Here is a 72,089-nt window from a genome sequence, read left to right on the forward strand (position 1 = left end):
GCTAATTACCGGTGATGCTTAGGAAATAGGCCTACTTCAAAGTCTCCATGATTGCCTATTGTTTGCCTAAGGACTCCGAGCTGTCAAGAGAAGGCCTGGAACTGTAAAAAAAACCCTTGGGTCCTGATCCTTTTTATCTCAGATCTGCTTGATGCTTCATGCTGGGGAAGCTTGAGTCATAAGACTGAGATCTCCAGTCCCATATGGATCACCCTGAATATCGACATTGGACTATAACCTCTGGACTAATTCTGAAAGAACTCTTTGTAACTACAGAGCTCACCATCTCTACTATGAATCTGATCTCAGAACTGTACTCATGTCTGTATGTATATTGATCTTTTAACCAAATCTTTCTTTTCCTTTTAAATAAATTTTAGTTTAGTTAATAAGAATTGGCTGTAAGCATGTATTTGAGTAAGATCTGAAATAGTCATTAACCTGGGAGGTAATGTGTCCGATCCTTTGGGATTGGTAGAACTTTCTTATATGATGAATAAGATTTTCAGTAATCCTCATTGTATTTGATTTGGGTGTCTGGGTGGAGGCCTGAGGCTAGGTTGCTTTACAGGAACTGTGTTGTTGGCTTCTGGGTAACCAGTGAGGTATTATAGATGCTGTTTTGTACCAGTTTGGTAAATCTAATTATTGGAATATCCACCAGCTTTGGGGATTGTCTGCCCCATTTTTGCAGCTCACCCTAAGTGAGTAACTACAGCGTGGCTCCCTGGGACCCCGGTCACACTACTACTTGGATTCTCATACACCAAGGACCTGATCAGATCACAGCAGAGAACAGAACATGTGGGAAAGGGTGGTGGTCCTCAATTAAATACTGAAGGGAGAAAGTATGTGGGGGTGAGTGGTGGGGAGGGTCATGGAAGTGTTTTGATATTTAGAAGAGTAAGCAGTGAGGTAATCAGGAAAGGGAAGGATTGGGAAAGAGAAGGGCAAGGTGAACAATGTGAAGTGAAGAAGGGAGAGCATAAGAACGGCCATACTGGGTCAGACCAAAGGTCCTTCCAGCCCAGTATCCTGTCTTCCGACAGCAGCCAATGCCAAGTGCCCCAGAGGGAATTAACAGAACAGGTAAACATCAAGTGATCCATCCCCTGTCACCCATTCCCAGCTTCTGGCAAATAGAGACTAGGGACACCATCCCTGCCCATCCTGGCTAATAGCCATTGATGGACCTAGCCTCCATAAATTTAACTAGTTCTTTTTTGAATCCTGTTGTAGTCTTGGCCTTCACAACGTCCTCTGGCAAAGAGTTCCACAAGTTGACTGTGTGTTTGTGTGAAGACACAAAAAAGTTGGTGTTTGTTCAAACCTAAGGCGTGAAGCTCAGCATCACTCATTTGTATTGAGGACAACATACCCTTATTGTTTTTTATTGGTAAAGTTTTGCACAATAGTTTATCACAGATAGGTGTGCATTCCCTGTGGATATCAAAAGCCACATATCCAGAGCCTTCCTCCTAACTCATAAATGTCAGGATGGGGAGTAAAGCTAGAATTTTGGAGGCAGCCTATTGCTCCTTTGGGGCCTAATCCAAAACTCTTTGAAGCAAATTGGGGTGTTTCCACTGACTTTAATGAACCTTGTATTAGGCCCTTAGCTGGCAGCATAGTGCACTCATGCTGATAGAACTTCTATTGCACCACCACATGCTATACAAAAATGATGCAGGTACTCCTATAGTTTATAAAGGGTTTATACATGACAGAGATGTAGGTGTTAGAGATTATTATAAACACATCCATAAAAAGTGTTTGATAACCTGTCTAGAGTCCACCTGGCTACATAACCATCTATGACAGTTACCGTGATCCATGTAAGATGATCATAACACCTATTAATCACTTATTAATGCTTAAGAAATATATCCTTAATATACAGTGTGATCAAAAACTCTTAAATGCTCAAGATTTTAATACTTCACTGGGACTATTATCCTCTGTCTGTGAAACCAGGTGCCTTAGTTCCTAGGAGTCCAGCTGTACAGAGAATGGAGAGGAAAATTTTGAAAAAACTCAGAAGTCTTTCTTTTAGACATAAGAACACTCGCAGCATCAAGCTGTGGTATTGGGACCTTCCAGGGCTAAAAGCAAGTCTTGGACTCTGGTGATACTGGGATTTCCCCACTGAGAAATCTCCCCGTTTTAGACATGATGGGTCACGGATATCTGACCTTCAATTTATCACGGGTTCAGTACTAAATAGTATCTGTCCTGGGCCTCAGGTCAGGGTAATTTTGAGGGGAAATTTACCCTTAAGAAGAATATGGAAAACATTCCTCTGGCATACTGTTGGTTTGACTTTGTCAAGTTGGAAACTGCTCTGGGTTCCAGAAAGTTTGAAGCTCCTTGAGAGGATGGAGATGGCTCAGTTGCCAGAATGCAGATGAGGTGCATGATAAATGTGATTGCTCATATTGTTCCACTGTCAGGTTTTGGAGTGCAATCCAGACCAGTGAGAAGTTGTGTCACTGACTGCCCTGTAACCCTTTGTGCCTTAAAATGAGCTGCTGCTGTCACTCCCTGGCCTGGATGCTCCCAGCCAGCAGACAAGCATGCACTGAGTATCTGTGTGATAAACAGCCTGGATCAACAACTCTGACTCCAGCAGCCTGCTTGTTACACCACAGCCACACTCTGGTCTCCACCAGCCTGGGTTACTACTAGCCAAATGACCCCAATGCATGCCTACTCCTGAATTTCCCCCAAACCATCAGCCCTGAAATATCCAGCCCTCTTGTGGATCACTCAGAGTAAAAATGAAGTTCTTTTGCTCCTCTAAAGAGACAATACCCAGCAGCTTGCCACTTTAACTGGAATTAACAATCACTTCCATTCAAATACAGCACGGGATTGATTTAGATTAAAATAAAACAAGATTAACAACAAAAGGGCATAGGTTAAGTGATGCCAAGTAAAAGAAAGAAAGGTAGAGATGGTTATAAACAAACACAAGTGAAAAGCATGCATCTAAAGTCTATCACTTAATCTAGCAAGACACAGTCTTTGTGTAAGATGGTTTCTCTCACCAATAACTCTTTGTCCATCATGGTTGACTGTCTTTGACTCAGGACCTCCCACAGAAGTACAGGGTGCTGGTTCCCCTCGTCTTTCTGGGTGAAAGATAACTTGGTATTCTTTGCTCCTCGTTCTTATATTTCAGTGAACCTTTGAAATAGATTTTTCTGAAGGTTCCCCCTCCAAAATAAAGTTCACTCAAGCTGTGAGGAAGGAGACATTGAATCTGGTGGTGAAGGAAGTTCCATGCTGGTTTCTTTCCCTGCTGTTGTTTGTTGTAATGCAAGTTGGTCTGTTCCTGTCCACTCCAATGCAAATGAATGGCGACTTGGCATATGATTGCCAATGGACTCTGATGATACCTGGCTGGAGGAATTGGCTTGTCCTTTGTCTGGGAGAAACCTGTTTACTCCCTCTCCAGACTTGTCTGATAAACACATTTTAGTTCTTTTCTTCACATTTGTATGGTCCCTTGGGTGTTTAGTGTACACATCCCACACAGGAATATTAATGATCAGTGTGTTATTAGTTTTCCAGTGATACCTTACATGACACATATCAAATATGATATTAATGAATTGGGGATCACTGAACTGGTCGGGCCAGCTGAAACTCACTACCAGATACCAGTGACCCCTTGCACTCTTGCATTGGGATGCTGATAGGGACCCATCTACTGTCTACATCACATACATGGAGATGTCAATTCCATAGTTGCATGATACTTATTTGTCATGTACCTTTCACTGCATCACCTGCCCACTAATCCACCTGCCCCACTTCACATCCATGGTGGTGATAAATTACAGAAACATACGACAAGCTGGATTTAAGCTGTGGATAAAACTAATTTGAAAATGAATATCTGTGGATAAAGGGCTTTAATCCTTAGTGATGAATACGCTGAATATGTCCTACTTGAAATTTCAGCTTTTTGAGCTTTGAATAACAAAGCATTTTAACTATTTTTTAAAATTCAGTATGTCTTTTCTTCACCCTCACTGTAGCTAAATATTAGTAATGGGATCTTGTTCAATTTTTCACCAGTGCGCAGAATTCGGGGTGGGGGGGAGGTCAGAGAAGTTGAGAATGATTAGGGGCCCTGAAAAATTCATATGGAGATACTGAAATGACTGGGATTGTTTACCTTGAAAAGGAGACACATATAGGGGATATGCTGACAAAAGTATATTAAAAATGAATGGGCTAGAGAATGTAGATCAGGAAGGTCTGTTCTCTTTCTCCTGTAACCCAGGAACAACGGGAAATTCAGTGATGCCAAAAGGTGGCACATTCAAAACTGACAAAAGGATCTTCTTCCCCCACTGACTGTGACATTAGATTGCAGAACTCACGGCCACACGTTCAAAGAGGGATTGGATTTATATATGGATAACAAGAATATCTAGAGCTATAGGCAATTATACAAGTTTTGGAATCTGTACAAAGTCTCATGCTTCAGGTTTCAAACCAATCTCCAGTTAGTAGGGATTAGAATAATAGCTTCATCTGAGGGTCGGCACCTTATCCCAACTCTTCCCACTGTGGGGTTTCTTCTTGCATCTTCCTCTGAAGCATCTGGTGCTGGCTGGTGTCAGAGCCAGGATACTGGACTAGAAGGATCACTAGCCTGATCCAGAGTGACAATTCCTATGGAAGTCCAAAAGGGAAATTTCTGTCATGACTTGAGAAACAGAAAGCTGGGGACTTACTTCGCAGCTTCCTTGCACCTTGTAGAGTCAGTTACACCTGAGTAAAATGGTACTAACCCAGGATAACAGCATTTTACACCAATTTCACCCTTTGCGTAGATGACTACACAAAAGCGCAAGTTGTGAAACTGGCCCCAAATGCTTTAAGAAGAGTCCCGTATATGGGCACAGGTCTGACCCATGTGTGCTGTAAGAATAGTTATGGACCTCCACCCAAAGACAAATCTTCAGACATAGATCCAGGGACATAAGCCGTCATATTCTTTGCTTCTCTTATGGCATGCACAGATCTGCTAAAAGTTTCCTGGTAGGTGCTTTTTCTCTAAATGAACAGAACTTTTCATTGTATACATACCTCACTGTTTATCACAACATGAAAACTAATATTAATAATTGTCTAGTCGTTGCATACATCTCTGAGATATTTCTGTGAACAGAATATGTCCCAGAGGTCCCAGACACATGGTTAAATACTGCTTTCGGAGGGAAACCATAGGAGTCCAAGACGAAAGGATTCTTTTGTTCACTGGTAAGTCATGCAGTGTTAGATGTTGGTAAAAGCTAGAATTTCTCTTATTTACTGTATCGTGTGCAAATGATAGTATTTTGGGTTGGGCTCTTGTTTGGTCCTGGACTTGTTCTTTGCCAAAGCTGCTTATATTACCATAGAATACACCTTATTTGGGGGACAGGAAAATGGCAATGCAAGGCAAACATCAGAAATGGTGGTTTGATTTGTAAGTGAAGCCTGGTAAGTATTTCCATGCTACTTTTCTTTCTACTGTCTGTTTATACAAAACAGTGTACGGGCTGGGTTCTGCCACCCTTACTCACATCTAGTAATGTAATCCTTGACTAGCCTGATTGGGAATCAATGTGACCATTCAAGGAGCAAATTCTCACTCCTTGTGAATAAGGGTAGCAGAATCTGGCATTCTGTCAGTAAATGTGAAGCCACTTTAAACTTTTACACTGAATTGATGTCAAATGCTGACCTGGATAATAAGCAAATGGTAATCCTGACTATGGGATGCTCCCATCTCATTCCTGTGTAAAACAAGTCCCTAGTTTCAGTCCACTTCTGTATGGAGAAGTGTCCACAGCACAAACACCATCACACTTGGTACTAACTGGCCATTCCCTGGGCAGTTCAAGCACCAAGGTAGTGTGGTAGCTGGCTCCTGGTGGCACCCAGCGTGAGTTATGCACTTGACAAATAGTCCAGGCTTACAATGCTTCCTGATCTCTAAACCCTAGAGCTGGCAAAAACCCACACGAAACAGTTAAAACAAAAAAAGTCTTCTCAGGTCTGCGGTCAGGGACACTGCTAATGGGATGCTAATGTGACTCCTGCTATACCAGATCAGAGACTGAATTGAGGAGTTCTGTTTCCAAGGATGTCAGTCTGGCTCTTTGCACTAGCCCTAATTGCAAGCAAATTTTTCTCAAGTTTCTTTAACCTAACAAGAGTAACTTGGAATTTATCCTTCGTTCAGCGGACAGTTATGTACGTTAGGCCCTCATGCACTGACAGAAGAGACATCTAGAGCTACAGGTTAACTGAGGGCAGGTTGACACTTAAAACACTGCAGCTGTGGTGCTTCACTGAAAACACTACTGCACCGACAGGACAGCAGAGTTAATCCACCTCCCCGAAAAGCAGTAGCTATGTCAATGGAAGAAGCCCTGCCGTTAAAGTAGCGCTGTCTACACCCAGGTTAGGTCGGTATAACTGCGTCACTCGGGGTGGGGATTTTTCATATAAGTTTATAGTGTAGACCTGGCCTATTTTTGCTTCCAGGTATTGTAATATAACACAGAACAAAACATGCCCGATCTCCTTTTATAAGCCAAAGAGGCAGGTATTTCCCATTTATTCCCTGCTCTCAGACTTTAAGACTGTAAAGTGCAGCAGGATTGCAATGTTGAAGCAGTAGGCTCGTGCAAGGTTCAGACTTCTTGTACTTCTATTGCCTGCTTCCCCTTATCCTCCACCTCTCTCATTCTCTTCCTCACAAGAGAAACTATCCTTCCCTTACTCATCCTGCACCCGTTCAAGTCAATGCAGGGTTTTTTTTGCCATTGACTACAATGAAAGTAGCATTAGGCCCATAATGCTAAAGTATCCCCAACTCCGCCTCGGATTAGATGATTCTCCCTTTAAGGAAGTCTAAATCTCTGCTAGCTATTTTAATTGCTCTTCTCACTGTACTTGAGAACCACTTTTTTTCTATAATCAGGCTGATACATGAAAACATTGGAGGGTGAAAATAGTACACTAACTGCTACTTATTGTAATATTTCCACAGTAATTCCTCTGAAAATATCTTACCAACTTGATTGCTTTTGTTGTGAACTGGATAATGTATCACTTACCGCTGATTAAAACTCATAAGGCTTCAGTTCTTATTTACAGTAACTTTGCAATCAAACTGAAATGTCCGATCCTGAATGTTGTTTGTGTGTATATAAACTCTCAGAAAAGAAAGAATGAAGGTAGGGATATCCTACAGATTAGAGCTAGTTTGCATGGTTTAACTTTAACTGAAATTCTCTCCCATGAAAATGTCCAAATGGATCTTATTAGGACAGGTTGGGACCAATAAAATGTAGATCTAACTTAGTAGAAGTCACATTATATGAAAAATACCCCTTAAAGAACATAAACACAAAACTGAAATAAAGGAACAATTTCTTAACTATATAAGTGAAGACTGAAACAGTAACAAACAGTGGGAACATATTGTGGTGGATGGAAGTAATCTATTTATAGAGTAAAAAAGGAAATGTTAAGGTTTAACTTAAAGAAACCCAACCATGTACAAGTCTGGAAATACACAGTTAGGGCACCTTAATACCCTTAACTCTGCCCTTTAGGGTCACCCTGGCAGGGGAGGATAAAACCTAGATGTATCTTTTAAAAACTTTTCATTTAGCATTGGACTTCAAACACTAAAAGACATTAATCACATGGTTATTGCATGACATCACTACAGGGCAGAATTAAAGTTGTTTGGGTGCCCTAACTGCATCTCTAGACCTTTGCATGTCTGGATGTAAGTTTAACCTTAATTCTGAATGTTGTGGGTTTATAATGGCTGCTTTTGGAATAAATACACATCTCTCTAATAGACCTTACCCTAAATTTACTGATATGTGCTGTCAACTATAACTCCTTCTTCTTGTAGTTTTCACTTTTGTCTGGGAAATAAGAAGCATGCATTACTAACCATGGCAACCACACTTCCCTTCCCCTCGCTCTCCTATTGTCTGTCTTAATTTGTTATATTTTGCCCATGCTTAGACTGTAAGCTCTAGGGTACTGGAACCACGTCTCTTATACATTCTATACACTCTACTTAATGTATTAATAAAATAATAATAGCTCAATGGGGCGAGATCCTCAGTTGATGTAAATTTGTGTAGCTTCATTGATGTCAATGGAGCAAATGCCAGTTTGCACCAGCAGATGCTCTGGCCCCCTACCTGGAAGGTTCTTTAGAAAGAAAAAGTGGTGTTCATTGACTATTCTCATTGTTTGCACACTGACTATTTTCCCACATCCTTTTCCTTGACAGATTTTTTAAAAAGCCACTGTGTAAATGGGAAATCAAACACACATAATGGAATTCATTTTCCTGGGCTTTTCAAACCATCCCAACCTTCAGATTTTATTCTTCCTGGTGTTCTTGGTCATCTACATAGTAACCCTCCTGGGGAACACGCTGATCTTAACCCTGACCAGGGCTGATCCAACCCTTCACACACCCATGTATTTTTTTCTTAGTAATCTGTCCTTCTTAGATATCTGCTACACGTCCGCCACAGTGCCAGTCATGCTGGTCAACTTCTTCAGGCGCAGGAAAACCATCTCGTATGCCGGGTGCATGGCCCAACTATTTTTCCTCATTACCTGCGCCGGCACAGAGTGTGTCCTGTTGGCCGTCATGGCTTATGACCGATATGTGGCTATCTGCAAGCCCTTGAGCTACCCAAGCATTATGAGCAACAGGCTTTGTGTGCAGTTGGCGGGGTTTTCATGGCTGTGTGGCTTAGTGAATTCCTTGGTGCACACTCTCCTCACTTCAGCCATAGTCATATGCAAGTCCAATCAACTCAGCCACTTCTTTTGTGATGTCCCGTTGCTGCTGAAGCTCTCTTGCTCAGAGACCTCCATCAATGAAGCTGTACTTCATTTGGCTAGTGCCTTGATTGGACTGAGCCCTTGTCTGTTCACCATGGTCTCCTATGGCCACATCATCAGCACCATCCTGAAGATCCGTTCAGCCAAGGGCCAATTCAAAGCTTTCTCCACCTGCACCTCCCATCTGATTGTGGTCATCATCTTCTACAGCACCTCCAACTTCAATTATAATCGGCCAAGCTCAGGCTACTCTCTGGACATAGACACCTTGGTTTCGTCATTATATTGCATTGTGACCCCCATGTTAAACCCGGTTATCTATAGTCTAAGGAATAAAGAGGTGAAGGGTGCATTGAAAAAAATGGGCAGAAAATATTTCGCTGCAGTGGCCAGGCCCAGAGGAAGGGAGGGGGAATGTCAATGACATGAGCATTGCTTTAGCTCAGCAGAAAGGGAGCCCCCGTGTAAAACAAGTAGCAAGGCATCTTAATCCGGGTTTGCTGAACTCCGTGGAACTCAAGGACTTGGTGACTCTCCAATCACTTTGTGGAGGCTGGGTCAACAATCAGACAGATTTGAGTTTACTACTAATTCTTATTACTCCTGGAGCCCTTGACTGAGATCAGAGCCCCAGGGTGTTTGCACAGTGAATAGCACAGAGTGAGATACAGTCTCTGTCTGAAAGAGTTTACAATCTAAGGCCACAGTCCTACAAATTACTCCATCTGGGAGGACCTGTGCACCTGTAGGGGAGCTACATGTGTGCAAAGAGGCATGACTCTGCAAAATAACTTGTGGGATTGGGGCATCAGATCAGACAAAGGGAAGAGAAGGAAGGAAGTATTATTCCCCATCTCACAGGTGGGGAACTGAGACACAAAGATCAATTGATTTGCCCAAGCTCACCCTGGAAGCCTGTGGCAGAACCTGATCTCCTGAGTCCCAGTCCCCTGTCCTATCCTTCTCCTCAATGTCTTCCTTAATTTTGCTGGAAGCTACTGTATAGAGGCAGGTCTCTTTGAGGAGCCCAGTCCTTTGTGAAGGACTAACAGGCATAACCTCCGGAAGCCAACAGTGTCTGCTGCAAAGGCATCAAAGAGCATATGGTTCAGTTGCAAGGACTATCCAAACTGCAATGGTTATGGACCAAACAGTATGCTACAGACCTGAAAGTATCTTCAAATCAGAGTAAATGCCTATAGCTGTCCATGCCTTCCATATAAGCTTCCACTCTATGTTAAATCTGGGTTTTCTCAAAGGACAACGTCTGTATGTAGCTTTCAATCCAGAATGGTGTTGAGCTCCTTCATCTCCTACTGAAGTTCGTAAGAGTTTCAAGGGCTCCTCTTGTCTTCTGGATTTGGCCCAAAGTGAGGGAATTAAGCTTGTGAACTTGGTCCAGATCTGCCCAGATGCACCTGGTGCGGAGAGAAGAGGAGGTGAGAGTAGCAGGTTCTGGGGCTGGGAAAGCTGAATGCTCTCCTGGAGGCTGGACAACTCAGTTTGAGAAGGGCAATGTGATTCTTCTGCTCTCCCACTAGCCTACTGCTTGTACAATGAACTGAGTGTAGGTGGACAAGATGTCTCCCTAAAGCAGATGGGTGAAGGTGTTTCTTTGGGGTGAGAGAGTAAGAGCTTGCCATGTCCTTAAATCATAGGTTGTAGCAGTAAATATGGATTCTGTCTCACAGTCGTGGGAGTGGGCTCAGGGGCTGGATACAGCTAACTCATCTCAGAGAGATTAGAGCCCAGTGGAAATTCCACAGCCCAGATTCTGCATTGTGGGACAGCTGCTTGGGCTGTGCTACCAGTGCACAGAAGCTGGTGTCAGCAGCTGTGTGAGTATTTCCCCAAGGTAGAGGGATCCTTGGGCAGTGTGGAGCCAGGATAGTGGCTCCTGTGCCACCTTCCCTCCCTGCTGCCAACACAAGAGATGGTTATCACCTCATTGATTCCATGCTGCCATACTGGCCCCTTGGCTCAGCTGGCGTTGGCCTGTTCTACCATGCTGGGGTATTGGCCCAAGGCCCCAACACTTGCAAAGAAGGCCTCTCTTATCTGAGTACTGCCCTGCCCTGATCTCTGCTTATACTCTGACCTAGGGGGAACAGAAGCTAAGGAAGGATTGATGCAGTCCAGGACTGGACTCCTGGGTCACAAGAGGACTCTCGCCCCTCACCTTAAAACAATCTCTTCCTGATATTCAAGGACCAGATCTTTGGATGTCCCAGCCAGCCAGGGGTGGACAATGTGAGGAAAATGCTCAGATTGGCGGTGCATCTTCCAATTCAAGTAAAATGGCCCCTCGTTTCTCAAACAACATTAATGCAATTAATTGCTTCCACCAAAATTTGTAACAAGCTTACCCTGCCTTTCTGCCCCCCAGTCTCACCCTGCTCCTTAGTTTGTGTCTCAGCCTGCTTCCCCTCTATTCCCACTACCACAACTCTTTGCAGGCCTAGATATTTCCTTGGGTGAAGGCTCCCCAGTGCTCGGATCGGGTACACAGAGCCAGCTAAGCAGCAACGTGGTGATTCCCTAGCATAGAAAGAACTAGGATCTGAACCAGTGGCTCAGCTACAGAGATCAGGGAGCTGCCTGGGAAAAAAGGGGAATCCAGGAATTCCTAGGATTTTCCAAGCAGAGTCTTGTCAAGAGCCTGTCCTCAGGCTGTGTCTGCCACCTCTCGTCACATGATGTGCCACACTCAGAGGAACTGAAGGTAAGCACATGGGCCAGCTTTGTATTTACACTGCGGCCTCTTTTACACTGCCAGAGAGGTGTAATTGGACCTGCATGAGTAATGGCCCCTTATAATGGCATTATGTGCTTATGGAGAGCTTGTAGTTTACATCCACAACATGCTGCTCATGGTTTGGGGAAAGGAGGCAGCTCTTTTCCCCCTCGGTATTGATCTTTTGTTCTGCGTACTAGGGTTCCTGGCAGCTTCTGGCTTTGGAGTAGCCTCGACACTCCAGAGTGGATGGCTACAATTGCCAGCTTTAGTTTCTCATGCAGTAGAGTAGAGCTGAGTGATGTAATTTTACTTTTGCTAGTGAATTTAGTGCTGGTGAAAGGTCCCAGCCTGACAGCCATAGAAATTAAATGGTGTTGAAGCCCCAATCTGTGGGGAGAGCAAAGGGTTCAAGCCACAAGCTGAGTTCCCCATTCAGTTTTCATGACAGGGTACAGAATACAGCTCCCCACCCACCCCCAAGAGGCATTTTGCTCTGCTTGTGTTGAAAGCTGAGCCCTGCTCTGCAGCTCCTGCTGTATGGAAGAGCCTTCCAGCCATCTCTCCTGCTCAGTGACTTCCTATCTCAGGGGTAGGCAACCTATGGCACGTGTTCCGAAGGTGGCACGCGAGCTGATTTTCAGTGGCACTCACACTGCCTGGGTCCTGGCCACCGGTCCGGGGGGCTCTGCATTTTAACTTAATTTTAAATGAAGCTTCTTAAACATTTTAAAAACCTTATTTGCTTTACATACAACAATAGTTTAGTTATATATTATAGACTTCTAGAAAGAGACCTTCTAAAAACGTTAAAATGTATTACTGGCACGCGAAACCTTAAATTAGAGTGAATAAATGAAGACTAGGCACAGCACTTCTGAAAGGTTGCCGACCCCTGTCCTATCTACTCTCTGATCTCATCAAGGAATCTGGCTTTTAGCTCTTACCCATACCATTCCGGCCCCCCTCTGCTATATCGTGTACACAAGGCCTACAAATCATGTCATCATTCAACCATATATATGAAACACAGATATTTTTATTTGCTACAAATTGTGCTCCAAAATTTGTTTTCATGACAAAATAAAAACATCAGGTGTCATCATGCAAGATGCTGCAGTCTAGAAAATAAAGTAATTTTAGACCGTTGTGTTAATATGTTTAGAGGTCACTAGAGCTGGAGGTGGAATCCTAGAAGTGAACCAATCTACACTGCATCCATCATCCAGTCAAATGAGTAATGTCGGACTGTCCTTTCTCTTTGTCACACCTGTGGTTGATGTTCCCCTGCTGGACACTCACCAGCCTGCTGTGTTATGGCTGATGCATCTCTGCCCACTGAGTCTGAGCAGCATCCCGGCTCACGCTCAGGGTGTAGACTCCATGTCTGGTACCTCTTCTCGGAAATGGGAGCCTGCAGTCCAGCAGCCCTAGGTCCCAAGGCCAGTGCTGACCCCCTCAAATATCCCCAGTAGCTCAACCACACCCATTCCCAGATTGCCACCTTCAGAGTACTCTGGTTTTCACTTTGTCCATTTGGGGATGCATGACAGTTAGAGTAATGAACTGCAAGGCTTTGCAAAGTAACTTAACCACACACACCTTATTCCTAGAGACAGCATAGGGACTTACAGATCTACGCCAAAATCACAAAACCCGCACACAGAAACCAAACCTGTGGTGTCCTGGAGATTCTGAAGGCCTTCAGGTTTTTGGAAAATCCTTCACTGTCCTCTGACCCTCCACTCCTTTGGCTCAGCCTTTAGGTTCTCTCTCCCTCCCATGGCTGGCTCCAGCTTTTTTGCTGCCCCAAGCGGCAGCGAAGGAAAAGCAAAAAGAAGAAAAAGAAAAACCTGATTGAGCGGTCGCCGAAGTGCCGCCGAAGAGGAAGCGAAGGACTGAAGGCCCCACCGCCAAATTGCCGCTGCAGTCCCGGATGTGCCGCCCCAAGAATGGATGGACTGCCACCCCTTTCTATTGGCCGCCCCATGCACCTGCTTCCTTCGCTGGTCCCTGTTCCCTCCCCGTGCAACACGCTCTCCTTGGTTTGCTCAGATCTGACATCAACAGGTTCCCCTTGCGCAGGAAGCATGAACCTTTTGGACAGCAGTTTCTAATGCCTCTTTACCTACAGAGCAAAGGGGACTTTCCAGTTTCCACAGCACCACCCTTGGGAGAGTGTAAGTTTTGTGAAGAGTTCAGACAGTTTCTATTATTATTTAGATAATGGCATACAGAGTACACTTATAAAGTTTGCAGATGAGACCAAGCTGGGAGGGGTTGCAAGTGCTTCGGAGGACAGGATTAAAATTCAAACTGTTCTCCTTTGATGAGGAATTTCCATTGCTCCAACTCGTTTCCCTGCAGTCAATTTTGGGGGGAAACCAGTTTCCTCTAGCATATGCATTGTTCTATCAGCTCAGGGTCAATCCATGTGAACCATTCTTGTGATTGTCTTGTAGCTGCTTCCAGACAGGGAGTGTAATACACGAACCAGCCATTTTCTGACAGGGACTACGCCTATTCACAGTGAAGATTAGCCTTATACACAGCCTTCATAATGTCAGTCAGAACTCATAAGCTGTAAGAAGATCATTTCCCCAAACTGTCACAGTCTTCATCCCTCACCAGTAATAAATGACAACCAGTTATGTTCCTGGTGAGGTCTTCTCTATTTGAGCAACAGGGGAGTTAGTGGAGCTGCTTTCCTAGAAGATTAATCTGTGCACTGATCCTGCAAACACTTAGACAAGTGCTTAACTTTACACACACATGTGATTGCACTGACATTAATAGGGCTACTTTTGAGCAGAGAGTTAAACATGTGCATAAGTGTTCACAGGATTAGGGAACTATAGGAGGAAAGTTGAATTCTTGCCCTCCCTCTCTGGATCCCAAAAGTGACCTCTTGGATCACTTACACTGCCTGGTGGAGAAGAGGTACTTGGCATGGACAGGCACATTTTTTGATGGCTTGGGGATTAAAGTATTTGAACAGGAGTTGGGAGATCCAGGTACTCTTCCTGGCTCTGCTGCAGTCTTGTTATGTGACTTTGGCGCAAGTCACCTAAACTCATTCTACTAATCATCAATTTCCCCACCTGAGATATAGGGATAATACTTAATTGGAAAACACTTAAAGATCCTTAGATGGGAGCACTAGAGAACAGAGCAGAATTTCTACTCTGTCCACAATCTGGATTCCTCTATGTCCAATAAGCCATTTTAGAAAGGGTCCCTCCAGTTTCCATCACCTGTAGAGCAGAAGAGAAGCTCATAAATTTTCTACCATTCCCTTAATGATTCAAGAGATTGCTCATGCTTCCTTCATCGCCCCTACAATTGAAGGGATTCCTCACCACCACCACCACCACAGTACAGAAGTGTATTTCTAAGCTTTATCTAGGTATATATGACCCTCATCACTGTTGTATCTGAGCATCTGAGGGGAAAAACAACTGAGGAGAGTTGGCAGTTTTTCAAAGGGACACTATTAAGGGCCCAAAAGCAAGCTATTCCGCTGGTTAGGAAAGATAGAAAATGTGGCAAAAGACCACCTTGGCTTAACCATGAGATCTTGCACGATCTAAAAAATAAAAAGGAGTCATATAAAAAATGGAAACTAGGACAGATTACAAAGGGTGAATATAGGCAAACAACACAGGAATGCAGGGGCAAGATTAGAAAGGCAAAGGCCCAAAATGAGCTCAAACTAGCTACGGGAATAAAAGGAAACAAGAAGACTTTTTATCAATACATTAGAAGCAAGAGGAAGACCAAAGACAGGGTAGGCCCACTGCTTAGTGAAGAGGGAGAAACAGTAACAGGAAACTTGGAAATGGCAGAGATGCTTAATGACTTCTTTGTTTCGGTCTTCACCGAGAAGTCTGAAGCAATGCCTAACATAGTGAATGCTAATGGGAAGGGGGTAGGTTTAGCGGATAAAATAAAAAAAGAACAAGTTAAAAATCACTTAGAAAAGTTAGATGCCTGCAAGTCACCCGGGCCTGATGAAATGCATCCTAGAATACTCAAGGAGCTAATAGAGGAGGTATCTGAGCCTCTAGCTATTATCTTTGGAAAGTCATGGGAGACGGGAGAGATTCCAGAAGACTGGAAAAGGGCAAATATAGTGCCCATCTATAAAAAGGGAAATAAAAACAACCCAGGTAACTACAGACCAGTTAGTTTAACTTCTGTGCCAGGGAAGATAATGGAGCAAGTAATTAAGGAAATCATCTGCAAACACTTGGAAGGTGGTAAGGTGATAGGGAACAGCCAGCATGGATTTGTGAAGAACAAATCATGTCAAACCAATCTGATAGCTTTCTTTGATAGAATAACGAGCCTTGTGCATAAGGGTGAAGCGGTGGATGTGGTATACCTAGACTTTAGTAAGGCATTTGATACGGTCTCGCATGATATTCTTATCGATAAACTAGGCAAATACAAATTAGATGGGGCTACTATAAGGTGGGTGCATAACTGGCTGGATAACCGTACTCAGAGAGTTGTTATTAATGGTTCCCAATCCTGCTGGAAAGGCGTAACGAGTGGGGTTCCGCAGGGGTCTGTTTTGGGACCGGCTCTGTTCAATATCTTCATCAACGACTTAGATATTGGCATAGAAAGTACGCTTATTAAGTTTGCGGATGATACCAAACTGGGAGGGATTGCAACTACTTTGGAGGACAGGGTCATAATTCAAAATGATCTGGACAAATTGGAGAAATGGTCTGAGTTAAACAGGATGAAGTTTAACAAAGACAAATGCAAAGTGCTCCACTTAGGAAGGAAAAATCAATTTCACACATACAGAATGGGAAAAGACTGTCTAGGAAGGAGTACGGCAGAAAGGGATCTAGGGGTTATAGTGGACCACAAGCTAAATATGAGTCAACAGTGTGATGCTGTTGCAAAAAAAGCAAACATGATTCTGGGATGCATTAACAGGTGTGTTGTGAGCAAGACACGAGAAGTCATTCTTCCGCTCTACTCTGCTCTGGTTAGGCCTCAGCTGGAGTATTGTGTCCAGTTCTGGGCGCCGCATTTTAAAAAAGATGTGGAGAAATTGGAAAGGGTCCAAAGAAGAGCAACAAGAATGATTAAAGGTCTTGAGAACATGACCTATGAAGGAAGGCTGAAAGAACTGGGTTTGTTTACTTTGGAGAAGAGAAGACTGAGAGGGGACATGATAGCAGTTTACAGGTATCTAAAAGGGTGTCATGAGGAGGAGGGAGAGAACTTGTTCACCTTAGCCTCTAAGGATAGAACCAGAAACAATGGGTTTAAACTGCAGCAAGGGAGGTCTAGGTTGGACATTAGGAAAAAGTTCCTAACTGTCAGGGTGGTTAAACACTGGAATAAATTGCCTAGGGAGGTTGTGGAATCTCCGTCTCTGGAGATATTTAAGAGTAGGTTAGATAAATGTCTATCAGGGATGGTCTAGACAGTATTTGGTCCTGCCATGCGGGCAGGGGACTGGACTCGATGACCTCTCGAGGTCCCTTCCAGTCCTATAATCTATGATTCTATGATCTTGCAATCATTCATGGACTTTATCCTAAAGTTGAGAGGTATTATCCCCATCTCTCGGAAGGGGGAACTGAGGCATGGGGAGGATCAAGTGACTTGCCCGAGGTCACGCAGAAAGTCCATCACCAAATTTGGATTTGAATTCAGGTCTCCCAAGTCCCATTCCAGTGCCCTACCCATAAGATCATTCTTCCTCCCTATCTCACTCCATGCTATTTGCCTCCTCACCTACATAGCAAAGGGGACTTTCCAGTTTCTACAGCACAACCCTTCGGAGAGTGTAAGTTTTGTGACGAGTTCATACAATTTCCATTATCATTTAGATAGAAGCATACAGAGTACATTTATAAAGTTTGCAGACAATACCAAGCTGGGAGGGGTTGCAAGTGCTTTGGAGGATAGAATTAAAATTCAAAGTGATCTGGACAAACTGGGGAAATGGTCTGAAGTAATAGGATGAAATTCAATAAGGACAAATGCAAAGTACTCCACTGAGGAAGGAACAATCAGTTGCACACATACAAAATGGGAAATGACTGCCTAGGAAGGACTACTGCAGAAACAGATCATAGTGGACCACAAGCTAAATATGAGTCAACAGTGTAACACTATTGCAAAAAAAGCAAACATCATTCTGGTGGGATGTATTAGCAGGAGTATTGTAAGCAAGCCACAAGAAGTAATTCTTCCACTCTACTCTGCATTGATTAGGCCTCAACTGGAGTATTGTGTCCAGTTCTGTGTGCCACATTTCAGGAAGGATGTGGACAAATTGGAGAAAGTCCAGAGAAGAGCAACAAAAATTATTAAAGGTCTAGAAAACATGACCTATGAGGGAAGACTGAAAAAATTGGGTTTGTGTAGTCTGGAAAAGAGAAGACTGATAGGGGACATGATAACAGTTTCAAGAACATAAAAGGTGTTAAGTATCAGAGGGGTAGCCGTGTTAGTCTGGATCTGTAAAAAGTAACAAAGAGTCCTGTGGCACCTTATAGACTAACAGACATATTGGAGCATAAGCTTTCGTGGGTGAATTATGCTCCAATACGTCTGTTACTCTATAAGGTGCCACAGGACTCTTTGTTGCTTTATAAAAGGTGTTATAAGGAGGAGAGACAAAAATTATTCTCCTTAACCTCTGAGGATAGGACAAGAAGCAATGGGCTTAAATTGCAGCAAGGGAGGTTTAGGTTGGACATTAGGAAAAACTTCCTAACTGTCAGAGTGGATAAGCACTGGAATAAATTGCCTAGGTGGAATCTCCATCTTTGGGGATTTTTAAGAGCAGGTTGGACAAACACCTGTCAGGGATGGTTTAGATCAGGAGTAGGCAACCTATGGCATGCGTGCCGAAGGCGGCATGCGAGCTGATTTTCAGTGGCACTCACACTGCCTGGGTCCTGGCCACCGATCCAGGGGACTCTGCATTTTAACTTAATTTTAAATGAAGCTTCTTAAACATTTTAAAAACCTTATTTGCTTTACATACATCAATAGTTTAGTTATATCTTATAGACTTCTAGAAAGAGACCTTCTAAAAACGTTAACATGTATTACTGGCACGCGAAACCTTAGAATCATAGAATCATAGAATATCAGGGTTGGAAGGGACCTCAAGAGGTCATTTAGTCCAACCCCCTGCTCAAACAGGACCAATTCCCAACTAAATCATCCCAGTCAGGGCTTTGTCAAGCTGGGCCTTAAAAACCTCCAAGGAAGGAGACTCCACCACCTCCCTAGGTAACGCATTCCAGTGTTTCACCACCCTCCTAGTGAAATAGTTTTTCCTAATATCCAACCTGGACCTCCCCCACTCTGCTATCAAATCCCCCCTCATTCTTCTCTTCTGGAGACTAAACAATCCCAGTTCCCTCAGCCTCTCCTCATAAGTCATGTGCTCCAGACCCCTAATCATTTTTGTTGCCCTCCGTTGGACATTTCCAATTTTTCCACATCCTTCTTGTAGTGTGGGGCCCAAAACTGGACACAGTATTCCAGATGAGGCCTCACCAATGTCGAATAAAGGGGAACGATCACATTCCTCGATCTGCTGGCAATGACCCTACTTATACAGCCCAAAATGCCATTAGCCTTCTTGGCAACAAGAGCACACTGTTGACTCATATCCAGCTTCTCGTCCACTGTGACCTCTAGGTCCTTTTCTGCAGAACTGCTACGTAGCCATTCGGTCCCTAGTCTTCCGTCCTAAGTGCAGGACTCTGCACTTGTCCTTGTTGAACCTCATCAGGTTTTTTTTGGCCCAATCCTCTAATTTGTCTAGGTCCCTCTGTATCCGATCCCTACCCTCTAGTGTATCTACCACGCCTCCTAGTTTAGTGTCATCTGCAAACTTGCTGAGAGTGCAGTCCACACCATCCTCCAGATCATTAATAAAGATATTAAACAAAACCGGCCCCAGGACCGACCCTTGGGGCACTCCGCTTGAAACTGGCTGCCAACTAGACATGGAGCCATTGATCACTACCCGTTGAGCCCGACGATCTAGCCAGCTTTCTATCCACCTTACAGTCCATTCATCCAGCCCATACTTCTTTAACTTGGCGGCAAGAATACTGTGGGAGACCGTATCAAAAGCTTTGCTAAAGTCAAGGAATAACACATCCACTGCTTTCCCCTCATCCACAGAGCCAGTTATCTCATCATAGAAGGCAATTAGGTTAGTCAGGCATGACTTCCCCTTCGTGAATCCATGCTGACTGTTCCTGATCACTTTCCTCTCCTCTAAATGTTTCATAATTGATTCCTTGAGGACCTGCTCCATGATTTTTCCAGGGACTGAGGTGAGGCTGACTGGCCTATAGTTCCCCGCATCCTCCTTCTTCCCTTTTTTAAAGATGGGCACTACATTAGCCTTTTTCCAGTCATCTGGGACCTCCCCCGATCGCCATGAGTTTTCAAAAATAATGGCTAATGGCTCTGCAATCTCACCCGCCAACTCCTTTAGCACCCTCGGATGCAGTGCATCCGACCCCATGGACTTGTGCACGTCCAGTTTTTCTAAATAGTCCCGAACCACTTCTTCGTCCACAGAGGGCTGGTCACCTTCTCCCCATACTGTGCTGCCCAGTGCAGCAAACTGGGAGCTGACCTTGTTCGTGAAGACAGAGGCAAACAAAGCATTGAGTACATTAGCTTTTTCCACATCCTCGGTCACTAGGTTGCCTCCCTCATTTAGTAAGGGGCCCACAGTTCCCTTGATTTTCTTCTTGTTGCTAACATACCTGAAGAAACCCTTCTTGTTACTCTTAACATCTCTTGCTAACTGCAACTCCAAGTGTGATTTGGCCTTCCTGATTTCACTCCTGCATGCCTGAGCAATATTTTTATACTCCTCCCTGGTCATTTGTCCAATCTCCCACTTCTTGTAAGCTTCTTTTTTGCATTTAAGATCAGCAAGGATTTCACTGTTTAGCCAAGCTGGTCGCCTGCCATATTTACTATTCTTTCTACACATCGGGATGGTTTGTTCCTGCAACCACAATAAGGATTCTTTAAAATACAGCCAGCTCTCCTGGACCCCTTTGCCCTTCATGTTATTCTCCCAGGGGATCCTGCCCATCTGTTCCCTGAGGGAGTCAAAGTCTGCTTTTCTGAAGTCCAGGGTCCGTATTCTGCTGCTCTCCTTTCTTCCTTGTGTCAGGATCCTGAACTCGACCATCTCATGGTCACTGCCTCCCAGGTTCCCATCCACTTTTGCTTCCCCTACTAATTCTTCCCTGTTTGTGAGCAGCAGGTCAAGAAAAGCTCTGCCCCTAGTTGGTTCCTCCAGCACTTGCACCAGGAAATTGTCCCCTACACTTTCCAAAAACTTCCTGGATTGTCTGTGCACCGCTGTATTGCTCTCCCAGCAGATATCAGGGTGATTAAAGTCTCCCATGAGAACCAGGGCCTACGATCTAGCAACTTCTGCTAGTTGCCAGAAGAAAGCCTCGTCCACCTCATCCCCCTGGTCTGGTGGTCTATAGCAGACTCCAACCACGACATCACCCTTGTTGCCCACACTTCTCAACTTTATCCAGAGACTCTCAGGTTTTTCTGCAGTTTCATACCGGAGCTCTGAGCAGTCATACTCCTCTCTTACATACAACGCAACTCCCCCACCTTTTCTGCCCTGCCTGTCCTTCCTGAACAGTTTATATCCATCCATGACAGTACTCCAGTCATGTGAGTTATCCCACCAAGTCTCTGTTATTCCAATCGCATCATAGTTCACTGACTGTGCCAGGACTTCCAGTTCTCCCTGCTTGTTTCCCAGGCTTCTTGCATTTATGTATAGGCACTTAAGATAATAATAATATAATAATTAATGGAGATATCCCATCTCCTAGAACTGGAAGGGACCTTGAAAGGTCATCGAGTCCAGCCCCCTGCCTTCACTAGCAGGACCAAGTACTGATTTTGCCCCAGACCCCCAAGTGGCCCCCTCAAGGATTGAACTCACAACCCTGGGTTTAGCAGGCCAATGCTCAAACCACTGAGCTATCCCTCCCCCCATCTCATCAATCGTCCCTCTTTCTCAGCATGAGACAGGAGTCCTCCCCTCTTGCACTCTCCTGCTTGTGCTTCCTCCCAGGATCCCATTTCCCCACTTACCTCAGGGTTTTGGTTTCCTTCCCCCAGTGAACCTAGTTTAAAGCCCTCCTCACTAGGTTAGCCAGCCTGCTGGCGAAGATGCTCTTCCCTCTCTTCGTTAAGTGGAGCCCGTCTCTGCCTAGCACTCCTCCTTCTTGGAACACCATCCCATGGTCGAAGAATCCAAAGCCTTCTCTCCGACACCACCTGCGTAGCCATTCGTTGACTTCCACGATTCGACGGTCTCTACCCCGGCCTTTTCCTTGCACAGGGAGGATGGACGAGAACACCACTTGCGCCTAAAACTCCTTTATCCTTCTTCCCAGAGCCACGTAGTCTGCAGTGATCCGCTCAAGGTCATTCTTGGCAGTATCATTGGTGCCCACGTGGAGAAGCAGGAAGGGGTAGCGATCCGAGGGCTTGATGAGTCTCGGCAGTCTCTCCGTCACATAGTGTATCCTAGCTCCTGGCAAGCAGCAGACCTCTCGGTTTTCCCGGTCGGGGCGGCAGATAGATGACTCAGTCCCCCTGAGGAGGGAGTCCCTGACCACCACCACCCTCCTCCTCCTCTTGGGAGTGGTGGTCGTGGAACCCCCATCCCTAGGACAGTGCATCTTTTGCCTTCCAATCAGTGGAGTCTCCTTCTGCTCCCTTCCCTCAGATGGGTCATCTAGTCCACACTCCGCATTAGTACCTGTAGAGAGAACATGGAAATGATTGCTCACCTGTATCTCCATTGCTGGTGCATGGACGCTCCTCTTTCTCCTTCTGGAGGTCTCTTCACAATCCTTCTGTCCCTGCTGCACCTGCTCTGAATCTTCAGAACATTGTGGCCGTAGAAGCATCTCCTGATGTCTGTCCAGGAAATCTTCATTTTCCCTTATGCAACGCAGAGTCGATACTCATTTCTCCAGCACTCGAACCTTCTCTTCCAATATGGAGACCAGCTTGCACTTTGTACAGACAAAGTCGCTTCTGTCCTGTGGAAGAAAGACAAACATGACACAACCTGTGCAGGTTACAACAGCTGATCACTCACCTTCCATATCACCGCCCTCTTAAGAACTTCCTCAACTGTTGCAGGAACTACTCAGAGAAACCTGCAGATGAAAGCCTCAGTGCGCTCTCCCCAAGCAAACTCCCAGGCAAACTCCCTCTGTTAGCCTCTGCTGTTCGCCGCTTAAATTAGAGTGAATAAAGAAAGACTCGGCACACCACTTCTGAAAGGTTGCCGACCACTGGGCTAGATGATACTAGTCCTGCCTTGAGTGCAGGGGACTGGACTAGATGACCTCTCACTGTACCTTCCAGTGCTATGATTCTACCACCAGGGTTTTACAGATAATTTTTTAACCAGTCGGGAGCAGGGAACACCACTCACCATCTGCCTGGCCATGAGAGTGCTGCAGCTCACTGTCTGTATCATGAAAGAGGTGAGTTTTGAGGAGAGACTTGAAGGATAAGGTGGTGGATTTGCAAACTTTGAATGGGAGTATTTCCCACTTGTAAAGGGTGGCACAGGAGAAAACACTTCCTGGAGAACTGGGCAATGAGGCTGTCATTGCAGAGTGGTTGGGTTATAATAATATTTAGCAATGTACAAATGTTTTTTTGAAAACAAGCATTTTGATGGCACTCATCACCACAGGCATAGGGAATAGGAAGCAGTATTACTAGCCCAGATGAAGTATGGCAGAGCTAGGGACTGGATTGGTGAGAGGAGGGTGTTTTTTTTTTTTTTTTTTTTTTTTTTTAAGGGAAGTAATCCATCATAATATGAATTTTATTTTGGAAGTTTTTCTTATGTTCACTAGAGGGCAGCACAGGCTAGTAATAAGGAAGCAGGTGGAAAAACATCTTATGAGCTGAATACCTAAATGGTTATTTTCTTAGTAACATTGTGCCTGGGCATGGGAGAATGAGGCTTACTTGTATTTTGATCCCATATTTATATTCCAATATAAATCTAAGACCCAGGAGCTGACTATATAGAGCCTTTTTTTTTTAATGGTCTCTCTATTTTCTAAGTTTCTTTCCTCTCTCATTTTTGTCTTTATTCTATTCTTGCTGTCCTCTCCCCGCCTGTCAGGTTCCTTCTGGCTCCCTCTGTCATATGTATGTAGCAGAGCATGTTTTTCTCACAGCCACGTAGCCCTCCCTCTGTGCAGCTCACTCCATGAAATGGAGCTGAACAATTCCACAAGAGCAGCCTTTTTTTTTTTTTAATGCCATATGCCGAGATACCACTTCTCTTATGATGTTGAATGCATTCATGCTGGAAACACTCTGACAATGGCAGCATTGTGGTGTTTCTGCCAATTCATATATGGATCAGAATGGGATTAAGGACTGAATATTAACGAGACCTCATATTTGGTTGCACAAATATTTTGAAAACCTGAGTCAAATTTGGGCTGATCCTGTTTGGACCCAGCCAAGATACTGTGCTACTTCCAGGATAGTGTAATTTTTCAAGAAGGAAGGCGATCATCCATCTATGTGCTGTGAGTAAGCAAGGGTGGAACTGGGCTGGGTCACACCAGGTCAATGACCTGCCCCTCTGCCCCTTCGTTTCAGACTTCCATGTTCTGTAGAATCTACCTTTTTAAAAAAAATAATAAAAGCTAAATATCTAGCCCTTCTAGACACTGATGTAAACCGGTGCAGTGAGTAATGCCTGCCGGGATTTGTAGAGAGCCTGAAATGACAGTAGCTCTGAGAGGCCGAGAGCTACCCCATTCCTCTCAAGGCTGTGTTCACCCAGCCAGCATGGGGATACTCTAACTCTCAATGTTCTGAGCTATTCCACTGCTGTCAAAACGGGTCTCATTTTAGTGGCACAAGTGGATGGTGCTTGGGAGATACTGCCACTTTTTCCCTAAGCTGACTGACCCATGGAGACAAAAGATTAAAGGGGTTAATCAGAGCACTGGGAGTGAATTAGTTTCCATAAAAAGGAAACTGATCCCACAGAGGCCAGCAGGACATCCAATGGGCAACAGGGGCTTGATCACTTGGTGATTACCTGTTCTGTTCATTCCCTCTGGGGCACCTGGCATTGGCCACTGTCGGAAGACAGGATATTGGGCTAGATGGATCTTTGGTCTGACCCGGTGTGATTGTTCTGATGTTCAAGCTCCGGAGCAATGTCTGGTGGTGGGTGTAGGGCAAGGCAGCTTCCTCCCTGGCTCCAGTGACTGCTGCTCCTTCCTCTGCAGGAGGCAGTCTGCAGCCTCAGACAGACACCTCTGCAACAGTTACACCTGGGGCACATTTTCAAGACATAAGGGCTAGAAAAAATAACAATATGACAGATGATTCCAGTGTCATCTCACGACTCTTTCCAGGAGCTGAGACTATAGACATGTGTCAGTTGGGCCTATGGCTTGATCTGGCCTCGCCAGGTGTACCTCGGAACCCCTCTTAGCCAGAGCCAAGCCTGAGGAGCCCAGCACGGCCCATGTGATCATATTTTGACTAGGTTCACAGTCTGCTGTGAATGGTTTCATTTTGGCATTTCGAGTGGGTGGAGCTTGGCTTGCAGACAAAGCTGGGCAGTACACCACCAAACTCTCCCTCTCCCCTCATCAAGTCAGAGGGATTAGATCTGGTTAAAAGCAGAGGCTCAAGTGCTGGGGCTCGTGGTCTCTATTCTGTATGAACTCACTGAAAGACTTGCTCAAAGTCACACAATCTCTGTGCCTCAGTTTCCATACCTACAAATGGCTAATCCCTATCTCATAGGGCTATTGTGGGGCTTAAATAACTCTTATAATGTGTCTTGGGATATAGTATCCTATTCAGTGTTTTTTCTCTAAGTACAGCTATCGCTTTGTATGTGGTCACAGCTGCAGGTTCTACTGCTGTCTTTGGTAGTGTTATGGACCGGGATGTAGGCAATCTGGCCTAGTGGTCAGAGCAGGAGTCAGGTCTAGTGATCAGCGCATGCAGCCAGGTTGGGGAACAAAGCCGAGGGTCAGCGCCAGAGTCAATTGCCGATTACCAGAGCCAGGGGTCAAGCCAGAGTCAGAGCCAGGAATCGAAACTGAGGGTCAGAGCTGGGATCAGATATCAGCTGGCAGAGCCAAGGGTCAAGCCTGAGTCAGGGTCAGATGCTGGAGGCTTAGGTCAGAACCAGGACTGGTAATTGATGATTGGAGGCAAGGTATAAGGGCAGGAACTGGATAAGAGGCAAGGATCAAGTTCAAAGCTGGAGCATGCTGGAAACAGGAGCAAAGGCAGGGGCAAGCCAGGAGCAGAGCAGGACTCAGGAACAGGGGTAGGTGCAGGAGGCAGGCACAAGCAGGGTCCAATGCAGCAACCACAAGAAATCACCTTGTTGCTTAGACAAACTTCCTATGCTTCCTTCTGGCCAAAATAGCATGTTGGACAAATCAGTGGTGCTGGGCAATGCTCCCATCAGGGCTCCCCTGGGTGGTGTCTTGGCTAAGGCTATAGTCCTGCTAGCTCCTTGGTCCGCCAAGATTCAGCAGACAGTGGGCAGAGGCCAGGATGCAGCAGCTGTCTGGGGACTCTCAGGCCTGCGTTCAAGACCCAGGACATCACAGGAAGAGCCATTCCAGAAAGTTCTTGAATTCAGTGTTTGCTGTTGTGTTCATACCTTTTACTCTCTTGAACAGACTTGAGCATGACCCCGTCCATGCTCTTTGGAATGATATATTCCTGATCAGTGTCTTGCAGTTTAAGTATTTTGATCATGGTCTAGTGCAATTTGTCACTGAAACAAGCTGATTCAGCTGAGACTGGGAAGGAAGCTAATCTTATACTTTTTATTAATTATTATTATTATTATTTTTATTAAAGGCTTTAGGAGTTATCCTGGGGATTATGGACCAGCAAGTCTGACTTTGGTTAAGTTTGGTTTGCTAGCAGCTAAACTGGCTGGAAACGATAAGCTGAAACACGTGGTGAACATGATATGAGAGGGACAAACCTGCACAGGATTTCCTTGAGGATCTCAACCAGTTATCGTTTATTCACTATTTTTAATAATACATATTTGGTCTTTCAAGAAACCTTTCATAAAATAGTGTATAAGAGACTATTAAGGAAATGCAGTAGTCATAGGGAAAGACACAATGGTTTAGAAACTGATTATAGCACTGCAAACCCCAAGCAATCAAAATCATGAGGCAGACCCCCCCCCACACACAAATCATTAGAAATAACGGTTCTAAAATTTCAGTTCTGCTCATTTGCCTTCTAGTGTTTTTAATCTTTGGAGTAGCTTTTCTCCCAACCATGAGGGTGAGAAACGTTCATTAAAACAAAAATAGCGGAGTCTCTCAAAATCCAGTGATTCCAGGAGCTGGGGCTTTAAGACACAGCAGATATTATGGGACACCACTAGGAACCACAGATGTACGAGGGGACTGGCAGCATGAGGACAGACGAAAGTAAGTGTAAATAAAGGGCAAGTGACGCACATTGGAAGGAACAGTTTGAACTACTCAGACACATTGATGCATTCTAAATTAACTAATCTCAGAAACAAGATCTAAGCGTCATTGAGGACAGCTCGATGGAAACATCTGCTCGATGTGCTGGTCAAAGCAAACAAGATGAGAGGTTATAGTTAGGAAGGGATACAGAATAATACTCAGTATTATATTGCTAGTATATAAAGTGATGGGACAGCTTCACTTTGAAAATTGGGCTCAATTCTGATCACCCCATCTCAGAAAGGCTATAGCAGAAACAAAGTCTAGAAAAGGGCTACAAAAATTAGATGCATGGGTAGAATTTGGTATGAAGAAAGATTAAAAAGATTGGGACTGCAGGACTAGGAGAGTAGAAAAATAAGAGGTGACATGATTCAGAGAGAAAATGAACAGTGTAGAGAGAGTAGATTGGGAGTTCCTATTTGGTCTCTTGAGAAACAAGAATAAGGAGATACCCAACAAAATTAAAAGGCAACATTTCTAACTGATAAAAAGACATTCTTTATTACATAAAGCACTTTTGAGATCTACTGATGAAGAGTGCTATATAAGAGCTGGGCATTATTATAACGCAATTAACCTGTGGAACTCATTGTGACATTGATACTCAGACACCTGCTGAACTCTTAATGGATAATGAGAACACCCACAGTTATTAGAAGGGATACAAAGTTATAAAGGCTATATACTCTTCTGTGTAAGGAAACCACCAACCACCATGGGCTAGGCAGAAATTGCCCTTATGAGCAGGATATCTGTGCCCTCCCGCACTCTACTAAAATGCGCCTATTATAGAGTTTCTTGAACTTCCTCGGAAGCAACTGATACTAGCTATGGTTGAAGAGAGGATACTGAATTAGATGGACTGTTGGTATGGCATTGCCTATGTTCCTGTCCCATGTTCCTCAATTTTAAGACTAGAAACTAGGAACTTCTGAAGGAGATTCCCTGCTCTGACTCTTAACTTGCTCTGTGCATGACCTTGGGCAAGTCACTGAACCTCTGAGTGCGATTTTTTTTTTTAAAAAGTCACTTAGATGCTTTAAGTCATTGCTTTTCAATGAGACTCATGCTCCTAAGTCACATAAGGTAGGATTTTCAATAGCACCGATGTCTAAATTGTACAGATGGGAAAAGGAAGCCATAAAACTCTCCCAGGATTAATCAGTACTCTGTATCTGCCAAACCCTTACCAAACTTGAATGTTACTATTATCCCTTTGGCTGGTTTTCCAACTCTGTTCTTTTTAGTTTACATTTTTGAATACAGAGTAGTCACTTGTGCCTCTATAGTTTTCCAGGTAACTTTGGATCATATCTCACTCCTTGCTGATACCCCCAGGAGTGCCAACTGCTTGCTATGTTCTCCATCCTTTGTGCCATCAATGGAAAGTAAAAAACCTGGATATCCATTGTTGCTTCCTTCCTAAAATTTCCTAAGAAAGGATTGGTTATGACTGAGTGAGGGATGGCAGATTGTTAATTAACATTGTACCAACAGGGAGGCATTAATAGTCCTCATCAGCAACAGTGCTGGGTACAGCCCAACCTTTTGCCAGCTATGAGATGTGTGGGTTCACTGGTACAGATTTCTCCTTGGGGCCCTCAGAATCTCTGAATGAGACTTGAACACGGAGTGTGGTGCATTTGGTCTTTCCTGGATTGGCATTGCTTTCTGGGTACCAGAGCAACATTCCTGAATCTGATCAATTTTGTCTGCAAAACAAGATGAGAGAAACATTCAGCCATGAGACTGGGAAACAATTCTTATTTGTAGCCCCTAGGTGCTACTTCAATAGTCATGGATCAGGGCCTCATTGTGCTAAGCACGGTACAAATGCATAACAGAAGATATGTCTACACAGCAAAAGCTGTGCATAGCCTAGTCTACCCGAGCTAGCTTGAATCCAGCTAGCAGGGCTAACAATAACAGCCAAGACCGCATAGCTTGGACTTCAGCACAGGTAGTATAAGCCCGGCATGGACACTGCATGTGTACTTGGCTCACTCTGAAGTCCATGCTGTGCTGTCTTCTCTGCTATTACTATCTGCACTAGCCGGATTCAAGCTAACTTAGGTCGGTTAGACTGTGCACAGCTTTTGCTCTGTCAACATACCCAAAGAGGCATTCCCTGTCCATAGACTTTACGGTCTAAGTCCTGGTCTACACTGGGGGGTAGCTGAAGTTGACGTACTTAGATCTACTTACCGCGGTGTCTTGGTAAGTACTGTGGTAAGTCGACGGCTGACGCTCCCCCGTCGACTCAGTCTATGCTTCTCGCTCCATTGGAGTAGCGGAGTTGACGGGAGAGCACTCAGCAGTTGATTTGTCGCGTCTATAAATTGACCCCCGCTGAATCGATCGCTGTCCGTCGATCCTGCGCATAATGTAGACATGCCCTAAGTAAACTTAAGTTAATCATTTGGCCACCTAGTAGGAACAATCCTGCTTATGCTGCAGTGGAGAAAAAGAGACTTGTATCACGGCTGCTGCATAGACTTGTAAGATCCTAATTCTACAAGCAATTATAGCTCTGCTACCGTTAAGGCTGAGTGTGACTTTTAAAAAGATGACTCTTCTAAATACTCTAAAATCTATGTGCTCTCTCAGATTGTCTTGAAATTTGCTGTGCCTCATGGGGGCATGTGGTAGCATTGGTAGTCCAAATGAGAGGTCATTTGAGCCAGGGGTTCCTGAGATAAAGGCCCTTAAAAAAAAAATCTTGTGTTCCTGAGATACAGCCCCGTTAAAAAAATCATGTGTTTTACAAGCAGACTCTAATTTTACTTTAGAAGTATTGTCAAGGAAATTAGCATTAATTAAATAGAGGGAAGATGAAAGACTCTAGTAAGCAGTTATGGTAAATATAATAATGAGTCATACTCTTCACCCATTTCCTAAACAATGGGACTGAGTGTGAACAAAGGAAAGCAAGTCACTGGGTCATGTAGTCAAGCGGTTCCTGATATACAGCCCCCTAACATGAGCTGCTCATAAGATTTTCAGAGTCTTATAATTTTTGGGGGGTGCACAGGTAGGCCAATAGGGAAATTGGAGCAGTGTTTAGGAGCATTGGCACAGTGCACCAAGATGTTGGGGGTGCCAGGTGGACCCTGTCCTTTTGCCAATCTTACAACTATACTCTGGCACAACTACTGAGGGGCCAGAACACACCAGACAATGATCCCTGTTAGTGCAAGGAATTATTCCAACATGGTTTTTGAAAACCCACTTGGATGACTAGAGCTTTGACAAAGAACAGGGTTTCCAAAACTGTCATTTTTCTATGATCTCTCAATGAAGGGACCTTTGCTCTCTGGGAGTGTAAAACTGCGGACAGAGCAGAACCATAGGGGAAGAAAGTAAGGCACTTTCCCCTTCCATGACATACATTGGGTGGTGGGAGGGAAGGGCAGTGAAAACATCTGTGCCCTCCCCCATTCTGCTAAAAATACCCTCCAGAGTTTCTCCACCAGGCCAATGGAGGGAGCCCAGAGACTCCCCTTCCCTCCACTGCCCCTGATCAGGGGATGGAACCCAGAATCCCTCTCTTTCCCATGCTGCCTCCAGCTGTGGAGAAGGGACACCAGGTTCACCCTTCCCCCTGCTGCTGCTGCTTCAAGGGGAAAAGGGGAGGCTGTGCAGTGGCGGGGGCACTTCAGCTCTTCCCCCCAACCTGCTGACATCCATGCCCCCCTCATTTCTGTCCCACACCCGCAGGTGCCGGCTTTTTTCCTTTTCCCGGGGGGGCTCAACTCCCGCTCAACCCCAGCCCCGCCCCGACTCCACCTCTTCCCCCAATGCTCCACCCCTGCCCCGCCTCTTCCCACCCAGTTCCACCTCCTCCCCTGAGTGCGCCTCGTCCCCTACTCCTCTCGCACACTGCAGAACAGCTGATCGCGACTGCTGGGAAGCACTGGGAGGAAGGGGGAGGAGTTGATTGGCGGGGCTGCCGGCAGGTGGGAGTTACTGGGGGAGGGTGGGGGAGCTGGCTGATGATGGGTGCTAAGCACTGGCTAATTTTTTTCTGTGGGTGTTCCAGCCCTGGAGCACCCATGGAGTTGGTGCCTATGCCCACACCTTCAAAACATACCCCACTGGCTCCGTGTCAGTCTCCTGTTCCTGCATTCTTTGCCCAGCTCCCTAACCCCAGGGGACCTTGCTGATGCCCACTCCTCCCTGGGAAGGAGGGAGGACCAGGCTGCCCTGGACAGGCAGAAAGATGGGAGATGAGGAGCTGATGCATGGGCAACGAAGGGACTAACTGCAGCCAAAGCAATCTGAGGCCAGTTTAACCATTGCCAAGGAGCGAGAGGTCGTGGAGGGGGAAAACTGGGCTGTGGAACACAGGGGTGCTTAGAAATTATTTGTAAACAAACAAGAAAATGAACTACCTAAAAACTTCATTTAATGCAGAATTAAGGTGCCTCAAATGTTGAGTTCAGCTACACTCAAACCTCTGAAAACCAAGAGGTGAGGTCATGCCACCCCTGCAATGCCACCTTAACTCTGCCCTCTTTGCGCGATGCCTGAACGTGTACAGACTAGCCCTGTACCCTTACTGATGCAACAGAACACTCTAGGAACAGAGCACAGGATCATTGCAGGACAAAGTCTAACACCTTCTTGTCGCTAAGGCCAAAGTCTGATTTAGGTCAGGCATAGTGAACAGGAGCTACTTACAGCTGGCCTACACTCAAACACTGAGCCTACGCACACAAGCCACCCCAGACTGCAAAATGTTAGCACCCCTTCTCCATTGCCCTGAAGATTCCTTCAGAGACATTGCCTTCACTTACCTGTCACTAAGGCCTTGGGGCCACAGTCATGCATGTCAATCCCCATAACAAGCAGACCCCTATGCACTGCTTCTTTCTGACACAAACTGCAGAACTCAGTGCTGAAATGCGGTATACTTGACCCTTCGGGTGTACCGATACCTCTCCTTGTGTCACAACAACAGCTCTTCCAACCTGCTCCAACTGTCCCTCTACTCTTCAGTACAGCTACGCCTACACCCAGTGAATCTGACTGGAGATAAATGCTGTCACGGTGGTGACAGGCAGATAAATGCTGCAATTCAAATCGGGAACGTAGCACAAACAACCACACCTTCTCGTAGTCCTTCATGTCTCCGGCTTGTGGCACCACCCTTCCATTCCCACTTGATATTGGCAAAGGAGATGTTTTGGCTATTCAGCCATCCCCTCTAGCTATGTGAACACTGAATATTGCACTAGACTGTGCTTTTCTGTGGCAATCACCACCATCATAGCTGAGGATTTGCAAACATTAATGAACTTAGATCCCCCCTCCCCCCCCGCAACACTCCTGTGAACAAGGGCAGTGTTAGCCCTGTTTTATAGATGGGCGAAACAGAGACATTTAGTGACTTGTCCAAGGTCACACAGGCATCCTGAGTCCAAATCAAAATGCATTCTTGCCACTACCCCACCCACACAGACTTAGCAGCTCCTGTCCTGACTAGTAATGAGACTCACCTGCCCTGCAGCAAGGAATCCAGCTCCTTATCTCTCAGCTTCACAGAGCTGAGGAGGAGCCCCTAGCCAGAGGGAACCACTAAACCTGAGCAACACTGGAGATCTGGAAGCTTACCTTTTAAATCCATGGCTTCCCTGGAAGAAGCAGTTGGTTCATTAATCCATTTCTTCTACTATGTAATTGTCAAATGAAGAGACTCTGAAAAGTATTTCAAATCCTATTGACCCAGTCCTATGCTGTTTTATTTCACAGTGGTGTGTTGTTGAAGAACTAAAGTAGCTCAAACGGGACCTAGAGATGTGTCAAGCAACAAATCTGGAAGGTCTATGCAATTATTACTCGCTATTCGTATTGTGGTCTCTCCCAGACACCACAACCTGGGATGGAGATCCTGCCCCTAGGCACTATAAACACACACACACACACACACACACACACACACACACACACACACACACACACACACACACACACACACACACACATTAAAAAAAAAGATTTCCCCCACCCTAGAGAGCTTACAATGTTAGTATAAGCCTAAAGACAACAGGTGGAGCCAGCGAACAGCCAGGGGAACACAGGGGAACAGTGAGGTTACTGTGACAAGCAATGATCAAGTACACCAACAATTTAATGTAATGCAAATGCCGGAGCATGCCCAGAGTGAATGAGATCTTTCCAGAAACCTGAGCCATCTTGGTATGAGCTGGCTGCTCTTGGCTTTAATAGCAATGCTGTCTTTCGCTCCTGAATGCTAATCAGACATTTCAGCCACAGCCTCTTTCTCCTTAGACTGGACTGGACCCTGATCAGGCAGCAGAACCCCCCCCCCACGAGCACCTGGAAAATGAACTTTGTGCACCTCCAATTCAAATGCCCTCATTCCCACACTGAGGGTGAGAGTGGAGGGCATAAGTAGCCTGGGCAATATCTTTTGCACATACCACAATTTAACATAACATCCTTCAGTTTCCCAGAGCTCTGTGTCTGTATCATGCACAGTCGTACATGTAAAGCAAGGGCAGCTGCTGATACTTACATATTCTGTATGTGGTTTTCAGTCACTGTGAAGTGACATGTTAGCATGCCAGAATCTCGTTCATTATCGGAATTAACCAGACAAATTGCTCCACCATGCACCACCTCTACCCACAGAATCGAGAAAGAGATATCAATCTGTCAATCCTTCCCGTGTCCAGGCTGGGTGAGGTTTCCTGTGTTGAGTCAAATTAAGCCACAGGCTCCACTCCTGGTGGTGCCCTTCCGTCAATTCCTTTAAGTTTCAGCTTTGCAACCATACTCCCCCCGGAATCCAAAGACTTTGGTTTCATGTAAGCTGCCTGGTGGGTCACGGGAATAACGCTGCTGGATCACTAATCGGCATTGTTTATGGTCGGAACTATGACGGTATCTGATCGTCTTTGAACCTCCAACTTTCATTCTTGATTAATGAAAACATTCTTGGCAAATGCTTTCACTTTGGTCTGTCTTCGCCGGTCCAAGGATTTCACCTCTGGCAGCACAATACGAATGCCCCCGGCCGTCCCTCTTAATCATGGTCTCAGTTCCGAAAACCAACAAAACAGAACCGGAGCTCTATTCCATTATTCCTAGCTGGAGTATTCCGGCGACCAGCCTGCTTTGAACACTCTAATTTTTTCAAAGTAAACACTTCGGACCCCCAGGACACTCAGTTAAGAGCATCAAGGGAGCGCCGAGAGGCAGGGGCTGGGACAGGCGGTAGCTCGCCTCGCGGCGGACCGCCAGCTCGATCCCAAGATCCAACTACGAGCTTTTTAACTGCAGCAACTTTAATATATGCTATTGGAGCTGGAATTACCGCGGCTGCTGGCACCAGACTTGCCCTCCAATGGATCCTCGTTAAAGGATTTAAAGTATACTCATTCCAATTACAGGGTCTCAAAAGAGTCCTGTATTGTTATTTTTCATCACTACTGAATGCCAATGAAAATGAGGTAGGACCAGAAGCCAAACTAGGAAAAGAACAAGTTAAAAATTACTTAGACAAATTAGAGGTCTATGTCCCCTTGCGGTCCCTATCTTTCCTCCAGCCATTCCTGAGGATAGTGGTTCAAGTAGAATTCATTTCTTACCGGTACGCTGCACCAGCTAAATGGGGCAGGGGGTCGTGACCTCCCCATGTGACCCCCTACGTGACTCCTCATGTGACCCCTCCCCTCCCCATGATCCACAATCCCACGTTACCTGAGTGGGGGGTGGGGGGCGTCTGTCCTTCTATCGCTGCACCGGAGACTTCTCAACCGCAGGGCTCTCCAGAACCACAGCGGCGAAAGGAGCAGAACATGGGGCCGCCAGGCAGCCCTATGCCAGCAGCTCCTCTGGCATGGCTGTACCGCCCTCAGCCCTTCCAGGCAGCGGTCTCTCCCAAGTCCTGTCCAGGGTCTGTACAGCAGCCCCACCAGAGGACAGGGCTGGGGGGGCGGGGGTGAGGCTAGGGGCGGTATAGCCGCGCTGGGGGAGCTGCCGGCATGGGGTTCTGCTCCTTTCGCTGCTGCAGTTCCCAGGAGAACCCTGAACTGCAGGGCTCTCCCAGGAACCTGAGCGGCAAAAGGAACAGAACATCAGGCAGCCCCACGCCGGCAGCTCCTCTGGCGCAGCTGTACCGCCCCCAGCCCTGTCCTCCGCCGGGGCTGTTGTACAGACTCCAGACAGGAGACACTGGCACGCAGCTGCGTGGAAGGGCTGGGGGCGGTGCAGCCACACTAGAGGATCTGCTGGCGTGGGGCCACTGTTCTGCTCTTCCTGTGTCTTTACTGGCACGGTGTACCAGCTATAAATAGCTTACTGGTAGGGCGAACAGGACCGGACCGCCCTACTTGCACCACTGCGTGAGGACTGCAGTTCCCTCCTTTGCCCAGGCCTGCCTTTCTCTTCCCTCCCTCCCTCCACCTCCGGGCCCAGCAGCCCCTCAGCATCTCTTCCCCCGGGCCTATCGGTTCTGTTGTGATGAAAACAACACATGAGCCTTGTTAAATTTAAGTCAAAATGAAATATGAGACTTCTGCAAAATTATTTTTTTCCTAATTAGTGCTAAGGTGGGAGACTAAATACAAATAACCATTAAAACTGCCTTCATGTGGCCCTGAGCAGCACTGTAATCACCTCATTGTACAAAACAAGTGTGTGGTGTACCTTGGACTATGTCCATAATGGGATATTTCTGAACCACAGATACTCTTCCAAAGCTCTGTAGAACTTCCATATTTCCCTCCCCTTGTCTTGCTTCTTGACTCTCTTGCCATTTGTGGTGACTATTTTCTGTTTTTCCTCTAGACTAAGGAATAAGGGTTGTGTGGGTTTAGAGGCTTTTCTTGTAACTGTAGGTGTAAAATGCCTAGCTTGTGCCTGTAATTGGCTTAGTAGCTCTAATTTCTCCCTCTTTATTATCTTTGAATTGTTTATCTGGTGTTGTCTCCGAATTGACAGCTGTAGTGGTGGTAAATGGTTTGACTGAAGGAGGGTTAGTCTAAATTGTGGCAGGATCATTTTTGAATGTCTTCCCTCTCCCGTTAGGTCCCAATTCTACTCCCACTGAAGGCAATGGAAAGACTCCTTCCACAGTAAAAGAACAGTAGTTTTAGCATCAAAATATGCAGTGTTTAGAATACACTAAAAGCCTCTCTAGATCAGCCAGCACTGTATGATCGAACCATTTCAAGGCTACATGTTACAGATAAGTGGTTTTTAGTTGTGCATGGTTTCTTCAATGGTTCAGTGTGTCCACACTAACCAGTCTGGCTTGTGCAGACCAGTTCAGCACACCCAGTGCTCCCTCCAGTTCTTCCTGTTCTAGTGCTTTGTAGGTCTCCCAGGTACCTAGTCCATAGTTCCTGCATTCTTCGGAAGGGGCTTCTAAGATAAACTGCAAAATATTGTAGCACTACAGAGGCCTTCTGGGAGATTGGATGAAGGTCCCAGAATTCACTATAGATTGCCACCTTTTTCTGTACTGTCTCCATCCTGGACCACACCTCATCCTGGACCACCTGCGTCATCTCTTTGCAGTGGACTCAGTTAGAAGTGGGGCTTACTGAGCAATGCAGAAACAAAATGGTCTCTGCAGCTCAAAGTTAGCAGTGGCCATTCAGCTATGAATGAGGGCCGCCAGAATGCAAGAACTAGTGGACTCTGGTCTCACTGAGGGCAAAGAGTCTAGGCTGCAACTGCCGATGCTATTCAGGAGTTGGGACAAATATTGGGACGCCAATACCCAGTGCTTAATTTGTAATGAAAGCAGTGCCGAGACTCAAGCAATTAGGTGCCAGGTCAGGATCACAGCCAATGGCTGGTAGAACAGTGTCAAACTGAAGACCCCTAGAGTGTAGGAGGAATAACTGCTGAACTGCTGGCTGTGCAAGGAGACCTTTTCCTCTCGCTGGAGTGAGCTTATCCTGCCACAGGAATGTCAGGCTGTCTGAAAGAGAGTTCAGGTCACCATGGACAAGAGAATGGTAACTGCTCTGTGGAAGCTGTAAGTGCAGGCAATTACTGATCAGGGGGACATCCACTTGGAGTTGGGAAATGCTCCATGCAGGCTGCTGTGTTGGCGACAGAGTTGTGTATGGCAATATGTAAGCTACTGCTGGGGCATGTGACAAACACACAAAACAGCCCTGAGATCATCATGGGGTTTTAAAAGCTGGGTTTCCCAAAGAGGAATGAGGCTAATCATGGCACACATTCCTGTTTGTACTCCCCCATGCAAGCCAGCACAATGTGTCATCTGAAAAGCATGCTACTCCCCAATGATGCAATCCTTAGTGGATTGCTGCAGTTGGTTCCTAAATACATTGGTTTGCCTGGCAACCTGCATGTTGTCTGCATTGTCAAGAACTATGTGTTAATGGCATACTCTTCCCAGCCCACACCATAGACATCCGTGTGGAGCTGTAACCACATTGCAATGCTCAAAGGCCTCATACCCACCTCTGCCTCCGGCTTATGAGACCCTACGCTGATTTCATCAGCGTCACTTCAGTCGAGGCAGGGGCACAATGGTGGGTTAGTATGAGAATTTGGAAGGCAGAAGGCAAAATGGAGGCATCGTCTGACGATCACTGCTATTGAAAATCTCTCTTACTTCTCCTCCACTCCTATTATTTCAACCTGCTGTACTGTGCATATTTGTTTTCTTAGAGCAAAAGGGAAGACAGCGAGGAGAAAACCAAAGCTGAGGAGGCTACTGAATTTACCAGGAAAAGCACGTATCTGTGGTTCAGGACTACACAGCAGCTGCATACCTCCAGGTTCTACCACTCTCCCAATATGCTGGGATTGCCAATATTTTCTTGGGGACAGTGGATGTTTTGAACCAGAGCGTGTTCCAGCTCACTGAAGAAGAGGCAGGTTTGCCTTTCTGGAGCAAAGTTTCAGTTACTATCCTGGGCCTTAATGAACTACACCAGCTCTGACATTTGTCCTGGTGGAACTTGGCACTGCGCTTCATCTCAAGATAGGGAAGCTACTGGGGCATCTTTGCACGTACTAAGATGTTCCAGATACTGGAGTTCAGCTCACAATAGATCCCCACACTGCCCCAGATACCAAAGAGGAGGATGCTAACATCCACCTTGGACCAGCTGGCAGTACCATCGCAGGAAGGCTTTACAGCAGCAGGCATTATTTCAAAATCCAAAAGCAATGAGTGGAACAAGAACATGGCTCTCACACAGAAGTGGATGCTGGCAACAAGGTGAGTACTATAGTTAGCTGATGTAAGTGTGACGCATATTTTTCAAGTAAGAGTCTTCCTGGACTGTTGCACCATAGAATCCCTGGGCAGGGAGCATAGAGTGCAGACAGACCATTACTCAGCATGTTACTGAGAGGCAGGCAGTGGTATCGTGTGACGGCGCTGGGTGGACCAAATCAACTGGGCAGCTGCAACCTCTCATTGCCTCTGTTAATGAGAAATAGAAACAGCTCACACTGAATTGCTATGGGTGGGGACACTTATAAGACTTGCTTGGAACTTGTGCAACTATAACTGTGCTTGTGTGACGCTTGTGAAACATTAGGAAATCTCTCTTTGTATGGCCACAAAGTATTCCCGTTCCTTGTACGGGGGCCACAAATATTTTAATGCCAATGGAGCTTAGATGAGCCAATATTTTATATAGTAAAGTACAACTAGTAGTCCACCCCTCTCTCTCACATTTGTCAGAAGGGAGAACAGCAGCATTATACCTCCCTCCCTATGCTATGCTGCCACAGCTGTGGTCAACAGGGATGCTTGAGTTCGCCGCCCAACCCACTATAAAAGAGATGGGGCAGCTGACAGGGGGTTCTCTGTGACAGGTCCAGGACTCAAGAACACACTCCCCCCTTGAAATTACCTAGATTTGGTGACCTTCTGGTCATGCTGCAAAAGCCCTGGTTTTTTTTTCTGGAGAGGGCTGAGTGTGTGCTTCCCATAACAATGAATGGGTGGGAAAGAGTTTTTTCTTTGAGCTGGCAGTCCTCATTTTTGAATAATTATTTAAGGCTGCTGGGGTTTTGTTATCACATTAAATATATGTTAGAGCACCTAAAATCTTGTATTGGCATCTTTTTATTATTGAATTAAAAATAAATATATGCAATAAGCCAGATGCCACTCTCTTTGCGCTCTACTGTTTCATCATCGCTTCTATGCAGAGCTCTCAAGCATACCAGATTTTACAGAATGTTCTGCAATTGAAGCTGAAACAGGATGTTAGTTAAACTAGATAAGAGAGTGGCTCCAAATTTCCTGCAGTCTAGGGGAAGGTGCACTGAGCTAGGAGCCAGAAAATCATGAACTCTGGTCTGTTCTCTACTGACTGCCATTTGTATTTCATAGGACTTCATAACCCTTATGACTGATCAAGACCATGTACCCCTCCCCTTCCAGACAAGTATTAGCCCCTCCAATTTTACAAATGAAGTAATGGAAAAGTTTCACATGGTCACATCAGGTAGTGCTAAGATTAGATCCCATATCTCTAAGATGGTAAATGGATTTTAGCCTGCCACCAATGCTACTTTTCAGGCCCCTAGGGGTTACACCTATGATTTGATGAACCTATCGCTAGCTACTGCTCTGACCTCTAGACCTCCCTTCCCAGATGAGGGGATAGAACCCAGGAATCCTGATTTCCAATATTCTACTGCTGTCTGGCAGACACTTTGTAACTACTTGGCAAACTGTGAGTCAAGTCACTCTCTACTAGCTGATCTCCATACCAACAACAATTCCTGTAGTTCTCCTCCTAGCATGCTTTACCAGGAATCTCAAGAGAGTTCAATCTTTCCCAGTGACTCATTTAGGTGGACCTTATATTTGCATACAAACTTGTTTTTCCAGTTTTCTTTTTTAAGGGTTTATTAAATTCACACATTCAGAACATCCTTTAAAATTAAAACTTTTTAACAAATCTGTCAAATATGGTGCAGAACGCAACAAAATAGAGGTGTTCCACACAGGGGTCATTTTGATTGATAGTGTCCCACGCGGGCAGGTTTGAAGGTTAAGAGGTATGTTTATATCATAATAGGAATCAGGAACAGCATGGGGATGGCAGCCATGGCTCATCTTCAGTGCTTTGACTGTAGGTGTGCAGTACAGGGGTCACACTATGTAATGCTTTCGTCAAGAGGGGAATGGAACCTGTTACCCCTCTTCTGTGACTGTACCTCATCTTTTCAACTGTGACTGTTCTTGTCAACCTGCTGGTTGTATCTGCTGCAGGGGGTTGCTGCTGATCTGCGTCCTGCCTCCTTGCCCGGCCTAAATTATGTGGTACCCACCCCACAAGCTAGGGTTGCCAACAGTCTTATATTATGAGGGAAGTCCCTTATTTAAATAAAAAATTGCCTGTCCCAGACTAAATCAGTATGGAATGCCTTTCAGCCTGCACTTCAGCCAGGGGTGTGGTGCTGCTAGAGCAATCTGGAGTCCAGACTGCTCCAGCAGCAATGCCCCCCACCACACACACACACACACACCCCTGAAATGCAAGATAAAAGGCATGTGTGATGCTCCCAAGGGGTAGCCAGGCTTGGGAGGCACCTCACTAATGCCTGCTCTTTGCATGAGGAAGTCTTGTCTGTGACTGATGCGGGTCAGCTCCCTGAAACCACCAGCCTCTAGCAGCACAAAGCACTACCTTCCAGACCTCCACAGACCTAGCTCTCTCAGTACAAGTAGCAATAGGCACACACCAACCCCTGAGTCCTCCAGGCGTTCCCTGTAGTATCCACCCCATGATCCACTGAACACTCACAGAATTACCAGGCTTGCTGTTCCCAAAGGAACAGTACACCACAGCTTATTAGTTATACCAAAGAACATAGCTCTGCTAAATGCACAGCACTTAAGATATATTTGTAGGAAAAACAAGAATAAGTTTAGAGCTTCAAGTGAATGAGTAAGAATACTGGAAACAAATGGTTACATACAAAACAAAATCATAACATGTTGTCTAGAGACTAAACTTAACTGACAAGTTATCCTCCTGTCTAGAGCAGCTTCTCTCACCCAAAGTTCTCGCCAGTGTTTTCAACCAAGCCTGGCTAAGACCCCTATTTCGTGTTGCAAACTCGCTGTCCATTTACTTCCTAGGTGAGAGTTGATATAAGGAGTCTTCTTTGACCCCCAAATACACCAGAACATCTCAAGATAGGGTTCCACCCCTGCTGCTTACCTCTTCCTATTACTTTTCTGTCTTTGACGGTTTTTTACAATTCTTCATTAGCATTCGGTTCAGACTGGTGAGTGGAGGCCCATTGTGGATCACACAATACTCAATTTACATGTAAATAGACAGAAGGATAAACATCTCTTGTCTGAAAGAAAACTTGCTTTTCACCTTTGCTGGTGACCAGTCACTAGACACAGACCTTAAGAACATAATTTTCAATGTATGTTTGTATGTAGCTCCTCGCATAACCGCCATACATGTGTGGAAAGGGTGGTTGTTCCCCTGTGACTGAAATAGGTCCAGCACTCCTGTGTCAGAGCAGGTGCTCTGAATTGCGCCAATTAAGCTGATGGGGGCTGCAGCTGGACTATAAATGGTCGGAGGGCATGGCAGGAAGGGGAACTCCAGAGTGAAGCTGTAGGCAGAGGGACTCCTGTAGTGCTCCCTGAAGAAAGGTGTTGGGGCTAGGGAAGAAGACACATCTGAAGCCGTACTGGGTTGTGCCCAGCTTAAGGCTGGATGGAGATTTGTTTTTGTGTTTGCTTTATTTGGAACCTTGTAAATAAAGAAACCACACCCTAGCAAGGGTTGTGGCTGAACGAGAGGCGGTGTGGGGTTTGTTTAAGGAACCCCGAAGAAGGGGAAAATGGGTGGGTCACACTAGAGGCACCCCTGGCCACGAAGAGATGCTCAGGTGGTGGCCACCATGTTACTATGCATTTTGCAATGATATTAATAATGATTGGGACACTGGTTTTTATAGAAGATCTCAAGTGATACTCTGTGGTGAATTAGAATGGTACCTACCAGACCCAGGAGATCTGTGTAACCCCTATGCACCCCCTCTGTGCTTTTGGCAGTTGGGATTCAGAGGATCCTGGGTCACAGCATCCTGTACTGATTTAGAACGCTGACGGAAGGGTAGCCTGGGCCAAATTTGAGTGGTGTTGCTAATAGAGAGGTGACTGGGCCAAATATGATTGACTGTGCAACCTGCTGCCCCTGCTAAAGGGCCCGGCTGCCCCTCTGTCATATATATTCAATGTTCATATTCAATTGAAAGACAATGCTGGCAACCATACCAACGACACTCCTATTTAATGTCAAGCTGGTACTTGACTTTCTGGTATAGCTATTTGTTGAAAGACAATCACAACAGATGTTTGGGCCACTTATAAGACTACTGGCACAATATGCTTGTTTTTTAAAGCTGCTGTAACTTCAGGTACAAATCTGAATTTAATTGCACATCTAATTTTCACGTTTAGTTGCCATGAGAGTAGCTATCTGATTTGCATCAATAGCTGCATAGGCAAATTATACACTTTTTCACAAGTCTGGTCGTCCCTGTGCATGCCCACACTTGGCTCTTGGGAGAGAAAACGTGGACAAGGAGATGATGCTGCAGAAGCAGCATCCAACAGTTTCTGGGAATTTCATGCTGCCTGTCATCTGATGCACAAACTGAGGGTGGTTATAGATGAGTGGCTCACCAGCTTCCTCACTCTCCCTAGGGTTTCCACCACAGCACGTGCTGTAGGTTTGCTTTTCACACATTGTAAACTTCATCTTTTCTTTTCCACTGATAAAGCTCCAGAAAATGCACTCTCCCCAAAATCTCACAAGCACGATATTTTGATCAAAAGGGACTTTTTGTCTGACACACTGAGGCAGATAAGAAGTCTCCAGAAATTTCACAGAAAATGGAATCCGAATCAGCTGGAGGAGAGGAATGGCAGCATTTTACACCAACATGTCCTCACCAGTTTGACACAGCTCTGATCCTCTTCCCCTTGTGCAAGTTGGGTTGCTAGGAGAGGAAAGCTCTGCCCTCATAATGAGTATGCCTAGCTCTCTCTGCTGTTTATTCAGTTCAGCTCCACCTGTTGGTTACAACGACAAACTGCACCATTTCATTACATTGCATTACACCACCATAAAACAATGAAGCGGCAACATAAATGTTTCCCCCTCAGTTTGAAAGGACGTAAGGGTACCCTTATACTGCACTGGTTCAGAAACTGCCATTTGTAATACTCCCTTTTCTACCTATAACCACACTTTAAAGAGTACAATAGCCTTGCTTACAGAGAGTTCTAAGAGCATCAAGCCTGAAGTTTTGCCAACCCTAAGTGTTCAAAAATCATCATTCAGGACCTCCAGAATCAGGAGATTCTTAAAAATCATAAGATTATTTCCTAAAATACACTTTTGGTTCTTTTTATTTGTCTTCCAGTGTTTTGAGCCTTTGGGGTGCAGTTGGGTCACATTTTTCAACTTTTTTCTCCACAACTTGGAAGACTAGAAACTTACTTAAAAGTAAAAGCTGAAATGTTCACAAAATCTTATGAATCCAGGATCTGGGGCTTTAAGAAAAATATCTGCTATCATGAGAGATGGCAACCCTGACTGACTGCTTGAGTTTTAAGGGTCTCTAGGTATTTAGTGAGGCTGACCATGAATTGCATGTAGTGCAGGAGCAATGTGGACTACATTGGTGATGGAGAGGGACTGATGGGGCTGAGGTGGAAGAGCCTGTGAGTGCTGCCACAGTGAGTGAAAGCGCACAATATTTCAGAACAACTGCCACAAGGGAGACAGGGGAAGAGAGCAATCAGAAGCAGACTGTATGTTATAGGAAGGAGTGTACATATCAACAAATACAAAGAGGTCCATGAAGGCAGAGCCTTGCACGTTAAGAGTAACACATTCTAAACATAACTCTCAGCTTTCAGGGCAGCCACTTGCCTGAGGGGAAAAAAAATTGACAAGGAGCCATGATGAGCAGAATTGTGAACGGCTGGGAAACAGGTAAGGATGAATCACTCCCTCTGTTCCTGGTGTTTTTCACTGTATGTGTAAATAATGGGCCTGCTAGATGCTCCAATCCTGTGGAAGATGGATAGTTAGTTGGGTATATGTATGATGACTAAACTATAATATTGACACATTATTTATATTACAGTTGTACCTATTATTTGTGTTACCATAGGGCCCAGGAGCCCCAGATATAGATCAGGACCCCACTGTACTAGGCACTGTACAAACACAGAACAAACCAAGAAATCCCAACTGATATCACAGTCCTATTATATCAGGCACTGTACATACATGTAGTAAGAAAGAGTCCCTGCCCCCAAAAGCTTACAGTCTAAATAGACAAAACAGACAACAGGTGTGAGAAAGGAACATTATTCATTCCATTTTATGAATAGGGAACTGGGCACAGCAAAATTAAGTGACTTGCCCAAGGTCACAAAGGAAGAGCTTTTGTGGAAGAGCCAGGAACCAAGCCAGATCTCCTGAGTCATAGCCCACTACGCCACACACTCTACCATCCTTTCTCTCTACCCCAGTGACACTCAGACTGAGGCTCACAAGCTGCAAGTGGCTCTTTAATGTGTCTCCTGCGGCTCTTTGCAGCACATGATATTAAAACACTGTGTGATTTAATTATTAACCAATCTAAGTTATTAACCAGTCAGGATGCTTTTACCATGTTATTAACCAACTGTAGTTGATAAAATAATAATACTTGGTCAGTCATTTTGCTGTGAGAATAATATATATATATATATCTCAAAAAATAGTAAATGAAACAATGAATTCAATGAATGTGGCTCTTTTGGGTAATGCTGATCACTAATTTGGCTCCTGAACCACTGAGGTCTGACAATCCCTGCACTACACAGAGTATCTACTGCATATAGGAGTATAATTGCCAACCTCATGGCTCACCTCCCATTGTAATGTGTTAACTGCAGTTCAAGGGTCAAATTCTGCCCTCAGCTGTACCCAGGTAGCCCCATTAAAGGGGTTTGTGAGTGTAGCTGAGAGCAGAATTTGGCTTTGATCATTGACAAGAAGCTCAAGAGTCGGGTGAGTCCTTTCTACAGTATGTCCTGGGAACTAGAAGTTCTGTATTAGTTTGGCAAAAGGGTGAGATTATAGTGGGGCAAACCTTTTGGGTAGTGACCATTTAGCAATCGCTCCCAGAGCCTGACACACATGCTCACCAAGATTAGTGGATGTTCCATTCATTGTACCACTAGATGCACAGCTATACGTCATGCAGGTGCACAGACCAGACTGGCAACATTGCACCTCTCCCAGCTGCAACTGTGGATCACGGTAACATCCTTCTGCAGAAAAGATATGTCTCCAGTATGAAGACATCAGAGTGTGCAAAGCAGCACATTCTATTTTTTTTAACTGTCCTGATACTTTCAGAACCCCCATATATTATCAACTAATTTATATTCAGCCCAGTTATGGGCTTGATTAAGCAAGCACTGGGTGTAATTGCATAGCCTGTATTATGCAGGTCAACTAGATTATCATAATGGTAATTTTTGGCCTTAAACTCTATGAACCTCTTTTATTCGTGTCAATAAAGGAGTGTGGGGAGCAACCTATTGCAGGTTAACAAATTTTGCATTTCACTATAAGGGATAAAAACTCCAGGGATGCTGCATCAAACAAACATACTATAGCAGCAACCATTATAATAGTCCTGTTCTAGGGAGAAGAAGCGAATATTTCCACTAGTTAAAGCAACAGGGGAATGTACAGTGGATAGGCACAATACAATAGCTCAGACTGGACTCTTGTGAGTTCAGGGAACTAGTGGCCCTATGCTTAAGAAACGAATCATGGTAACTTTAAAAGCCACAAGTGACCAGGACTTTTATTTGATGTGCCATTTGAAAAATGGCATCTCTATCATAGATTATAAAGCCCAGAAGAGACCATTGTGATCATTTAATCTGACTTCCTGCATAATACAGACCACAGAAATTCACCAGGAATGCATCTGAAACATTGAGGCATAGAATAGCATTACTCAGGAGCAGAGCTTGAGCTGTTGCCCGGCTACCGGCTAATAAGCATTATCTATCCACCCCTATTGGTCAGTGTTTTGACTCAGTCCTCATTACTTTGTATTTTTTCCATCATCACTTCCATAAGTCCCATCATCCCCATGTCCCTACACAGGCACATGCTGAGAGAAAATGCATGGGGACTAGCTCCCCCTACAAATCACCATGTAGGTGCTACTCAGCCCCACTTATCCACCTAATGCACACAGTACAGAAGCAGTTTGATTGGATACAGCACCTCCTACAGTGAGAAGAAGTGCTCCCCTGATATCAATAAGCCCCATCTTTTCACTGATTGATGGGAGATGCTGTGTCCAACCAAGCTGCTTTGGTGTGGCACTGAGACAGCACAGGCAGACAGGAGAGAGACCAAGTGGGAAAAAGTAAGTACAAGTGTTAAAAGGGGTGGGGGAAATGTTTAAGACATAAGGAGGAAAAAGTGTCAGAGGAGGATAGCATGTAGGAGGAAATACAGAAAGCAACAAGGGAAAGGAAAGATGGACATCAGTGAGATTTAAGGAACCTTGTACTTAAGTGCTGTCCTGAATTGGGACCATAAGGAGAAGAACAACAGAAACAAGTGAAAAATTACCGAGAAGAGGAAGAGAGAGGAAATCTACCTTACCAAGAGCAATCAGTCACAGATTAAAGGAACTGCTTCAAGATGAGCCAATTCAGGCATTAGGAAGTTTAGGAGTGATAAAGGATGACCAAGTCATCTGCCTCAAGGCAAGAAAAATGGTAAGGGAGAAACTTGAAAATAGAAAAGACACAGGGGAAGCAGAGAGGGAAAGGTGTCGGCTCTTCTTGTTAGATGGAATATAGCCCAAACAGGCTATGTTTAAGGTTTAACCCTATGATTATTTTTCACAACAAACTGAACATGTTTACTTACATTGGTCAGGCTTTAGCCAATGGTGGTCAAGAGTGGTTCCTTTCATCTCCAAAATATTAAAAATCCCAGAGCTCTTTTTTGGGGGGAAAGGGAAAGAAATGTGGATTGCACCACACTGATCCACGCCTTTGTGACAGATGGATGAAATTACTGTAACTTGCTTTACTTGGGGTTATCCTTGAAAATGATTTGTAGGCTGTAGCTGTCATAGAACATGGTATCAGGACTACACAACAGCCTTTATCTACAAGTCAGCAATGCCCATGTGCACAACCTTCACTGGCTGTACATAAGAAATGTTAGCAACTGCACATCAAAGTCTTACTGTTACTACTGCAAGCATTAAATAATATAGGACCTGTCTCCTGGAAGGTTGTTGCCTTTATGTGCCATTGAACAACTGCACTAGATGAAGCTGGAACTGAATCATCCTGAGGTGTAATTTAGCTATAGTTTTTGGATGATTAGAAATCAGGTCCTTCTTTGTTGCGGGTCTGCAACTCTAGAATACTCTGCCCATTGATATGTACCAATGTAAGGCCCCCTATTCAGGACAGCACTTAAACTCATGCTTAAAACCAGGCATGTGCTTAAGTGTTTTGCTGAATCAGAGCCTATAGCCATAGTATCCTTCCAATCAAAGCTTAAGACAGTTTTTGTCTTCTGCTTAGTTCTATTGGGGCTATCTGTGATTTTATTTATAGAATTGTAGGTTATCAGGTTGAAACTCTTTCCACAGAATTAGGCTTTATTGGTGTGTGTGTGTGTGTGTGTGTGTGTAAAAGCACAAAAATATTATTATTGTTATTACTATCTTTTTTTAGGCTAGGTCCTCTGTCATCCTACTCCCTGCCCAAATACATCCCTAAATTAGGGATACAGAGTCTCCAGCCAATCTCGTTTCTCTTGACATCTCTGTCCCCCTGCTTCTTTGCCCTTCCATCCTACTAATTTCAAAACATCTTAAACCTGAACAAGGCTTTGCCCCTGGATTGTGTGGAGGTAGGATGCTAAACAGATTACAAAATGCTTGACTAATAAGAGGTTTGTTTTTGTTTTCCCTCACCTTGAAGTTCCAGTCTACATGCTCCCCGAAACTTGTTTTTTTCCCCAAGTTTGCTTTGAATCCATTTCCCCTCCTCTTTGGTATTACACTAACCTTTCCATGCCATCAGGAAATTGCTTAATGCATTACTGGAAGGTGTTCAAATACTACAGTAATGAGTGGGGTATATAGAATAGAATAGAAAAGAAAATGTGCACAATTATACATCTGAGCCATTATTATATAACAGTTGTCTCTGATTTTTCCCCCCCTTTCTCTTTTCATCTCGCTTTTTGACATCTTTCCTCATTCCTCTGTCTCTCTCTTTCTTTCTCTCTTGCACTCTATCCCTCATTCTTGGTAAGTACCTAATTTACATCCTGTCCGAGTCCCAAAACTTCAGATTAGGCCTGGGTAAAATTTTCTCAGTGAAACCCTGAACCAGGCAAAACCCTGTTTTGGAGTTTGAATATAGAGACAGTATGGGCTAGTGTTTGGGGAGTCAGCTCTAAATCAGGAGAGTTGCACCCTTTCTTCTGTTACTGAATCACTATGTAACCTTGGACAAGTCATTTAATCTCTCTCTGTCTCTTTTTCTGCCTATGAAATTAGGATAATAAAATTTATCCACCTTTGTAAAATCACTTTGAGATCCTTGGATGAAAGGTGCCATCCACGTAGTGAATATTATTATTATTTAAAATGAAATTATGGAATAAACTCACTGAGTCATGTGCAAAACTTTTCCGTTGAGACTTGAAGCAAAACCTTTTGTTGTCTCTGGACAGGCATATATTTTTCAAAACTGAGTTTTGTGGTTTTGTTACGAAACTTATGACAGTTGGTCACGTGGTCTGTCTTCTGGGCTGAATGAACCCTCATGAATTCATACACAATGCACAGAGCTTAATGAATCACACCACTTAAGTTTTGGTTTGCCTTTTACTGAAGTGAGTTTGCATGAACCTGAATTTCAAGGGGTGAGGAACCCTGTGAATTGAAGCCAACAAAAAAGTTTGCCCAAACCCATGTGAACCACAACCAACAAGTTATGCACAGCTCTACTACAAATCCTGCCCTCAATACACATATGCAATTACCTCTGGTTCTCTCCTGGGTATAGAGGACAGGGATGTGGCCAATGAGAGCCTAGCACTGTGTAACCTTAGCTCCATACTTCCTAACTCTTATGGTTTACACTACTTGTGACTCTCACAATTTTTCCAAGTCCAAAAGTGGCTTGATCTTTATAATCCTTCAGGTTGAAGTGAAAACATCTCCTCCCAGTGCTTGCACACTTGCCCTCTTACATCCCATGTGAGAGGACTTGTGGTTAGAGGAGAAGACTGAAACTCAAAGGACTCCTCAGTTCTATTCCCAGCTTTTGCTACTAACTCTGTGTGTGATCTTGGACAAGTCACCTAAATTCTCTATCTGTTCCCCCATCTGTAAAATATGGATAATGATACTTCCCTACCATGGGTATGGGGAGGCTTAATTAATTAAGATTGGTAGGAACTTTACAATGCTTAGGTGGGAGATGCAATGCATTGTGTTATTTAACTCTGGGAATGGTTTATGTTTAAGCTAAAATCTCAACAGATTGCGGTGGAGACAATTTTGATTGGGCAAAAAAATCCTTCCCCCGCAAGATACAGAGTAAGCAATCTGATTTTTTTTATTCCCCCCCCCCCCGTTGCTTATTTGAATAATTCCTCCCCACACTGGGATCCTTAAAAGAAAGAAAAGGGTTTGATTGCACGGTGCTGTCTGCACAGCTTCTCCCTCTGCCATTTTACTGGGACACAGCAGACAGCTTTCTCCCTGCCCCCAACTCAGCCTGGGCTTTTTCCTGTCTCTGAGCTCCCCCAGTACAGCGGCGAGCTGAGCTGCCTGCCTGGTGTGTGTGTGTATGTGTGTGTGTGCAGCTAGGCCTGTCACTGGAGTTTTAGTTTGCATGCTGAAGAAAGGAGGCGGGGGGAAGGCGGAGGGAGGGGGGATGTCTTGTTTGTGGCTTGTCAGCAATTGCTTGAGACAAGCTTCCATGTGTGAAAGCTACTTGGCATGAATGCCTGGGCTGTACCAAGTGCCGCGGCAGCGAGAGGGGGAGGCAGAAGGAAAACAGATCAGGCCAGAGCAGACAATAGGCCCCTAAAGTGTTCCCCCTAAGTTGCTTTGATGTTGTCCTAGTGTCTTGGTAGCAGGAGGCCGGGGATTGCAGGCGCAGGGTCTCGTTTTGTTGGCAGCCGCGGCCCCCCCTCGCTCGGCGGAATGACTCCCCAGGAATCCCGCTCCTAGCAAGGTAAGAGCCGGCAGCCGCAGACCCCGCTCCCGGCCGCGGCGGAGCCGCCTGAGCGCTCCATGCTCGGGGGCTCGTTCCGCAGCTGCCGGAGCCCGCTCCAGTGGCGGCGGCGGGGCCGGCCCCGCGCTCCGCGCTCCCCGCCGCCGGAGAAGCCCCGCAGCCGGGCTGGCTGGAGACCCCCGAGCGGACCCCGCCGAAAGGCGCGCGGCGCCCCCCCCCCCCCGCCGGGGCAAGGGGGAGGCTGGCGGGGGGGAAGCGGGGCACAGCGGGCTGCTGGAGGCCTCCTGCCTCTCCGGGCTCGGCTGCGGAGCCGCCGCGATTGCATCGCACCCTGCCGCGTCCCGGGAGCTGGGGAGGCGATGCACCAGAGCTGGAGCGCTCGCAGCCCCTAGGCTACGGGGGCATGGCAGGCGGTGGGAGAGCTGGGGGAAGCCAGAAACTTTTCCACTGCCGGGGGTGGGGGGACTCGGTGGAGAGTTTGATCTCTCGCCCTCTGTGCCTCAGTTTCCCCCCCCCCCATCTGCAAACAGGACGTGGTGATAGTGACCTACCTCAAAGGGGCGAAAATCTATAATGTTTGTAGCCTGCCCTGCGAGCCTCAGGTGGAAGGTACTAGAGAAGGACAAACTAAAATATATTATTTATTATTAAAGAGACCCTGGCAGAACCAGACTAGAGAGCGCAGATCCAGTGTCTCAGCGTGGCTAAAGGAACAAAAAGCTTTTCCCACCTGTTGGCTTCTGTCCTTGTGTCTTTTTGGAAGATTTATTGGCCGATTAATAGTGAGAATGAGGTGGGAGGAGAGATTGGAGGTTTTCTTCCGCCTCCCCCCTTGTACATCTGTTAAAGAAAAATAGTGAGATGCCAGGGAGAGGAAAACCCTGGGTCTTTTGTCACTGTGTATCCCAGACCTTGTGTTTTTTGGACCTAACTGAAGCAAGGCAGATCTGTAAACTGCCATAGGGCTGGAAGATTTTTATTGTGGATTTTGGAGATTAAATGAGATTTATTTACAATTGCTGTTGATCAGTGAGTAAATATGTCTGTGTATAAGGTCTGTTTACTCACTAGTGGTTTTGTGGCTATAACCTACTGCTGCTGAGGTGATGCTGTGAAAGAGCAAAAAGGGAGAGGGGGTGATGCCTGAATCCTGATTCCCAATCCTTAAAAAAATTAAAATAAAAAAATTGTTCTTGATTTTGTGAATTTTATTTCTTTTGCGATAAATTCTGATATTATTTTACTGAAGCAAAACTTTGTCTCTAGGTGGATCCTCCTGATGTCTTTTAACTTTATCACCTACCATAATTCTAGGGTTTTCCTGATTCTTGATATTTGTTGAAAAGTAATTTACAAGAGCGTGAGCTGCACAAATGTTGATCAGCCTAAGGTCCTGACACAAGCTAGGACATATAGGAGCTGGAATAGAGAGAGAGAGAGAGAGAGAGGGTGGGGTGGGGGGGATTCATGCTTTCCCAATCAAGGCCTGGAGGAAAACATCATGTGTTAAAGAATCTGAGCAGAATGGGAGATGTGGGAGGGAGATGAAATTGGCCTGAGACCCTCCTCAGTCTAGCAAGGAAGATGGAGGCTCTGTATGGTGCTGCAAAAAAATGTGAAGGAGAAATTCCATTCAGTTTCCCTCTGCCTCACTCCTCCTTGTAAAAAACAAAACAGAAAGCCCCCACCAAACCAGAACCGGTATTTGATATAACATGTGCTGCACTAGCTGTCTCACATACACTCTACAGCATTAAAGAACACAGTTATGGAGATAAATAATAGCAGAGGGAGAATTTGAGACGTTTAGTCAGAGGAGGAAAAAAAAATAAAATTTCAAGTCAGATTTTAGATGAGACTGACAGACAATGAGGCAGAGGGATCAAGGAAGCCTGTTCCAGGTGGCAGGACCTGCAGAGGAGAAGGCTCTGACACTTATGGCATTGAGATTGGATGAAGAGATGGAGAAGAACCCAGTGCTCGATGGACAGAGGAAGCAGGGAGAGAGGAGATCCAAGAGACAGGCTGGACCAACTCCATGAAGGGTTTTTAAAAGAAGGGGGAATTTTGAAGTAGATCCTGACATGAATAGGGAGCCACTGGAGTTGTCTGAAGGCAAGTGTAATGTAGCTGTACTTCATTGCAGATGGGAAAAGGGAGAGGGCAACATTCTGCATATGGTGGGATTTAAGTGGGCCATAGAGAAAGGAGTCACTATGTCAAGGCAGGTGGAGCTGAAGGCATCGGTGAGGTTTTTAGCAGGGGCCAAATCAAGTATCTGGATAAACGGAGATCCTCAAGGTCTGCCTCTCATGTTAGTGATTTGTTGCTGAATTTCTGTTTCTATGCTGGAATCTGGTAACAAAAAAATGATCATCCTGCACTCCACATCCCCAAATAAATATGTGTATTAAATACATCTTGTTTCATGTGCATGCCCCTAAACACTGCTCCTCAGCACACATACATTCACAGTGACACCACATGCGTAGGTTCATGTATCTACACAGCATGTTATTCTTGCAGAAGGGACAATGCACATGGTTTATACACAGGTATGGCCTGATTCTCTATTGCCCTGCAACTTGTTGTAGTTTACGCCAGTGCACAGTGGATGCAAAATGCTGTAACATCAGAATGATAGCCGTTTACACCCACTTTGTGCTGGTGTAAATGTCTACACGAGATGAAGGGCAGTTGAGAATCCGATCCATGTGTTCTATACGATAGTGATTATGTACGTTACAGTGGTCCTGTGCACCTAAGAAGACTTTCACCACAGCTGCTGTTCTTGCACATTTGTGAAACAGACATCACACACACAAACCCTGTACTACAAAACTTTTACACCACACCTCCCCCTTTCCAGGAGTCAAACTTGTTCTCATTATTAAGATGTAAAATAGGAGGAAAGGCAGTTTCTGCTCATGGGATATGTGCATATCACACTTTTCATACAGAAGGAATACACACAGTCAGCGTTGCACCTGTTTAAATTCAGCCCAGGCTGGCAGTGAGTGAAAGTTACCACCTGATGGCTTGTCCATGTCCTGTGTGGCTTCAGTTTAGTTCCTAGTGGATAAAGGTCAGGTCACCAAACAAAACCCAACAATAGTGAGCACTAATTGGCCCCTTGGTGGCAGTCTTAGCAGAAAGGCTAAGGACTGAATGGGCATGAAAACTGGGGTGGTGAACCCACTGACCAAATGTTCAGAATCTGCACATAGTGAACAGTGAATGGGAGATGACAAGGTCAAAACTAGCACTGCATTATGGGTGTCAGAGCAGTCCATGCTAGGGGCGAGGAGAGCAAGATGCTGCTTCCTCTTATCATCTGACGACTCAATCTGCTGTCAGCAAAGAAGGAAGGCTTGTGCATATTTTATGTCACTTTCCTCCTTCCAGGACAAACTGCTGATCTGATCAGATCTGCACTCTAAAATCGTAGATGCACTGATCAGTAAGTATGACCTGAGGCCAATTACAAGCAGTGGCCTCCTGCCTCTGTTTCCTTGTGGACATCAGTTGCACCCTATCCTGCCTTGCAGGGGGAGCACATGGAGAACAAACCATGTGTGCTCCTCCTAAAGTACAACACAGGATGTAACTAGCTGGCTGGAGACAGAGGCAAACAATGGTAATGTGTCAGGAGGACATGGGGGCAAATCGGTCATTTTTTTCTGCTGTTTGGTGATGTTTAAAAGGAGACTAAAGTAGCAATTTGGTTTTAATTTTGAACCTTATGTGAGTTGCCCTGGTCAGTTGGCGCATGCAGGATTTTCATGTACAGTTTAGGATCTGTGGGGGTTGGCAGTAAACAATTATATTTTATTTCTTCAGACTTAGGGTTACCATATTTAAAAAATAAAAAAAGAGGACACTCCACGGGCCCCTTTCCCACCCCCTTCCCCGCCCCAAGTCCGCCCATTCCCCGCCCCTTCCCCAAAGTCCCCGCCCTAACTCCCCCTCCTCCCTCCCAGCCACGCAAAAAGGGCTGCCCAAGCGCTACCGGCTTCATGGTTTGCCAGGCAACCTCCAGACCCTGCGCCCCCAGCTGGGCACTTCCCCTCCCGGGCTCCAGCTGCACTGGGGAAGCGCCCAGCTGGGGGTGTAGGGTCTGGAGGCTGCCCGGCAAACCGTGAAGCCGGTAGCGCTTGGGCTTCGGACAGCCCCCATCCCTCCGGACCCTGTGCCCCCGGCCGGGCACTTCCCCTCTCGGGCTCCGGCTGCTCTGCTTCTCCCCTGACTCTTTGGCTCTGTTTAAGAGACGAGCTGCCCGAGCGCTACCGGCTTCGGGCAGCCCCCTGGCCTCTGGACCCTGCGCCTCTGGAGCCCGGGAGGGGAAGTGCCCGGTCGGCGGCGCAGGATCCGGAGGCATGGGGGCTGCCCGAAGCCAGTAGCGCTCGGGCAGCTCGTCTCTTAAACAGAGCCAAAGAGTCAGGGGAGGAGCACAGCAGCCGCGGGAGGGGAAGTGCCCGGCCGGCGGTATTTTTCCCGGACATGTTCGGCTTTTGGGTAATTCCCCCCGGACGGGGGTTTGATTACCAAAAAGCCGGACATGTCCGGGAAAAACCGGACGTATGGTAACCCTATTCAGACTAGATTTTTGGTTGTCTAAGGCTGCCAAACAAGGGTTTTGCCTAGCCTGCTCCACCAACATTATTTCTATATAGCAGAGACATTCAAGTCACAAACATTATTCCTACACACTGAAGATTTGCACACCCCAAATGCTCTCTACATACCAAGAAGGTGTAAATCACAAATGTTTTTTTATGCTCTGGGCGGACGGACGGACGGACACACACACATATATATTATTCTTGTGCTCTGGAGACATACTGATTATCATAAGCACCATTCCTGCACTCTAGAGAGACAAACGTTTTTGCTACATAGCGACATAAGCAACTCAACTAACAGTGTTCTTACTTTCTGCTTCACTAGGCCCGCTTGAGAGACAGTATGTTCTAGTGGACTGAGCAAGGGGACTGAAAGCTAAGAACGTTTGAGATCTTGACACTGATTTGATGTGTAGCCTTAGGCAAATCAGTAGTAAATCTAGCATTAACCTCTGCGTGTCTCAGTCCCAAGCTGTAAAATGGGGCTAATACTTACCTACCTCCTAAAGTGGTGCATTTTAGGTTGCTAGGATAAAAGTTTGTAAAGTGCTAAGTTCTTTTTTTGGGGTGTACAGTATTACAAAATCATATAACATTATACAAACATGCAAAGCATGCATTTTTACACACATAACAGGTGAGACTCACCGGTTATAAATTCTAATGTAAACTAACTATGCATGCACTCAGTGTTATCTTGAGTACTCCAGATGTTCTATTCTTTCAGCAAGAACAAAACAACTTTTCAGTGATATGCACTGTATATATACCCAAGCGAGAATATTATAAACCTATTGTACACTTGATATTACTACTGTCCACATTCCCATGCACAGCAAGAAATTGATTAACAAAGTACGAGTGCCTGAAGCAATATCACCACAGACTGTAATCTCCCAAATTAACCAAGGTCTGGTCAATATCTGGGTTATAAACTTGGAATGACGGGGTGTGGGGAGAGTGGTGTTTGTTTGTGATTTGGTATGCTTCCCTCTGAGGCAGTGCTGAACCAATTTCTCAGTATGGTGTGAGGGGACACAGTGCTTCAGGATGTGAGGGACCAATTTCGTCCTTGGAATAAGCAGCCACAGCTCCCACAGAAGTCAATGGATCTCACCTCTGCTTATTCCCAGGATGATTTTGTCTCAGTGTCTTTCAGATGAGATGTAAAATCTAAATCCTGACCACTTACGACCATTTAAGATTCCATGGCAATTCTTTAAAAGGGGGGGTCTTAGCTCTGGGCTCTTGGCCAGATTCAAACTCAGGAAATTGCATTCCATCTAGATAAATTTCCCCTATAGTTTATTGAATAAAGTATTCATCGCTTACTGTGCTAAACTGTCATATAGTGTTTCTCTGCAGTCTTATACAGTTGCTGTATTCCACCCTAGAGGTGGCCACAATTCCTTGTGGGGAGAAGCATTTTCTTTGTGTATAATTTGTAAAGCATTTTGGGGATACTTCTGGCTGCAATGTACTATATACATTTAAGATCACTGTATGGTTCAAATGAATGTGAAAATCAATTTGCAAGCATACATGCAAGAAGATCTGATGCAGTGCCATTTGCACTGTGGGCAGGTAGTTAATGAATACACATCTTTCTGCAACAGAGGAATATGGGCCAGATTTTTACTATTCTGCATATGCAGTTTTGTGCCTAATGTATATGATTAGTTGTAATTGTATTTGCAAATGCTCATTAGGCATGTTATTGCCCATTTGCCTGTGCAGTTGCCATAATTGAATGCGTAAATGTTGTAACTGCACGCCCAGGCATACAACTGTCCATGTAAAATATTGATAATCTGGCTTTCCATGTGCAAAAATGAACTAAAAATGTGAGCATCTCTCAGTTTAGTTGCACTCACCTTCATTTTTCAGTGGAATGCTTGTTTGGACATTTTGCAGTGTTGTCATTCATATTTTCACTCCAGGAAGAAAGGGTTAACTAAGTAATTAGTGATGATTAGGTCTTTATGTTTCTCGTGGTAAATGTAGAGAAAAATTACAGGGGAGTTATGGTGAGAATTTTACAAATCATGGAGAAACTATGAAAACAGATGCGGGGCAATTCCCACTGAATCATAGAACCATAGAATATCAGGGTTGGGAGGGACCTCAGGAGGTCATCTAGTCCACCCCCCTGCTCAAAGCAGGACCAGTTCCCAACTAAATCATCCCAGCCAGGGCTTTGTCAAGCCTGACCTAAAGTCAATAGGACTTTCTTTAGCCATTGAGTTCAATGGCTGGAGGAGCCGGGCCCTGACTTCTAGAACCAACTGCACCTTTTGGAGATGCTTAATTATAAAAGATATGTTTGTGTTTGGACACAGTGCTGATCACTGATGATGGATTGACAACTGTGAGGCCTGAAGTAATTTATTTACCTCCAAACAATATAAAGCATATATTGCCACAGAGCAAGTTTGCTTCACACTGCCCTACCAATGGGTTTCAATCTTGTCTGGTGGGACTACCTCTGGGGGTGAGAGAGTAGTTCAGTTTTCCTGAGTATTCATTCTTTGGCTTCTATGGTGACATTGCTAGCAAAGGGTCAGTCAGTACTAGGTGATCGGAATCTCTCTCAGCTGAGTAGAGACCACTAAACTCGTTTCACATATGCCTCTCAACAGCCCTGAGAGAGGAGCAGTTTTTGTCTTTAACTACCTGGGCTGGCTTTGAACTAACAACCTAGAAGTAAAAAGCTGTATATACCATGCGGGACCCCTCATCTATTCAGTTCCTATTACACTGAATTTTAAAAATGTTTTTGGATACTTCTTGACTTCTTGGGTATCTGGCTGCTACCATTTCCACCTTACATGCCTTTCCTTGTAATCTAATCTATCAATGTATATTTAATGCACCCAGCACCCGAGTATCTAGGCAGCAGGTCTCAGCCTTCTGTCACTTGTTTCCACAAATGTTGTCTTTAAGTTATAATGGATGCTTTAATGTCACCACTTTTCCTTTTTGCTCTGTACTGTTCTTACAGTCTCATGCTTGAAAGTCAACACCACAAGTTCCCTCTGCTCTGATCAACACCACAAGTTCCCTCTGCTCTGATTCTTTGACTTGGATTTCAGTCTAGTGGCTAGAGCAGGATACTGGAAGCTAAGACTGGGTTTTCTTCTCATCCATGCCACTGACTTACTGTATAATTATGGGCAAGCCCGTTAACCTTTCTGTGCCTCTGTTTACCTAGCTACCTCATAGGGGCAAAACTTAATTTACTGCAAACTCTTTTGAGGCCCACAGGGTGCTATAGAAGTGCAAAGTATGTTTTAGAAGTGTTGTCTCTGACCCTGACCTCTCCTAGCCTCCTCAACAGTCCTGTGGAATATTCTCTTTAGTTTCTTACTAAAGTTTCGTTCATTTTTCACCTGCACATTTACGCACTCTGTCAGCTGCATGTAAAAATACCAAGCTGAAGTCATAGAAATATTTGTATAATCCTGACAGCTGTGACAAACATTCCTCCTCAGCAATAAACAAACAACATACTCAACCTGCCATTAACATAGGTTTATAGCAGCTAGACCTCACTCACTGATCTGGGAGGGGGTGCTAGGCAGTTTCTGTGCAAGTAAGTCTTAAAGTAGTGTTGTCTGAGGTTAGGAGTACACAGGATTTGGTATAATTCCTGTGGGCGAGCAATTGGGGAGCCTCGTGTAGGTGTTCGTGCAAACAGGCAATAGGTGGTTGGTTTATTTTTGGCCTTACAGTGGATATGTGGCTCAAGTGTGTATGGCTTAGGGGGTTGATATTTATTTATAGGCACAAAAAACATGTTTTCAGTAGTGCAAGTTGAAATGTATACAGTACAAATTAAACTGTAAATATATAACATTTTTTTTCCAATCAAGTCTTAGTAGATAGATTTACTTAAAGATTCTAATAGCACAAGTTTCTGTAGACATCAAGTCTTTCCCTGTTTTCCCTGCAACCAGCCTTCAAGCAGGCGGAGTGGGCCAGTAGCGGTACCAGCATTGTCAACACTCCCCCTACCTCTGCAGAGAATTCTCTAAGCAAGCATCCCTAGCAGCCAGATGTTGTTTATTTTGCTGTTTTTTAGATTAATTTAATATGAATATCCGTAATTCAGAGTCTCCTAAAATTGGGTTTGGTTATATATCAGAAAGTGTAGGTCCCTATCCAAACCTATGGAGGCACCTAAGAGGACCTATGATTCTCCATCCCCACAATCACTTTCCCGCCTAACAGGCTTTTTTCCTTCCAGTATTGCAGGGGAGTGGCCCTCTCAGATGTGTTTGGAGGGAGAATGTCAGGTCTGTTCCTTCCCCAGCACCTTAAGGAGAGGGCACCAGACTAGGGGTTAGAAGAGCAGGGGTCTCTTTCCAGCTTTGTCACTGACTCACTATGCCACTCAAAAAGAACAGGAGTACTTGTGGCACCTTAGAGACTAACAAACTCTAAAGTGCCACAAGTACTCCTGTTCTTTTTGCGGATACAGACTAACACGGCTGCTACTCTGAAATATGCCACTCAAGTCTGTGTCTCAGTTCCCCCATCTTTAAAATGGGGATAGTGCTTTACCCACCTTTTGTGATGCACTTTGAGATCTATGGATATAAAGTGCTAAGTGTTAATTGTGGTAATTATTATTACCTCCCCTTTCTCTTTTTTCCATGGGGGGGTGAAGTGCTTCTCCTTCTGGGCCCTTACCTTAATCTCTGCCCCTTTAGGTCTCCTCAGTTTTATTTGCACTTCCCCTCCTTCTATGTCATTTTCCTCTCTCTCTCTCTGCATGCCCCCTTTATTCTGTAGCACTCTCTTCTCCTGTCTCCTCTCTTTTGTTTGTCCCCATCCCCTCTAAAATGCCTCCAAGTGTGTTTCTCCACTTTGGCCCCCTTTTGTTTTCCCTCTCTCTGTATGTCTCCTCCTCCCCGCAGCCTGGGAGATGACAGCTGCTTCTGCAGGACTGGCTGGTAGCTGTTTGAGGAAAGGACAATGCTCCCATGACTGTACAAAGCAGGTAGGAAGCTTATCCTTTCCCTACCTCAGCCTGTTCTGCCACCAGCGTTGTGCTACGCATAGAACAACTGCGTTGGGGCAGCACTCAACCTGTTGCCTGCTCTGTACGGAAGCACCCTCCAGTTTCAGGAGTCCACCTGCATAGTTTTTGCATTTTTTAGTATACTTGGTTATCTTCTCAGGACGGAGAATACCCAGGACTGAATTTAAAAGTCCAGGATGGTTAGCAAGCAGCCTGTGGCCCAGAAACCAAACAAACCATAGTTCTGTCCAGTGCTTTACTCTTGAGCCTTAGCATGCGTGGGTATTAGTGAAGAAACAAAGACTTTATCCATAAACATAGAATCGGATGGACAAACCCCAGCTGAGGCTACAATCCAGGCCTCTAGCACCTGAGGGTGGAGCTTTCCCTCTGACAAAACAGGGTGAGACCCCTCTGCATGTGAGGCGGCTGTTTTTGATTGTGCTCCCTGAGATCCCTTTCTGTTCTATTCTGTATAGATTATTTTACTGCACAGCCTACCAGAGTATCTGAGCACCTAATTTCCTTTAGAGTGCCTGATTCAGTCCTAAGTCTTGCCTCCTGAGTTCACCCTGCCTGCTTCTCCTGGAACACAGCCACAGAGCTTTCCCTCTTTTAATATCACGAAATCACCACCCTTTCCTAGTCCCACAGCTTCCGGTCCATTCCATGATAAACTCCTGTGGTACCTAGTTAACCATTTAGAGATAGATGCCTCAGCATCACAAAGAAAATATAGTAAAAGAGAAGCAGTTTGAAAGAAAGCCAGTGGGGACATGAAGCAGCACTCTCTCCCAGGGAGACCCACAGTCAGTGGGTCAGGAAACGTCTTTCTTTCCTAGGGAACTACAGACCCAGAAGGCAGAGAAACAGCACCAATGGATTATGGAAGTGTCCTCTCCTCCATGGCCATTGGAGAGTTACATTCTGCCAGCAAGAACCACATGCAGCAGGGCAGGAGAACTACGCTCTGTGTCTAAGAGATCCACCACCAACAGGGGAAGAGAACTGTCCTCTCAATCTAGACAACCACAGCAGCAAAGCTGCTTTCGGCATAATTGTTCTTGCACTTGCTTTAGAAAGCCCCTTGATACAACTTAGGAACATCCTATATCTCCATTTTCCTCCAAGAAAGCCTGAGTGGATAAAACCTGCTCCTTCACCTCCTTGGAGTGACAGGGATTTTGTTGAAGGAAGATTGGCCAGAAACAGCTGGTGAGGGATTGTATTTCTTGCATAGCCTAGTCCCCTCCCCCTCCCCTTTAACTGTTCCGCCTTCCTGAGATTGCTTAAGTATTGAGGCGCTCTTCCCTGGCAAGGCAGACTAGATGTTGCTCCCTCCACAGTTCACCCACACTGCTCCATCAGTCAGCCAAGAGGGGATCAGTCAAGTGGGGGGAACACCAGAATGTGCTGGGGGGGGGTTGTTAAAACTCAATAGCCACTTTGAAGGAAGGGCTGGTGTGATTTCTCTGCCTCTCTTGGGATCTCATCCCATCTCTGGATATCTCTACATCATCCCTGCCAGAGAGTATTTAGTCATAGGGGGCTCTTTTAGCTTCTCAACCTTCATTCTCCCATCCAAACCGCTCCTGATCCCTCCTCCTCTGCCCCTGCAACAAACCTCTCAGCCTACTCTCCTCATCCCCAATGGAGTGCCCCAGCACATTCCATATCTCTCACAGCCATTTCTCTCCCTCTTCATACATGTTTCCCCTGCTCATTCAGTCCCACTCTAGCTCTATGCTGGGTCACTGCCAGACCCTTGCCATCATGTTCTTCTGCCTGGCCTGCTATCCTGTCTTGCTTCCCAGCTGGATGTTTGGGCTGAGAACCACCCGCCAGAAGGTGGGTGACGTTGAGAGCACAGGCCAGAGATCAGTGAGGGCCCCTGAAAGCAGAGAGGTAGGGGAGATTGGGACTTACTCCAGACAAGTGACCCAATTCACCATACTTCCCTGACCACCTACATGGGCATCCTTAGCAGCATGTGGCTAAATAACTCTTTTGTTTTCCAGGTGTCCTCCACCTCAGTACTAACCTGATTCTAAAAGGCTAATTAAACCACGTATTGCTTTCTGGGTATTCTGTATGAATTAGTCTTGGGGATTGTGTAACACCCCACAGTACATGCAATAGCGTCCTTGGCTGCTGTCACCCAGAATTCAGTTCCTAGTCTAATTACTCATCCCCATGATCAACTCGTGAAAATGATGGCAATCATTCCTCCCTCATTCATGTCTCTCAGCATCATGGGAGTGAAAGCTGGAGATGGCTAACCTCTTATCATTTCTAACCCTTCTCATCCACACTCCCCTACATTTCAGTGGGTCCTAATTTTCTCAAAGCTTATCTTTAGGGGCTGAAATGTTGTATGTCTGGTCTCAGCCCAATAGGTGAGCTTTTTCTGGAAAGCTTGCATAAAATCCATTCAGCTGTTTATGAGTCACATGAGCATAAGTAGAAATCAAACTCAGAAACTAATTGTTCTGACCTTTACTGCATTCAGAATACTAAAGAAAAAGACCTTGTTTTAAACCACAAACTTAGGACTCTGTTCTAGCTTTATACAACAAGAGTCTGGGTTGGGCTGGAGAGGGGGGGAAAGGATGCAAAGTCAACAGCGTCAGGCCTTGGAGGCAGCATGCAACCCATAGCAGCTCCTACACTTTATTTTTGGAGGTACAGTCTGTGCCAGACCATGTCCGCAGGCCATTATGGAAGGGGAACAAGGCCAATGGCCTTACCTCATACCACATCAGTTTGGGGTGTTTAGTGCAGCTGGCAGCACTAGTACTCTCCTGGTACTTGTACTCAGGGAGAGCAAGCACTGGGATTGTTTTGGTCCCCTGACCATTCATTGGGTTCCATGCACTAGGGATTCTCAACCTTTTTGTTTCTGAGGCGCCCCCTCCCCGCCCAACATGCTATAACAACTCCATGGCCCACCTGTGCCACAACAGTCTTTTTTCTGCATATCCAATAGATTAAAAGCTAGGGCCAGAATTAGGGGATAGCAAGCAGGGCAATTGTCCAAGGCCTAATGCCACAGGGGGCTCCGCAAAGCTAAGTTGGCTTCATCCCCATGCGACAGGGTTCAGGCTTCAGCTTTGGCCCTAGGCAGTGGGGTTCAGGTGTAGGCCAGTGACTCTAATGCCAGCTCTACTTTCTGGTTTATTTTGGCGGACCCCCTGAAACCTGCTCACGGCCCCCGAGGGGGCCTCGGACCCCTGGTTGAGAACCACTGCCATACACCATCTCCCTTTCATTTGCATATCCTTGTAGGCATGGCCACAGTCTGGGCCTTAGCATATTGGTTGCCCTGGGTGAGGAGTATGGGCATTGCTAAGTTTGAAAAACAGTCCCTTTCAAAGGACAAAGTGATGGGACATTTGAAAATGACACCATGAGCCTGGCTGGAGGGGTGGCCCTGTGAACCATGACTCTTAGAAAGCTCCCTAGGACTACAGGATTGTATCCCAGCAGGGTCAGCCCAATCTTGATCCTTCTGAGGGAGACAGCTGAATTCTGTGCACTTTACTATGAGTTGGTCTTTTGGAGAAGAACATAAGAACAAGGCTCTGTTTGCCGTGCATGCACAGTAGTAATGGTAGTAAATATTTATACCCTGATGAGTTGGGACTGGGATCCCATTGTTCTGGGCAGGGTAAAAAAGCAGAAAAGAGACAATCCCTGTCCTGAGTGATTACAATCTAAAACGAAAGAGCCCATGATGCTGTCTGTAAGATTAAGGGTTTTGCCTTGGTGTGCTTCACCAACATTTTCCCTTTCTTCCCTCTTTTCCCTGTGGCTTGTTTGCCTGGTTTTTGTCCTCCAATTCCCATAGTGACTCCTGTCTGTAGAATTTGTGCAGTACTTTGGGACATAAGTGCTGCATAAATATGTTATTTATTACTGACTTTTCCTTATCAGTTTCAGTGTACCCATGGATTTCAGCCTGAGGACCCTCCCCTTATCAAGCTGATATTCGCTCCCAATCTAAAACTCCTGAATTCCTCCCCTTAAAACTTAAAGATGACATCAAAAGAGGCCCAGCAGATCTGGTGTCATGATCTGCTGGACACCACCCAATCACACCTCTACCACCATCTAACTCAGATTTTGTATCCTCTGGTTACACTCCCATGTATAGAAATCCTCTCCCCCTCCCCCCACTCATCCTCTTGGTGCCCTAATATAAGCAAATGCATATATTTCAGTATTTGATTGGATAGTTCCTCCAATGTAGGAAAGCATGTGCATTCTGAAGATGCAATCCAATATACCATATATACTCGTTCATTAGCCCATTCGTTTATAAGCCGACCCCCCAAGATAGTTAGGTAAAAATAGCAAAAACTGTATGACCCTTTCATAAGCCGACTCTATATTTCAGGGGTTGGCAGACTTTGGCTCCTGGCCTGTTAGGGTAAGCCTCTAGCGGGCCTGGACGTTTTGTTTACCTGGAGCGTCTGCAGGCATGGAGCCCCTCAGCTCCCAGTGGTCGCGGTTTGCTGTTCCCAGCCAATTGGAGCTGCGGGAAGCGCACCACTTCCCGCAGCTCCCATTGGCTGGGAACAGCAAACTGTGACCACCGGGAGCTGAGGGGCTCCATGCCTGCAGACGCTCCAGGTAAACAAAACGACAATGTATTAGATATTCAATTCAATGATTCCATAGAGTTTAAAATCATCAAAGCCAACCCCCATTCTTTGATGCATCACTTTTTTATCAAAAATGTTCGGCTTATGAACGAGTATATACGGTATCTATATGGGTGCATTTCTGTCTGTGATGGCACTTGGCCTCTGGGAGGGGCTGCCTGGGTGGAAGGGTTTAGTAACTGGAAAGGAGTGACAGGCTTGCCAGGGAGTGGAGGAAAGTTTGGTAGATTGAGATGGGATTGAGAGATCATCATGGGATGGGAGGAGATTGGGTGTATTTAGCAACTGGAATGGGATATCAGATTTGGGACTGCCTTGTACATTAATTTATTTACCATTAATTAGATTATTATTGTGGTTAATCACACATTGACAATGCTGTCCAGACGAAAAAAAATGGACCCTGACCCCAAGGAACTTACAATTTATTATTTCACACACAGCTAAAAAAATCAGTAAATCAGGAACTTCAAGTTGGTGTTGGAATTTTTCAGGGTTCACTTTTAAAAGGTGTTGTAGAAGAGCAGAATGTTGAGACATTTGAAGAAGCAGCAGGATATGTGATTCATGAAAACTTGGTGACCTTTCCAAGGATAGGGGACAATGTGGAAGAAGGCATGAAGATCATGGGTAAAATCTTGGCTCCAGGCTTTCACCCTGAAGTGGGAGAAAGCGTGCGCAAAAAAAAAAAGTGAGCAGTTTAAGGAGGGAGCCTAGGGAGTTAGAGGGTGAGTAAGAAGAAAAGTGAGAACAGATTTTACTGTGTGCAGAGTTGTGCAGGGGTCTGAAGTTAAGGCTGAGGAGCCTACATTTGGTGCAGATAGTGAGGGGAAGCCAGAGAAGGGATCTGAAGAAAGGAGTGACATGTTAAAGGAATTTAGGCAAGCTTATCCCAGCAGAGGAGATTCATACAGGGAATTCTCAAAGATGAATCAGTAAATCCAAAAGTTAAGATTCTCTTAGGAATGTTTACTTGTCTACACTGCAGCCATGAGCCATCAGGCTCTGATCTTATCTGGTATGACAAGCTAAGCAGGAAGACTCTGAATTTCTCAGATACTGCACTGTTGAGGGCCATATAGGTACCTATGATAGACAGATGGACCCAATCAGACTTGGATGTGAGTCCTCCCCCCCCCCCCCCCCAAAAAAAAAAGCCAGTAGCTGCAGAAAGTGATATTGGTGTTTCATAGGTTGGGTTCTTCTCTCAGTCAATACTGAACCACTGCCAAAGAATACTAGAAGGGGGGAAATATGCTGCAAGAGATATCATCTTTCAGATGAGAAGTTAAAATTGTAAAACCCGAACCACTTATTGTTCTTAAAATATCCAGGCTAAAATATGTTTCTCTAAGGCCTTGTTTATAGGATTTTGTCTCCCCACCAGTTTAGTTGTGCTGGTGTAGGCAAAGCGATGGTAGTTTATTCACCCTTCTCAGAGCAGATCTGAATGACACAGTAATTAAGGCAACTGCTACCACTGAGTACCTTATCTATACTAGAGACTAACAAATTTATTAGAGCATAAGCTTTCGTGGACTACAGCTTCGGATGCATCCGAAGAAGTGGGCTGTAGTCCACGAAAGCTTATGCTCTAATAAATTTGTTAGTCTCTAAGGTGCCACAAGTACTCCTGTTCTTTTTGCGGATACAGACTAACACGGCTGCTACTCTGAAACTTATCTATACTAGTGTTCTCACCATTGAAGTGGTTCAGTACCTTAAGGAGAAAATATTATATACACAGCCTAATAGGGTTATACATTTATTTTTTTCTATCCACAGAGGCAAGTAAAACTGTGTGCTAATACAGTTAGACCAGGGGTCGGCAACCTTTCAGAAGTGGTGTGCCGAGTCTTCATTTATTTGCTCTAAATTAAGGTTTCGCGTGCTAGTAATACATTTTAACGTTTTTAGAAGGTCTCTTTCTATAAGTCTATAATATATAACTAAACTATTGTTGTATGTAAAGTAAATAAGGTTTTTAAAATGTTTAAGAAGCTTCATTTAAAAGTAAATTAAAATGCAGAGTCCCCTGGATCGGTGGCCAGGACCCGGGCAGTGTGAATGCCACTGAAAATCAGCTCGGCACGTGTGCCATAGGTTGCCTACTCCTGGGTTAGACCATAAACATGGTTTTGTAGCACAGGAGCACTTTGCAAATGACTGTGTTAGCCAAAATCACCCTCTTTTCCCACCCATCGTACGGAACAAGGTTCAGACACAAGTTACTAAATATAGTTAGGATGTAATTTCTAATTATATTCAGCATTGATGCAAACCATATTACAGCCACACATTGTCATAACTGTATTTGAAAACTGTTTAAGACCTTGCCCTTTTTTAGGGTTTGTAATAATTTTTAAAGGGAACTCCTTTTACATCTGTGTTCTGTATGATAGTGATTATTGCCCCATGTTACAATAGAAGTAGTAGTAAGAATCCCCAGATATTGGTAAGCTCACTGAGGAGGTAAAAATAAACCTGAGTGAGAAATCCCTCTGTTTCTTGACTTTGTGTGAGTTTGACTCTGGTTGGATGCCACTTTGCTAGGCCAGTGTGACTGCTAGACTGATGAGGCAGAATTCCTTAGGAATGAGTTTCCCTTCAGCCAAAGAATTTGGGGGTCATTAGAGAAATGGGAGTTGACTTTTAGAAGGGTTTCTCTCTTCAGAAGAGATGTTCCATTTCAAAAGCAACATTCTGAATAGTCCAGGAATGATAAAATCACCTTTGTTTTTTCTTGTGAACTCCTAGAAATCATCTATGTTGTATAAATGAGATCATTTGGCCTAATTAGTTCCAAGCTTAATTAGCAGTAATTATCCCAACATGGGAGTAATACCCGAGTAGGAAGTACCAAGTCCTCGATTAGATAGATCTCTAATTGGTGTTACAATATTGTAATTAAAGCATGCTTATACGCCTCTGCCTCAGCAAATGATTTGTTTTATGTCTGATTAAACAGGGAGTCCAGCAGCCTCAAGGAGGCCAGGTCTTTAGCACTGATTGAGATAGTGCATTACCCCTTGTCGTAGGAAAGAAACAATGAATCATGTATACTATAAAACACTGTGGGCCAAATAATTCCTGGTGTAATACTACTGAAATTAATGAAATTGTGAGCGAGATGAATTTGGCCTGGAGTGTATAATCTAGATCTGTATAACACCCAGTTAAACACTCATTGGAATGTGCACTCTGGCAATTACACATGCAGATAAATGCAAGTGACTTAATCTGCGTTTGTGATCGCTGTATTGCAGGTGTGAGTTTATTTGATTGCTGTGTGATATTTAGATTGCACATTCCATTCAAAGTTTGCATGCTATGGTGCCATGCATCTCAGAATGCACTTTGCCCCTCAGAACTCTGCAAACTTTGAAATTGGTGCTACTTGATGTGTCATACCGCTTAAAAGGGTGCCAACAATTTTCTGTCTGGAAATGTACCTACTTTAGTTACAAGTAACACCGAAAATGACTACTACTGAAAGAAATTTACAAACAGGCAAACAAAATTGTTCTCCTTTCTTTCAGCATTGTTACTTTGTGTATAGTTAGTCTGTTTCTCCTGTGCTGCAAACACACTTGTAAACATCAGCGAAGCAGAAAAACTCATACATTTTTAAAAAGAAATTTAAAAAAAATATCAGAAATGGTAATTGTCTGAAATTAGTCAGCTTCAAAGCTTTCAAGTTGTCTGTGTCTCTTTAAGAAACAACCTCCTAGGAACTCTGGAAATGCAATGCTTCATTTCTAATCTCTTTTGTTATGCACCAAATTATGGAATGGGTGAGTACACTGTTTTGATTCTTCAACATATCCTAGAGATTGTAATCATAGACATGTGGTGGACCCTACTACTCTGCACCAGTAGAAAACAATAAATAATAACGAAGTTGCATTTCTAAACCAGCCTTTATCGAAGGATCTTAAAGTGCTTTACAATCACTGAAAAATTAAGACTCACAGTAACACCCTGGTGTATGATTCCATTTCACAGATGGGGAAATGGAGGCACGGAGTGGTTAAGTATCTTGTACAACCTTGCATAGCAAGCATTAGGCAGAGCTGGGAATAGAACTGGGATCCTGTGCTTTAACCACAAGACCATCTTTTTACTCAACTGAGAGGAGGGGAAGAAGAGAGGAGGGAGCTGGCTTTAACTTGTACCTAAGGCTTGTAACCATGATTTTAAACAATTTCTAAAGACAATTACACACTAAAGAGTAGCTTGCATCCATGCTCCTCTTCAAGGTTGCTGTTAGGATGATACTTGTAATACCAAATGGTAAGCTCAGTATAATGAGTGTGTATATATTGGTTCCTTCATGCAGATGCTGACAGATTTTTCTTCCCCTTCCATCCCTCCTTTTTTCACTCTTTCTTTTTTAAACAAGGAAATTAAATGCAGGGTGAGAATTTAAATGCCCCAACATCAGGACATTCAAAAGTTACGGTTCCCACGGCAATATTAACTTGGCCATGTTGCATATGTGCTGTTTTGAATGACTGTTTATGATGTCAAATGGATACTTTAATATATATGTTCGGTATGTCTAAATTAAGGTTGCCATGGACTTTAGGGCTGAATTGTACCTGGAAGGCACAGCTCCGCCCGGTGTTAGGAAGAAACAGAACTGCATTGCCCCAGCAGGATCTGTGAAATAAACTGTGCCTTAAGCAGGCACAACTAGATCTGGTTGGGAATTTGTCAGACTGATTTTCTGATAGAAAATGCAGTTCTGTAAAATGGAAATGTTCTGTGAGAAAAGGTAGTGCAAGGACTGCAGTTGTGCTCGGCTCCTGTGTTGGGGCATGAAGGCAGCACCTGGCACCATCCCTAATGAGGGCCAGGTAGATCTGATCTTTAACTTGTACTTTTCTTGGGTTATAAGATTTTTAAATTTTTAAAGTCAAATTCTAAAGTGCTTATCTGGTTTTTACTCAGTCGCTACTTCAAGAAAACTCCATTGTCACCAATGATGGTTTTGACTAAGTAAAAACTGAGCAAAACCTTCCAGATTTGGCCCTGAAACCTTAATGTTATCTTACTTTTTTGTAAAAGTGGATGATCCACAATACAAGGTCAAATCCTGAGAGTCTTACTCTGCCTTTACTCAGGCCATACTTGCACTGGGCTTTTTATTGGATGTTTCTCTGAGTAAGGACCTCAGGATCTTGCTCATTTGTCATTTCTTTTGAAGGACAACATGGTTTCCCTCTCTCTCATAATAGGCATTGGATATCGACACACCCTTTATACCAAAGTGCCTAAAGAATGTTGTCATTCATAATAAGTGAAGACCTATAGAATAGACTTGTTTTGTGCCATCTGCTGAAATTCATTCTTGTATCTGAGAGAAACTGTGCAGGGGCGTGGAAGAGAGGAAAGGAGGAAGAGATTTTTCCATACAGCACTGAATGGTGTTGTGTACTAGATAGAGAAAAGCTGACAAATATCTGAATGTATAGAAAAGACTTCTAACCAAAAGGGAGGAGTTGTGGTTTAGGTTAAAGCCACAAAGGAAGTGAAGGAGGTTACCACTTTCCTGTCTGTGGGTAGATGGTTCTACTCTTGCTTATCTGAAGGCCTTGCTGCAGCTCAGTCTTCCTCTAGGCACATATTAATCACTATACAGCTTCTAGAGAAACACCAGACTTATGGCTGGGTCCTGCCACGTGTTGAACATCTGCAACATCCAGTGAAGTCAATGGGAGCTGTGAGCTCTCAGTACCTTTCGGAATCAGGTTCATGGTTTAGTTTGCAGCCTCAAATATTTTAAAGTTTATTTTTAAGGCCAAATCAATGTTTTTTTTTCTTTAAGAATTGTTTTTTATTTCAGTCATTTTTAAGAAATTAAATGAAATTCAGGTTTATTTTTATAAATAAACCTATTTAAAATTAAATTTAAAAATATGACAACTTATACTAAGGCCTAAATTTACTATAATCTATTACACTCATTTAAATTAAATATTAAGCAGTATATGTTTGTTGCCCAAGTTTTTTAAAAAGTCAAACCACAGAACTGGTGGAAGTCACTGGCTAAGCACCCGGAACCAGAGTTTGTTGAAGTGCTAAACCAGCTTTTGACAGCAGTAGCCTCTTCTGCAGGTACAGAGAGAATATTTTCATTTCAATATATTCAGTTAGTACAGTTCAATGACTAGTTAATTCAAAGTTAAGATACCAACTGGAAGTTGAAAAAACAGGAAAGCTTGTGTACCTCTTCCAATCTGTTGAATAAAAATTTGGTCTGAGAGAACAAGATCTACTAGTTCTAAAATCTTGAAGGACATGGTGATCAGAAACAATCAGTTTAGTTCACTCACTGCAGATAATACTTCCTTTGTTTAATAAATCAGTTAGTTTTAAATGCAAAACAGGTTTTGATAAGCTTTCCCCCCCCCCCTTATGTATCCAGGACATTTAAGGTAGTTATACTGTATTTAACTAATGAAAAACAATTTTAAAATGCTGTTTTGGTGCATTTTTAATTGAACTCCAATTTCCATCCAAAACAGCTTGACACAAATCACAAGTAAAAAATTAATCTAATAAATAAGAAATGCATCATTCAACATTTCTTTAGGCAAATGAGTAAAGTAACAAAATAAGATTAAAATTGATTATTTAAATCAAGGTTTCCTGCTTGCTGATTTCAAATCACCTTGATTAAATTAGCCCCCTGTTTAAAACACATGTATTGTCATACAGAAACTAGTTCTCCTTGTTCCTTTCCCTCTTGTTGACTTACAGTCAGCATCTCTTTGGAAGAACATCCAGGGCCCTATTTGGAAATCGGTGGGATTACCTGGAGTCAAGTTAGCACAGAATTTGTCCTGAAGTTTTGGAACTGTGTGCAAGTTGTGTTAAATTTTTCATATCACTTAATTTTGACCACTCTGTCTTGCCCTTGGGTTATTCCTTTCACCTCTCCTTTCATTGTTATTGAGCTATGTCTTTATTGTGATGCTAGATTTAGCACTAATCTACTTGCCAAGTCAGTGCTGGTTCTGCCTGGATTTTTATTTCAAATTTCACCTATCCAGTCTGTCTGCTTACTGCAGATTCTGCATAGATTTCAGCTCCAGGTTGTTTGTGGGTGATTGACAGTTTCTGCAGCTATCCCAGCTGTGTCTGGCTGACTTGTTTGTTGATTTAGGGCAGATTCTGAATGAATTTGGGTTCTTATACTCTGTGTTGCTGATGTTTCCCTTTGGTTTTCACTG

At 44.7% G+C, this 72,089-nt stretch overlaps 1 protein-coding gene and 1 long non-coding RNA gene across 2 annotated transcripts; one reads left to right on the forward strand and one right to left on the reverse strand.

Moving 5' to 3' along the window:
* Window positions 1-8,350: 8,350 nt before the first annotated feature.
* LOC101935334 (olfactory receptor 2G3-like) lies at window positions 8,351-9,316 on the forward strand. Its single transcript, XM_005310187.2, has one exon. It carries the CDS (start codon window positions 8,351-8,353, stop codon window positions 9,314-9,316), a length of 966 nt encoding a protein of 321 aa, XP_005310244.2.
* Window positions 9,317-27,693: 18,377 nt separating this feature from the next.
* Window positions 27,694-51,269, reverse strand: LOC135982549 (uncharacterized). Its single transcript, XR_010599950.1, has 3 exons — window positions 51,094-51,269; window positions 29,425-29,593; window positions 27,694-28,931 (listed from the first exon to the last, which is right to left on the reverse strand). It is a non-coding gene; the product is annotated as an uncharacterized LOC135982549 (long non-coding RNA).
* Between the last annotated feature and the right edge of the window lie 20,820 nt (window positions 51,270-72,089).

Source organism: Chrysemys picta, chromosome 1, assembly GCF_011386835.1.
Source record: "Chrysemys picta bellii isolate R12L10 chromosome 1, ASM1138683v2, whole genome shotgun sequence".
In the NCBI taxonomy this organism is placed as follows: domain Eukaryota; kingdom Metazoa; phylum Chordata; order Testudines; family Emydidae; genus Chrysemys; species Chrysemys picta.

What these genes read in the sequence shown, in the direction of transcription:
- LOC101935334 (XM_005310187.2), top strand. Translation starts at nt 8,351, where the DNA reads ATGGGAAATCAAACACACATAATGGAATTCATTTTCCTGGGCTTTTCA.